Source organism: Equus quagga, chromosome 17 (assembly GCF_021613505.1).
Source record: "Equus quagga isolate Etosha38 chromosome 17, UCLA_HA_Equagga_1.0, whole genome shotgun sequence".
NCBI classification, from domain to species: Eukaryota; Metazoa; Chordata; class Mammalia; order Perissodactyla; family Equidae; genus Equus; species Equus quagga.
The window spans coordinates 31,142,841-31,214,929 of NC_060283.1; the positions used below are offsets into that span (position 1 = coordinate 31,142,841).

A 72,089-nucleotide genomic window follows, 5' to 3' on the forward strand; every position below is an offset into this window, starting at 1 on the left:
AAATCAGAAGGACTTGCTGTGATTAAAGTGTGTCTGCTTAAAACAGCTAACAAGTGTATTTCCTATGATGGCTTCTTTACAGAGCTCTTTCACATGCGTTATCTTATACGCATCCTATTAGCTGTTCCCTGCTTGAAGCTCTCTTGGATTCTGAGACATCATTCTCTTCTGGTTTTGCTTCCAGTTCCTTGACCTTTCAGTCTTGAGCTTCTTTTCCACTTCGTTGTTAGTGCCATCCAGGTGATTCTGACTCCTAGCGACCCTATGTACAGCAGAGCAGAACCCTGCCTGGTCTTTTTACACCATCTTCTCATCTTTTCCCCTAACCACTCATAATCTGGTGTTGCAGGGTTGGACGGAGAACCACGGCTATGTGTGCTCCCCGGGTGACTGTGGCACATCCACTTTACCTTGGGGATATATATGTTTGCAGATGACTTGCCAATCTTTATTCTCCAGTCCTGACCACTCCCTCGATCTTCATATTCATACCCAACTGATTGCCGGACATCTCCACCTAAATGTCCTACAGACATCTTGAACTCAAAATGTGTCCAAATCTGAATTCATCTCCATTGTTCAAAGGTGTTTCCTGCAGTTATTTTTTCATAAGTGAACCCAGAAACCAAGGAATCAACTTGGATTTCTTCCACTCCCTCACATCTAGTCACCATCTCCTGCCTACTTTATCATTTAGCTCAACTTCATCCCCTCTTCACTCTACTCCTACTACTGCTGCCCTCATTCAGGCCTGTAGCATGTCTTCCTTGGGCTGTTACAACTCCTTCACACCAGGCTAATTCCTGCCTGCCTTGCCCCTTCTCTGCCCATCCTCCACACAACTGCTGGAAACCTGGCTAGTTTACCTCTCCAGCCTTATGTTTGACTTTCTATTTAATTTTTTCCTTTTCTCAACATCCTTCCCAGAATACAATATGACTGCAGCTGCCATCTTGCAACCATGAGGTGACCTTTAAGGTTAAAGTCTCGTGCTAAGGATGACAGAACAGGAAGATGGAAGGAGTCTGAGATGTTGACACTATTGGGCCACCATATCAGCCCTGAACTAGTTACCTCTGACTTTTCATGAGAGAAAAATAACCCCTAAGCTATTTAAGCCATTGTTTATTTAGGTACCTGTCTCATCCTGGACAAATGAGTAAAAGATAAATGGTGTTTTCAAGGGACCTCAGAGCCAGAAATGGCCTTCACTCCACCAAAAGCAGAGTCTGACCATCTGTTAGATCCCTTTTGTGTGTGCATACACATTCTTGCCAATGAAATAAAACATCACTAATCAATCACACCCTGGTCTGAAATAGAGGTTATTCATTCACTATTCTAAGAGAATGTGGATTTTGATGAGAGGATAAGCCAGCCTGAAGCATCCTGAGGAGGAAGGACTGGATGGAGCTGCAGGGAGATGTGAGGCAGCATCGGTACTCTGGGACCTGAGAGAGAGAAGAGGACCTCCAGAAAAGAGAAAGATACCAAAAATGGCAAGAATTCCTGGGCCCAGCTTTAACTTCCAACATTAACTAGTTTTAAATTGTTTTATTAGGAAAGTTTGTTTTTCAAAAAATCAGTGGGTTGATTTAAAAAAAAGAGAGAGACAGGCATAATAGAAGGATTTGGTACCCTGATAACACTCTATTAAAAAAGATAAGCAGGAAAATCTCTCAGTCCATTTCAGAACATTTTGACATGTGCCAGCTTGAAAGGGTGAGTTTGCCTTCGCGGTCCCTGACGGCAGCTGACTAACCCTGTTTGCACCTCCCTCTTCCTACAGTTTCCCTACAAAAGAACTGTTCCTGGGGAAAACAGAAGGTGGAACACAGGACAGGGTATCGTCAAAGCCAGGAAATGACTAAACAGGCAACAGGCCAACGAGTTTCAATCTCATCTTCAGTCTTAAGAGCAAAGGCTTCTTCATATGAGTTTACGGAAAATAGGCAATTACACACAATACAGCATCGGAACCAAAGTTTGTTTTTAAAATGTGAGTTTTTGACATTGGGAAGATTTCATTCCAAACTCTCAATTAATTACAAAAAAATCCATGTTTCAGGAAGACATACTTAACATAAAATTCACATCACTTATCACAAAGTTAGACAGTCAAATGTATAAAGGAGAAACAAAACAGAAGCAGTATTTACAAATTTAGACTACATGAGACATTGTGAAGAAGCTTTTGTTAATAAACAAGGCCATACATACTTTTACACACTACATTTCAAAAATGATGCATCTGTGAACAACAATATGATAAAGGTCATAGTGCTGAAGACTTTAAATTAAAGGTTGGGAGAATTAAAGACTAAATGTGAGGTCCAGGTCGTAATGATAAAGACTTCAAATTCAAGGACAAATTGTCTAAGAAAGGACAAACAACTAGCATTCAAGCTATTTAATCAATTAGTTCCCTGCAAGTACAAAATATATAGGAATCACTAAATGGACTGACCTAATTACCAATTCTGTTCATTTCTAAATAACTCACAACTGCAAGAGGTCTTTTCACAGAATCAGTCAGAGTTTCTCTCTATCCTCGTGTAGGTATTTCTGCTACATTTTAAATCCTTATTCCAAACAATTCCCTCCCATTTCCATATTTTTATAAGTATAAAATATTTTAAAACAAAGAAATATCTGATCCATAGCTAGAGAACTACTCCCCCATGACTTCTAGAAGAGAAAAAAAAGTTTCCCATTTATTTCCTCCTCTACCTCAAAAACACAGCAAATCAAAACCATCCAGTTCCTAATGTAGTGTCACATAGAACCCAGGGCCCCGAACAACGTTTCATGCTAACTTTCCTGCTATATGCTGAGAACAAGTTAGTTATTTACATTATTGAGAAATCTATTTAACAAACTGGATTCATCCCTGTGCTTCCGTCAGCAGAGGCTTGCTAAAAAAGGCGAGAGCAACGGCGTCTGCGAATGGGAACATCAAAGACTCTCCTCCGTCTCTCTTCCTCATCATCTTCATCGGATTCATCCATATCTGCCGAATCATCATCATTGTCTTCTTCCTCCTCCTCTTCTTCTTCCTCTTCCATCTCTTCATATTCATCAGGACCCATTTCCTTGAAAGAGAAAACAATCTTTTGATAAGAACTTCATCAGTTTTTTATACTTAATGCAAATTCTCATTTATCTAAACAACTGGACATGCCAAATATGAATTTTTATAGATCTGAACAGTGCATTTTCATAATGCACATGCTAATGCAAGATTCTAGACAGTATATTCTATCACATGTTTAAAAATGCTCAATGTGGGGCTGGTCCCGTGGCCAAGTGGTTAAGTTCACATGTTCTGCTTCAGCAGCCCAGGGTTCGCCAGTTTGGATCCTGGGCACAGACCTACATACTGCTCATCGAGCCATGCTGTGGTGTCGTCCGACAAGAAGAACCAGAATGACTTAGAACTAGGATATACAACTCTGCACTGGGCTTTAGGGAGGAAAAAAGATAAAAAGGAAGATTGGCAACAGATGTTAGCTCAGATGTTAGGCCAATCTTCCTCACCAAAAAAAGCATAAAAAATGGTCAATGTAGTCTTAATGGTAAATATATTTCATTAATACAGTATTTATTTTTTACATGGTAGTTGATAATTCATACAAGGGAGCAAACAGATCATTCCTAACAACCCAATACATAATTTTACTGAATTTATCATTAGTGTGTTAAGTAACAATTATCTATTAATCTATATGCTTACAGAAAAGAGGATGTGAAAGAGTAATAAGGTATGACCTCTACTGGTAACTTTTATGTACTGTCAACAAGAGGGCTAATAGATTTCCATTGAGCTCCTACTATAAAGACACATCATTTCAATTCAACCGCCATTGGTAGCCTCTACTGTGAAATTGACTTGTTGAAGGCTCTCAAGGCAGTAGTGATGCTGAACCTCTTGTGGAAACTTTAATTCTGCTTAAACAGTGTCTGATCAAGTCTTGACTCACTCTGCTGTCAATGTTCTCTTTCATACATTTGAAGACTCAGTGGGAGGAGTTGCTGCATTGAACAGAGTTCTGAACAGCAAGGAGGACCTAGCTGGTAACATGGAAAGTTTTGGGAAACTTGGGATGTGATGTCAGCAAAAGTCCTTCCACAAGGTTTTTATGGGATTACACGTCCATTAACCCCTGACCCCTCTGATCTCATCTCTAACCACTCTCCCCTGGTCATGGTACTCAGCTACACTGGCCTCCTTGCAGCTCTTCAAACAGACCAAGCACATTCGTGCTTCAGAGCCTCTGTACCTGCTATTCTTTTGCCTGGAACAGCCTTCTCCCACATATCCACCTGGCTTCTTCTACTTCTTTCAAGTCTCAATTGTGGTGTCATTGAGGCCTTCCCTGAAACATCTTTATATCAGAACAACCCAATAGGATACTTCTTATTCCCTTTACTCTGATTTTTCTCCAGAGCACTTCTTACTACTTGACATAAATACAGTGTTTATTTGCTACACTTTGTCTCTTCCAACTAGAATGTAAATTCCAAGGCAGAGATTTTGTTTTATCTCAACTTTCTTCTTTTTTTTTATTGAAGTGTAACTGGCATATGGCATGATATTAGTTTCAGGTGTATAACATAATGATTTGATATTTGTATCTATTACAAAATGACCACCACACTAAGTCTAGTTAATATCCATCACCACACAGTTACAGAATTCTTTTCTTCTGATGAAAACTTAGAAGCTTTAATCTCTTAGCAACTTTCAAATGTGCAATACAGTGTTGTTAACTGTAGTTGTCATGCTGCAGGCTATTCCTGAAAGCAAAGGGAGATTTTGATGGTATTGTTTGTGCATTTTCCCCACCACCTGGTAAGTACTCAGTAAATATGTGTTGAGCAAGCAGATTAATTAATGTGAGAAAAGAACTGTCGTTTAGGATTTGTCAAAGGAAGTGTCACTTAGGATTTATTATAACAATAACAACAGAGAAAATATACATAAATATGACATAAGATATTCCATTATTTTTATCTTTTGATTTTTTTTTTTAATCTGAGGAATGAAGACTATAATTCAGTAGAAGGTCCAAACAGAGGAGATGGGTAAGGCTTAGGAAATTCTAAAATATTAAACCAGGTTGTATGATTATCAATTATCTTAATGAAGAAGAAAAACTGTGAAAGAAATCAGTGTGGCTAAAGAGGGAGCCTGCCAGTGCCCTTGGACAGAAGTGTCCACACCCAACCAGAGATGGAGGGAGGCGCACAGAGAAGCATGGGAAAGCAGCAGCAGCAGGAGCCTCTCAGTGCCCCAAAGCAAACAGCAAACCACCTAGGCTGAGACACGGCTTCAGACCAACCTACAGTGTATTTAATAGTGGCATTCAAAGTATAAAACAAAAGGAAGCATTAGGTACAATGATTATCACATGGTTAGAGGCCAAAAAAGAACAATTCAGCTTCCTTACCAAGAAAGCAAATATTTAAACAGGAGAGGTACAATACAGATACAGCACAATACAAACACAACGCCCATTGCCTCTTCATGTTGATTAGAAAAAATTCCAGAATTCTCATTTCTTTTTATTGAGTGCTCATCCCTGAGAGAGAAAACATTTTATACAAGGCAGGTCAAGATTTTATATGCTTATTTGTGGTTAGGAGGAAACTAAAACTCTCAATAAGTAAGAACATAAGTAAGAGAGGGTTGAACATGTAATGAGTTTATTATTGTAATTTAAAATTATAAATTTTAAAACTTTAAAAAAGGAATAAGTAAATGTTATAAAATGTCTCAGTTTTAATTTCTAACATGATAAATATCGATACAACCCACATAAGCAAGAGTTCTTTGGATTCCTCAATAACTTTTAAGAGCTTCAGGGTGTCATGAGACCAAAAAGTTTGAGAACTACTCCTTAAGTAATAACTACTTTATACCCATCCTAACAAACAATAAAAACAGGCCTCAACAGTATCACGCTGATCCAACAGTACCTTAACGGTCTGTCTAAACAAACTTCAACATTCTTTATACTTTAGGTCAGGAACATTAGCAACTTTAGGACAAGGAATATTATCAGAGATAGAGATTTCATGACAATAAAAGAAGCACTTCATTAAAAAGACATAACAATCCTAAGTATATTTGCATATAATTACAGAGCTTCAAATACATGTAGGAAATCGGACAGAATTAAAAAGAGAAATCGACAAAACTGTAATTACAGTTGGAGATTTCAACAATCATCTTTCTGAGAACAAAGACAAAAAAAAAAGTCAGTAAATTTATAGAAGACTTGAAAAACAGTCAACCAATTTGACCTGTCATTTATAGAATAATCCCCCAAATACAGAATACACATTCTTTTCAAATGTACAAGGATTATTTACCAAGACAGACCATGATACTGGTCCATAAAACGTTTAAAAGGATTGAAATTAGACTGAGTTCTCTAACCCTAAGAAAATTAGAAATCACTAACCAAAAGTTAACTGGAAAATCTCATGTTTGGAAATTAACACATTTCTAGAAAAGTCATAGGTCAAAATTAAATTACAAGGGAAATCTGAGACTATTTTGAACTAAATGTTAATGAAAACACAACACATCAAAATTTGTACAATGCAGCTAAAACAGTGCTTAGAGAGAAGAAAGGTTTCAACTTCTACCTTAAGAAGCTAGGAAAAAAGCAAATGACACCCCAAGTAACTAGGAAGAGAGAAATAAAGATGACCGCAGAAATCAATGAAATAGGAAATGAGAAAACAGAGAAAAATCAGTGAAACCAGAAGTTGTTCCTTTAAATGAAACCCCCCAGCTCAACAAAAGGGAAGATATAAATTACCAAAACGAAGAACAAAAGAGGACAATATGACTATAGTTCTTGTAGGCATTAAAAGGATAAAGGGAACACTGTGAAGGAATTCATGCCAATAAATTCAACATTTTCCTTGAAAGATACAAATTAACAAAAGTGAAACAAGAAGAAAATATGAATATTAAAGAAATTAAATTCATATTTCAAAACTTTCCCACAAAGAGAACTCCAGCCCCAGAAGGGTTCCCTGATAATTGCATCACACATCTAAGGGTAAGATGATACCGATCTCCTACAGAAACTTGGTTAGTGAAAAATGGAAGACTGTTACAGGAAGTAGCAGATTCCTAGTACCGGAAATATGCAGTAGAAAGCATTCCTCCACTGGAAGGGAAGCTTAACTTCACTTCCAAACCTGGACTGTAGATCCTTTTCACCAGACACACCACAAACACAATGGCCTCAAGTCTTTCTAAACTGGAGCTGGGAATGTGTCAACTCTAGGTCAGATTAAGATCAGTCCATCTTCCCAGACTTATTTTAGACCCACCCATCAGGGTCATCCCAGGAGTCAGAGGACACTTTCTGAACATTTGGTGCCTAGGATTCAATTACATTCTGGGTACCAAATTCATATTTTATTCCTATTATATAACTGGAGTTTCATAGTTCTCTTTAGTCATTTTATAGTCATTTTTCCGTCATTTTATAGCCTCTAAGATTGGGGTACTGCTACATTTGTCATAAGGTAACCCTAAGAGCAAGATTTTAAAAATATACCTACTTGACTTAGGAAATGATCTCAAAGAGAGACTACTAAAGTACAGGTCTACCCATTAAATCCTCTTTGTAACGAACTCTATAGGGTATTTGTATTATTTTACAAAATTGGGAGTTTCAGCAAAAAGACTGTAAGAGATTGTTTTCCCAGCCTTAATGAAATAAAATAAAGCCTATTCTTACTGGTCAACTGTGATGTTTCTCATTAGGCCACAGAACTGTTTTTGGAAACTATGGAAAAGAGGCTGAACCTTTAAAACCAGTAACTACTCTCTATGATACTATAATGGTGGATACATGTCATCATACCTTTGTCCAAACCCACAAAATGTACAACACCAAGAGTCAACCTAATGTAAACTATAGACTTTGGATGATTATGATGAGTCAATGTAGATTCATCACTTGTAAGAAAGGTATCACTTTGGTGGGAGATACTGATAACGGGGGAGTCTATGCATGCATGGGGACAGGAAGTATTTGGGAAATCTCTGTACCTTCTGCTCAATTTTCTGTGAATCTAAAACTGCTCAAAAAAATGACAACTATTAAAAAGAAACAGAAAACAGATAATAGCAGAGTTACTCTGACTGAAGTGTGTGGGGTCTAGCTTACTTATTGTCCATCTCCCCCAACATATTCACATGGCTCCCCATGATACTTCCTCAGAAACTTGGGGTCTCTGGAACCATTTATAAACCATTTGTCTAGCTAATTAATAATGTCCCTCCGTGGAGTAGATTCAACAAAATCGTGTAAATCAGCCCTAGAGGAAAATTTAACTCACCAATCGGGCTATAGACACCCTGAATGTCGGACATGCCATATGGAATCGGGGAATGGCGACATTAAAGATCTTGTCTTTAAAGTAAAGAAAATGGAAGGTATAATATCCTTCCATATATCCTGACGTTGTAGAAAATGTGGTACAACTTGTATATTCATACACCCGACCTGGGCTGATGATTGGAAATTCACCTGTGGAGAAAACAGTAACAACAAACCAAAGTATAAAATTTAGTTCTTCACTATAGCAAATAAGACAGGTCCTCTATGGTATTATGCAAACTATGCCCAATCAGAAAAAAAATCTAAAAGGAAATATAACAAAATGTTAAGAGTGATAGTATTATAAGTGAGTATTTTATTCCTCTTGACTTTTGTTTTTTTATAATAATTTTTTTTTTTTTTTTAAGATTTTATTTTTTCCTTTTTCTCCCCAAAGCCCCCCGGTACACAGCTGTGCATTCTTCGTTGTGGGTTCCTCCAGCTGTGGCATGTGGGACACTGCCCCAGCGTGGTCCGATGAGCAGTGCCATGTCCGCGCCCAGGATTCGAACCGACGAAACACTGGGCCGCCTGCAGCGGAGCGCGCGAACCCAACCACTCGGCCACGGGGCCAGCCCCTTGACTTTTTTTTTTTAATATTCTCCTAATTTTGTACAGTATGTGTGTAGGGGAGAGAATATCTACTAAAACAAAACAAAACAGGAATATTTTCTTTTTCAAAATACTTTGAGGCATGGAAGACACCATCCTTAAGACATGAATAATAAAAAGTGTCACAGTTGGAGGCTGGCCCTGTGGCCAAGGGTTAAGTTCATGCACTCTGCTTTGGCGGCCCAGGGTTTTGCCGGTTTGGATCCCGGGTACGGACGCAGTACCGCTCATCAGGCCACGCTGAGGCGGCATCCCACACAGCACAATCAGAGGCACTCACAACTAGAATATATAACTATGTACTGAGGGGGCTTTGGGGAGAAGAAGAAGAAAAGAAAAAAGAAGACTGGCAACAGATGTTAGCTCAGGTGCCAATCTTTTAAAAAAAAAAGTGTCACAGTTGGACACCAGTCCAGAGATAAGGGCACTCTAAATGTTGAAAAGCAGCAGGAGACTAAAACATAAAACTCTGACGATGCATCCTCAGCATTTAGCCCAGACAAGATGGCAGTCACAGGGGAGAGGTCTTACACCAAGGGACGAAAGAGAAACAGAATTACAGCTTTCATAAAACTGCTCAGCATTAGATCCTCAAATATATCCAGGAAAAATTCCTTAAATAAACACATAGAACATAAGTCTATTCGTGGCAATGAATTAGAACAACTTTAAACCGAATTCTGATATGCTTAGGACTGACAACAGACGTACATAGCTTAAATAATATATTTTCCTGAAGCATACATACAAAAACTGAAGAATCTGAGGGTTCAGAAACTTAAGATAATCATAATTTTTAAAAAAGCTGAATGTCAATGGTAATCAGAGCTAAAGATGACTGAAATCCAGGAATAAAAATCTGGGCTATTAACAATTCCCCCCAAATTTCAAAAAGATGACTAATATGAAATTTATTTTCTCTTTCTGCCCTATGCCTTGTAACCCTACAGAATATGTTAAGGAAAATTATCCAACTAAAAAAAATAAAGAACTTAAGAAAGAAAAGCAAGGAACCCAGGTGATCCACAGGGTGGTAAATCAATCCCTGAATAATTAAGATTGCTGTCATTTTAGAAAAGTTCATGTTTAAGGTACTAAACTAACGGAGTAATGACTTTTACACATTACATTTAAGAAGCAAAGTATTATAGTTAGAAGCCCAGAATCTATGATATCTTTCACATGGTAAACACAGCTATTGAAAGGTACAGTCTTATCCACTAAGACTGCACCATGCATCATGCATTTTCCAAGCTGTGTATCACATAAACGATCTCCAAAATGTCTTAGAGGCAAGTGATATATAAAACCAAATCTTGGATCACATACCGACTACTCCAGGTCCTTGGACTTCTTCCACGTCCCCTTTAGCATTTGTTATTCTCCAATAGCGACTGTCCAACTGACAGGCCTTCTCTGGAAGTGCATCCTTTGACATCTCAATCCTGGGGAAGGGAAGGGACCGGGAGAGACACAAATCTGTTTCTTTTGCTTAAGAGCTATAGTATCTGGGCTAAGACTATGAAAGGAATTTCCAAAGGCAATTAAGAAGTCCAACCCAAAGTCTGTGTTAATCATCTATTTTCTGTAAGTTCTCAAAGATATTGGCTTGATTAGCTTGACTCCCCAACAGAAATGCTTTCACTCAATTTACACACTTGACTTTCAGTGAGAATCAACAATGGAAAGGGCAATATAAAAATTCACAAACACAATGGTGACAACAGTCTTTTGCTGTTCAAGTGAAAATGAGTGTGGGAAACGCTTTCTAGAATATAGTGCTGTGAAAAACTTCTGTTCTAAAACACTCATGGTCTTTTTTCACTACAAGGCTATGCAACTCATTTCCCTTTTTTCCATTAACTTCTAGAAAGTACAAAGCAAAATGCCACTAGTCAGTTACTGACTACCTTGACTCTATTTCCCAATACTATTATGTCCTCCCTTTCTTTAAGAATCTTGCTGTCTCCTATTTTCATTTTGAGTACCCTATAAGCACATGAAGGTGTTCTTATTTTAAGCATGTCTTAATCCTAGGCAGAATCTGAATTAAACAATTAAAACAACAAATATTTGTACATGTGTAATTGGACATATCAGAGACTGCTTATAATAATAAAATCCTAGGATGCTTCCTGGTAAGTATACATTACCAAAATACTTCCAATATGGATATATATTTAAAAAATATGTATAACATATAAAATATATAAAAATATATCTAAAAACAAAGTATCCTGAATCCCTTAAGGCAATGAGTTATCACAGAGGACTTCTAATTAAAGTGAATTTAAAATTTGTTTTTTATTTAACTAAATCCAATGCTTAACACAATGTCTGATATAGAGGCAGTACTCAATAAATATGTATTAGACTTTTAATTGAATATAGACAGGCCAGATGAAACTTGGAATGCATGGTTTTATCTTGGGCAATCTGATAGCTTCTAAGACTGCATTACAACTCTAACATAGAGCTTTCATGATGATTACAACTTAGTGGCCCACCTTGTAAAGTACCTGGCACAATACTTTAAACACAGTATGTTTGCAGGAAATAACTGAGATAACTTAGAGGTTAATATAAACTCAAGGTATTTTACAAACACTATATTACTGAGAACTTTTTGTTATCCACCTTCCTCCACACTTTAGTAAGAAGCTGCCTTTCCAAATGTGTTTTATATGTCACATCTGATGGGGCAATAACAACACATCCACAGGCTACATCCCACTGTTACTGAAGGGTGACCCCATTTACAATTCTCACCTGATTCGGTATGTGAAGAAATAGTGGGGTGGATGGACAGAGCTAAGTTCTGGCAGAAACGATGTGGAAACTGAAACTGTAATATCCCCAGTTGTTGCTACACACTCTGGATCATGAATATATCTAGGTAATTTAAAACGTTAAACATGTTTTAATTAACTAACTTCAATTTTGTAAGATAAAAGATTTACAGGTACAATGCAAAATAGCTTATACTTTATGATCAAAAATTTAAATTTAAATAATTGATTTAAAAATTTAAATCATAATATAAAGGTATAGTCCTATTAAGCTTAGAAGAAAACTAGAAATTACAAACTAGAAAACCTTGAAGACTCTGGATCAGTAATGATAGCAGTCAAAGTTCAATAATCAGTGGTTCAGATAACGATTCAGTAATTAACTTGGAAACTAAAAAGAACTTATCTCAGTCTTCAGAGCTAAGGAAACTTTTGGGACATCTGAACACCCAGCAATATCCTATCAATAAAATGCGTTAGTATGTTATTCTAGAGGCCTCTAATGTATAACTGATCTATCATTTCTGCGAACCAGGCTACTGTGAGCCAAAATATTACCTCTAATACTATCTATAATACCTGCATGTTTGACTTAGAGATAGTAAGTTATATTAGCCAGGAGTTAACAGTTACTGACTTGCTATTCATAATAAATCTATTAACTGGCAAACAGCTTTTTTTCCCCCTCAAAAAGAAACTATATATAAAAAGAAACTATACTATAAAGCCATAACTTCTAAGTCAAAATCAGTTTTTTCTCTCTCAATTCTTCAAGATAAGAAAAATACCAGCTGTTCAAGTGTTTGGATGCAGTTTTAAAGTGAGAATAAAATAGTGAGATTTAATTAAGATAATGAAAGATTCTATTATTAACCTTCTTGGAAACTTGACCTCTATAATCTGTAACTGATGGTTTTTTCTGATTTATAATCATTTAAATCCAAAAAGTCCCAAGTGAAATACCTGAAAATTTGGTCTCTGATGATAGGGAAGCCACCTGATACAACATTGTTGACATAAGAAGTAAACCAGTCAGTAAAAGTAGCACCTATAAACCAGGAAGAGGGGAAAAAAGAAAAAGAAAAGGACAAATAGTTTTTGTACACTCTATACAGGAAACAAGGAAACAATGATAATTTATGCTTAAGATGTGAGACCAAAACTAGAAACATTTATGGATATAATTCTACTAATCCTTTATCAGGTTAATTTCTATTCTCAATTCTACTAATCCCTTATCAGGTTAATTCTTATACTCAATTCTATCCATCTATTTCCAGCTACCTTGCTAGGTAATCCTCCAACTACCTTCAAACTACTTTTTACACTTATAATTAAATAATAGATTTTTAAACTTTATTTTGTTCTAGTACAAGAATGAAAAGCCTTCTTCCTATAATTTCTAGAATATATTGAACAAAAGAGATACACTTATGTCTAGGAAGAAACTACAGGAAAAATATCAGTGCCTATCCTCAGATAATCAGGATACCTCCTGGTCCAGGTATACCCTGACTCATACACAGAATCCTGGCAGAAGCCAGGCTCAGTGTGGACATCTAACAGCGGTATGGCACTGTAGAGTGCTGGGCATCAGGCCAATCCCCAAGTAGTCTAGCTGCACCACTGCAAATTCAAATGCAGAGTGGTTCCATATTCTCGGTGACCGCTCCAAGACCAGTCCAAACCATACATCCATCGACTGGATCAATAATAAGCATTTACACGAATTATGCTTGCCCCTTCTAGGTAGTACAAACCAATTTTCTCAGACCCCCTTTAGCTATTGTTAATAGATCTTGGTGCCTATACATATAATCAAAGTTATTCAACGAATTTCTTTGTAATCTTGTTTCTATTAACCCAGTTTCTGCACTCTGCTACACTGAATGTGAGATGCTAATTTATAGTATTTGCTTATTATTCTATTTAGGGAATGATAGTAGATACAATTTGAGTTTGGATCTGAGGGCATACAGCTTTAAAATTTTAAAGGCATCCTGAGAGAAGGTAAACTACAGCAATTGGTTCTTTTCTCAACGTCTATTAATGGCTCATTCTGACCCTTTATTTATTAAATGCTGTTGTATTCAAATGATCACTAATCATCTATCCACATTGAGCAAGATAGTAAGGAGCCACGTGAATAATGTCATTAAAATTCATAGACAGTCCAATTTTATGTTTTTAGAATTAGTTAATTTCCCTGTAGAGTTTTAAAAAATCATTTTGTATATTTCATGGAATAAATGTTACACAAGAAGAGATAAATTTCTTATGGTTTACTTAATAAAAAATTGGCATGGTGTATTTTAATGTACCTTACTTTATTACAATACATACCAAAGTGTGTTCTTTAAAATGAGGACAAAATTTTTTATGCAGCCTTTACTATTAAACTTACCTGAACAAAGATTCCGGTTTTCTTAAATATCTATTAATAATCCACTGAACACTAGGAGATTCCATCCTGTGTTTTACCAAAAATCCAAGAAAGTCAAACTTAGCTGAATCAAGATGTAACTTACACGTTCTAAGGAAGTTTACCTTTTAAAGTAAGCCCATATCTTGGAGTTTCTCGATAGCATTGGGGTTTTATTAAGGTAGCTTAAAGGAAGCTGCTTTCCCATCTTTCCTCCCAGCGCTAACCTCCCACCTCATCTCTTCTCAGTGCATCTCAAATCTTTTGCTTTGTTCTTTCATTCTAGGAGAAATCCCAGCTACTAGAATAGTATTGTTAGGTCTTAGCACTCTGCTGTAGTGGTGGGGTCTTCCACATCACATCAGACCAGCACCAAACTAAGAAAAGAAACTTATAGAGCCTAGCGGGCCCCTACCATAGAGCTCAGGCAGCCTTCAGTGTATGAATTAGTAGCACCACTGGACGAGAGCCATGACAATCCTCTCTGAAAGTGTGTGCCACACAAAGGTGCCAAAGAGCAGGGCATCACCCCCAGTGGATGCTCAACTTAGAAACCAAAGACCACATGGATCAGGGTGAGCTGAAAGGTAGGGACTAGGTTTAAAAATTTCTTACAACTTACTACACAGGCGCAAGAGCTTCTTAATATTGTAAAGTATACCACAACCCTGGAACGTACCACAGCATGGAACAAATGGAGGCTTATACTCTGCTCAAAGTTGCACTCAGGAGATATAATAAAATGCAAGGTCCCTTCACTGTTTATTAATAGGTTTACAGGGATCTTTAATATGGGCCAGAAATGCCTTTAAAAAGCAGAATGGAGAGTCAGGAAGCTTCTCTAAAGTGAGCAAAACCTAAGCAAAACAAGACTGGATGAATAGCAGAAGGGTGAGCTGCACTTACACGCAAACTGAATTCTTCTCAAAATCCTGAGAAATACCCTTTTAAGGCCAAGAAAAACAAGCTGTGCCAAGAGTTGATGAAGCCCAGTTTACACTGGTCTCTGAAGACTGCTGCTTAAGGCCTCTAGTGTGACTTATCAGTATTTTACTATAGCATTGGCACCGAGAGAAAAAGCTTGAAGTTGTTTCATCTATCTATATTGCTAATTATATATTAATATGATTGATGGAAAATGCATGTGTGTGTAAGGGAACGATATACAACCTCAGAGAAATTCTATACATTTCACAATTCTACAGCAGAGTCCTAAGAGCACAAGATTGTACAGGGCATGGCTTTTCCCAAATACAAACTGAATTCACACAAAGCACAGGGCTATTCTAATGGGAGCCTAGATGCATACTTTATAAACCAGCAAGCCTTAAGAAATACAAGTATAAAACTGCCAACTGATCAAGTAACTGAAAAGTTTTTACCAACTTAACTTTTTTGACCAGGAAGAAGACAACTTTTTCTCCTACCTATAATAAACATGTCAATAGCAGCTGGGTTCCGAGCCATTTGGTCCTAGGTGAAAAAAAGAATATTGTAATTAAAAAAAATACATTTTACTTAATTTCTCATTCTTCATGGTCTGTATCCCTGCCTGGAACAAAGCAAAAGAGGTACAACTAACTTCAGTGCTCTAACCAATACCTGGACATTCCTCACACTTTTCAGTTCCTGTTCTTAGGCTTTCTATATTTAGGGTCTTTCTGTAAAGTCCTTAAAGAATGCCAGGCACTTCTCAGCGACAGTTAAAACTTACATAATGCTATTACTTTTATAATAAACTAAAAAATTATCCTTCAAGAGAACAATTAGGAAGTTAAGGTAAAAAGATATATGTCCTATTATCCTAGAAGAAAGGGCTTTGGATTCACAGTCAAGAGACCTGAACAGTTCTAGGGTAGCGACTTCTCTTGGTAAATGGAGAGACTAAGCCACCATCCATCCTCTTACAGAGGTATCAAGTCAAAAATCAGATAAAAGAAGTGAAAATGCTTAGAAAAACATTAAAAGCTATGAAAGCTCTTTAAATATTTTAAATGTCATATGGAGTCTTATGTCTCAGGTAACTATAAAAGGTATTTCCTATTTTAAATTCCTCTTTTAAGTTAAAAGTTCACACCCAGGCAAATAGGAGAGCAGAAGTTCTGCCACTGAGGGATTACTGAGAATGAAGAAACAACTATGAAACCAAATACCACAGTTTGTGTGATTACATTAAAATCATAACAAAAACCTCCTAAAAAGGATCTACGTTTTTGGCTAACTCAAATACCTAGTGAAGAAAGAGTTTAAAAAGTTACTACTGCACTCAGAACTTGAATCAAATGTTTACAAGCTAAATGTTTTAAGTTAGAAATATATCTTACAATTAATTACTTCAACAAAAGCTCATTAGTTTTCCTTATATTTAAAATGCCTTAACACAAACCACAGCTTTCCCTCTGTAGGTATAATAGTTTGCACTGCTTGTCCCCTGGTAAAATTGTCTTTGGGCGTTCCATGCCATTATGTCCGAGTATCAGCCCTCTAGTTAGATGGGTCTATCATTAAACTGCATAATGTTCTATACCTATTCTACAACCCTGAAAATTCCTAATGCACACATTTATACACTCATCAAACCACATCTTAAGGCCACACAAAACACACTTCCTACTTACTGGACATTGGTAGAAAACTTCATTTTTGTTTCGGCCCTCTGCGGCTTCTACTGCTATGTACTGACTCAAACCAGTATGTATACAGAAAGTCAAAGGGAGGCAGTACTTCAGTCCCTGTCTCTGCTGGAAGCCTCCAGCAGCCGTATCGACGTCTAACAAATCCTCAGAACGATAGTGATTAGACAGCGCCATGCTTCCCAACAACCTGAGGAGAACACAGACTCAAAAATTTTATCAATTGCAGCACCAAACAGCTGTGCTTCATCTTTTTGATGAATAATAATTTCACACTGACTTTATAAAGACTGATTAACATGTCAATTCTAAACCAAGAGTACCAAAGAGACTACAATTTCTTTGTATTAACTTCAAGTTCTTGAGTGGAAAGATTCTGATTTAAATTAAAAGCCTAACTGCCTAAAATGTCTAAATGTGAGCCTTTTTAAAAGAAAAACTTTTATTGCTTTCAAGAATCTATCTTGCCATGATTTACTGATTTGCCAGTGTTTTGCTACATATATGTGTATGACTAATTTGATGTCTAAAGGGGTAGATTCCGATAGCTTTACTTTGATACAACCTTCAGCTTACCCCATCCTACCAGACAATATAAATGTACATCAGCCTAAACCTTGTCCAAATTCTCATAAACGTGGGATGTGAGGGTCTAAATTCATCTCACTGTACACACACGGGAGCAATACAGGGGCCAGTCATTGATGAGATTCTGACCTTAAACCTCACTGTTTGGGCTGTGGATAGAAAAAAATCCCTGGGGTGAAATTCATGACCTATTTGTCATATCACTTCTGAGCAACTCTTTTTAATAAAGTTCTCTTCTGTTTGCTCTTGAAATATGAAAGTTTTTCAATTTTGTCAAGTTTCAGTACGACAGAAAACAGACTAGAAAAAAGCAGCCAATAATTTAGGTTTATCTAATCCTAACTGCCCAACATTTGATTCTGAATACTACACCTTGTAATCTCAGCATGATTACCTCTGAGCCTTGCTGTGCTTGCTCAGCCCTGATCTAAAATGATAACAGAGCCTCATATGTTTCTCCGCAAAGGGACACCAGGTTCCAATAAGAACAACGCAAAATTCTTCCTAAATTCTTATTTCACCAGTGCAATGTCTCTGAAATAGCTTAATTTCATAAAAGTACAAAAGGAGTAGATCCATTCAAAGTGTACAGCTTTTAAATCTGTGAGTGAATTTTGCAGTTACTGCATGGTCTGCTTTTACCAAAATGTTCCACAATGAATACTTCATCTTTTAAAAGATTAAGTTTAAAATAGGCCATTCAATTATAAGCTGAGCTTGAAAAGGACAAAACTATATTTTCTTTAGTGTATGCAGCGCTGAACAAATTATTACTTTTTACATGTAAGGTAACAGAATTTGCATCAAGCTCTTCAAAACAATTTACCTGGCCTGGAATACGAGAAATATTTCAAGGGTTATGAACAATTTTAATTAAAATATACTCACACACAACTAACCTATGTCCTGTAGCCCCACCACAACAAGACTTCATTTTAACTACAAGGATGTGTTGGTGGAAATATTTTTACAAGACATTTATTTTAGTAAAATCAAATTCAAGCTATAGATTTTTGTCTTACAGATTGCTACAAGGAGGAAGAAGGAATTCCTATACTCTAATCAGTTAAGAGTACCTACAAATACAATTTGTTTATTTTCATTCTAGAAAATAACTTGTATCATTAAAAATAACCAAAACAGTGATCATCTTACCCGGGAACCACTAACTTCTGCCCATTGTGGATACGATATGAACATCGATAGTCATCAGGAAGCTTGCAACCAATCTGAGCTTCCACAGCATCTAAGTCTTCCTCTCGAGCACCCTCTGCAAATGCACAAGGAAAGCAAATCATAAAGAAACAATAAGCCTTAAATCTAAGAAGAACTACAATCTATCTGCTAAGGAATGAAACAATCAGAGCAAGTGAATTCTGTCCAAAATGTATGGCTGGAATATAGGGAAATGAACTGAAAATTCAGAGAAACATCACATCACTGTAGATTGGCCCTGACATTTGAAGCAGTGAGCAAGCAAATTCTTCAGTTTCCTCTCAACAGGGAAAAAACGCTGGCAGTAAGTAAAATATGGAAAGGTAGGCACCTATGAGATCCACAATAATTTTTCACATTACAATGCAAACTTTAGGGTATATCTTATTTTTCTTAATCTAATATACTCACACGTCTTTATTTAAAAAAACTCCCCAGAAGTTCTCAAAACTGATCCTGTTCAAGAGTCTTACTGTAGTCTCCTAATGGGAAATACAGGACATACGTGTAGGCTCATGTTGTGAGAAAGCCATTAACTTGAATTCCATTTTGCATATCTGTACGCTTGCTATATATTCTAGCTTTAAAAAGCAGGAAGTAACTCCAAATACCAAGAGAAGAAATCCATTTCCAGCAATGGCCCACCAGGTTGTTGGACCAAACTCTCACTGAGAACAACTAGAAAAACTGAACAACAGAAAAATGGTTTCAAGGCTTTTGAACCTCAAAGACAGAGAACTGGAGGTGTCCAGAAGAACAGGGAAGCTGAGAGATGAGCCAGGCCTTTGGAGCCACCTTGTCTTTGAGGCAATTGCCAATTCTGAAAGCAAAGATTAGGCTGAGAGGCCAAGAAACTGAGCAAAGTTTTTAGCAGTACTACAAGGCTAAGAGAATTTTCCAAAATTGATGAAAACATCAAACCACAGATTCAAGAAACACTGTAGACCCCATAGAGAATAATTACAAAGAAAATCATATTTAGACATATCATTAGAAAATTGCTGAAAATCAAAGACAAAGAGAAATCTTAAAAGCAGCCAGAGACGCGGAGAGGTTACTTAATCACCTTGAAAGGAACGAGAACATTGACAGCTAAATTCTCAACAGAAACAACAGACGCCAGAAGAATGGTATCTTCAAAGTGCTGAATAACTTCTGACTAGGATTCTATATCCTGTGAATATATACTTTGAAAGTGAAGAGGAAATAAATATATTTCTAGAAAAAAAAATTCAGCCATAGTAGCCCCTCATTAAAAAAAGTACTAAAAGGAATTCTTAAGGCAGAAGAAAAATGATCACAGATGGAAGCATAAAGACACAGCAAGAAATGAAGAGGAGCCAGAAAAGATAAATCTAAGATAAAGTTGAATATATAAAATAATAATATTTCCAGGGGACATAAACTGTGTTGGAAATTGATCACAACACCATAATAAAATTAATCACAAAAACTATAATAAAAAAGGCAGGAGGCAGGTGATTAAGGTATTCTAAGTTTCTTTCATTGTCCAAGAAGCGGTAAAAATACTAATTTACAAAAGACTTTAATTAAGTCAAAGATGTCTATTTTAATCTCTAGGGTAATCACTAAAAGAGGGGTATGGAATAAAAGGTAATTAAGAAGAATGCAAAAGAGGAACACCTGCTCAGGAGCGACAAATAAAATATGAATAGAAACATGATGATATTTATATACCATACATTTATGGTATCTATATATAATATCATCTAATACCAAATACATTTTATATAATACCAAACAAATATGCCTTATTTATGGGTGGTATATTTAAACTCAAATACATAATTACATTACATATAAATAAGCTAAATTTAATTAAAACACAGGCTGACTGACCAGATAAAAAACAGAACACTGTCACATATAAGAAACATATCTAAAGATGAAGATTCAGAAAACAAAGCTAGGACAGCTCTACTAAAATCACACAAAACAGACTTTAAGGCAAACAGCATTATTAGAGGTAATGGATAACTTTTAATATGGCAAAAAGGTTAAATTCACTACACAGATATTATAATTCTAATTTTGTGCACTTAGTAACAGCTTCAAAATATATTTTTTTAAATGACAGAACCAAAATGGAAAAAAGATGTATCTACAGTCATAGGAGTGTATTATTACTTTTTTTTTTTTAAACTTATTGTCAATCTTCCTTTTTTTGTTTTCTTCTCCCCAAAGCCCCTGAGTACATAGTTGTGTATTCTAGTTGGAGTGCCTCTGACTGTGCTATGTGGGACGCCGCCTCAACATGGCCTGAGGAGTGGTGCTATGTCTGCGCCCAGGATCTGAACCAGCGAAACCCTGGGCCACCGAAGTGGAGTGCATGAACTTAACCACTTGGCCACGAGATGTATTAGGTTTTGATTCCTGAAATATTAGCAGTTTAAAACAATATTCATTTATTATTTCACAGTTTCTGTAGGTCAGAAGTCTGGACATGACTGAATTGGATCCTCTGCTCAGGGCTCACAAGGCTGAAATCATGATGTCAAGTGGAGCTGCTATGTCATCTTATGCTTCAGGTCCTCTTCCAAGATCAATGGTTGTTGGCAGAATTCAGTTCCTTGCAGTAACAGAACTGAGGCCCTCAGCTCGTAGAAAGCACCTGCTATTCTCTATCCTTGGTCCTCTCCACAACATGCCAGCTTGCTTATTCAAGGCCAACAGGAGAGACACTCATGTTTAGAATCTCTCTAACTTACCCTATCCTACCACACAGTATAAATGTACATATACTGCCTATATTTTCTTCCAGCAGTTTTATGGTTCCAGGTCTTACTTTCAAGTCTTTGGTCCATTTTGAGTCTGTTTTTGTGTATGGAGAAAGATAATGGTCTACTTTCATTCTTATGCATGTGGCTGTCCAGTTTTCCCAGCACCATTTATTGAAGAGACTCTCCTTTCTCCATTGTATGTTCTCGGCTCCTTTGTTGAAGATTAGCTGTCTGTAGATGTACGGTCTTATTTCTGGGCTTTCAATTCCGTTCCATGGATCTGTGTGTGTGTTTTTGTACCAGTACCATGCTATTTTGATTACTATGGCTTTGTGTATATTTTGAAGTCAGGGACTTTCATGCCTCCAGCTTTGTTCTTTTTTCTCAGGATTGCTTTGGCTATTCCGGTCTTTTGTTGCCCCACATGAATTTTAGGATTCTTTGTTCTATTTCCATGAAGAATGTCATTGGGATTCTGATTGGGATTGCAGTGAATCTGTACATTGCTTTAGGTAGTATGGACATTTTAACTATGTTTATTCTTCTAATCCATGTGCATGGAATATCTTTCCATTTCTTTATGTTGTCATCAATTTCTTTCAGCAATGTCTTACAGCTTTCATTGTATAGGTCCTTCACCTCCTTGGTTAAATTTATTCCTAGGTATTTTACTCTTTTTGTTGCAACTGTAAATGGGATTGTATTCTTGACTTCTCTTTCTGTTAGTTCATTATTATAGAAATGCAACTGATTTTTGTAAGTTGATTTTGTACCCTGCAACTTTGCTGTAGTTGTTGATTATTTCTAACAGTTTTCCGATGGATTCTTTAGGGTTTTCTTTTTATAAAATCATGTTGTCTGCAAGAGTTTCACTTCTTTCTTGCCTGTTTGATTCCTTTTATTCCTTTCTCTTGGGGAGGCTATTATTATACCATGGATGTACAGTGAGGGTGGGAATTTTCTGAGCTATCTCAGAATTCTGTCTACCACAGTGAGAAATTTTAACATACCTCTCTCAGTAACTAACAGAACAAGCAGACAAAAAAAATCAGTAAGAGTGCCGAAGATTTGAAGAAGATGAACAATTTTTGCCTAATTATATATATAGTACTGAATCCAATAATGGCAGAATACACATTCTTTTAAGTGTACATGAACCATTTACCAAGATAGATTATATGCTGGACCACAGGACAAATCACAACAAATTTTAAATGACTGAACTATGTATTTTCTGATGACAGCAGAATTAAAATACAGGCAGACCTCGTTGTATTATGCTTTGCTTTATTGTACATTATACAAATTAAAGATTTGTGGCAACCTGTGTCAAGCAAGTCTATTTGCACCATTTTTCCAGCAGCATTTGCTCACTTCATGCCATTTTTAAGCAATAAAGTATTTTAAAATTAAGATATGTACATTTTTTTTAGACATAATGCTATTACACACTTAACAGACTACAGTATAGTATAAATGTAACTTTTACATGCACTGGGAAACCAAAAAATTTGTGTGACTTGCTTTATTGCAATATGTGCTTTATTGCAGTGGTCTGGAACTGAACCACAATATCTCCGAGGTATGCCTACATAAATTATGTGAAAAAGACTATAAAAAAGCCCCAAAGCAATACATTTCCATATAACCCAAGGGTCAAAGAAGACATCAAAAGAAGTCAAAAAATATTTTGAACTGCATGTTAACAAAAATACATGGGATAAAGCTAAAGCTATTTTTAGAGGGAAATTTAGAGCCCTAAATGCATTCGAAGAAAACAAGACAGGCTGAAAATTTATGATCTAAGTAATTATCTCAAGCCAGGAAAAAAGCCATAGTAAGTAAATTCAAAGAGAAGAAATCAGAGAAATTAATGAAATAAGAAATAAGAAACAAATATAGAGAAGATTGACAAAGGCAGAAGTCAATTCTTTGAAGAAACTAATAAAATTGATTAGCCTCCACCCAGCAAGAATGATCAAGAATAAGAGAGAAACCACAAATATCAGAAATGGAAAGGTGAAATCACTACATATACAACAAGCTTTACAAAGATAAGAGGCTATTATGAAAAACTTTGTCACAATAAATTGGAAAATGCAGATGAAGTGAATATTTCCCAGAAAAACACAACTTGTAAAAATTGACATGAGTAGAAAATCTGAATAGTCTTATATTTAATAAAGAAATTGAAACCTTAATTTAAAACCTTCCCACAATGAAAACTCCAGGATTAAAAGGCTTCACTGGTGCATTCCACTAATCAGTTATGCAAGAAATAAGACCAAGCTTACATAAATCTTCCAGGGAACAGAAAAAGAGGCAACACTTCCCAACTTGTTTTACAAGGCCAGCATCATCTTGATACCAAAACCTGACAAGAACATTGCAAGAAAGGAGAATTACAGGCCAAACCCTCTCATGAACACAGATGTAAAAAGCCCAATCAAATACCAGCAAATCAAATCCAACAATATATAAAGCGGATAATATATTACAAGCAAATTAAGTTTATTCCAGGAATGCAAAGTTGTTTAACATTCAGAAAATCAATCAATGTAATTCAGCGCATTAACAGAATGAAGTAGAAACATCACATGATAATCAGAAGGCTGGAAAGTCATTTGAGAAAAATTCAACTACCCATTTAAAACACAAAAAAATCCTCTTCCCAAACTAGGATCAGAAGTGACTTTCTTCAATTTGATAAAGAGTATCCACAAAAAACCCACAGCAAACATCATCTTTAAAGGAGAAATGTTGAAAGCTTTCTCTCTGTGCTCAGAAAGACAAGGATGTTTACTATCATTTCTATCCAACATTATACTGAAGGCCCTAGCCAATGCAATAAAGCAAGAAAAAGAAATAGATGACATATAAGGATTGGAAAGCTAGAAATAAAACTGTCATTGTTCTATATCCTCAGGGAAATACAAAACAAAACCACTACTACGCACTCACTAGAAAGGCTGAAATAAAAAGAATGACAACATTAAAGTGCTGGTAGGAATAGAAAGCACTTGAATGACTTTGGAAAATTAATAGTATCTTTTGAAATTTAATATAAGCATACTCTACAAACCAGCAAACTAAATGCTGGATATTTACCCAATAGAAATTGATGTACTCATATGTACACCAAAAACGATTTACAGGATTATTTGTAATAACCAAAAACTATAAATAACCCAAATATCCATCAACAGTAGAATGAATCTATAAAATGTGGTCTATTCATTTAATGGAGTACTATACTGCAACAAAAATGAACCAACTACTGTTACACAATACAGCTGAATCTCACAAACAAAATAGAAATAATCACACAAAATACATACTTAACCATGCAATTTAAAGTTCAAAAAGAGAGAAAACTCAGTGGCATTAGCAATCAGGATAGTGGTTACCTCTGAGAAAGAGGGAGGGCTCTAGGTACAGATAACTATTCTACTTCTTGACCTGGAGGGTGTTATAATGGACGTGTTCATGTTGTGATAATTCACCGAGTTGTACACTTAGGATCTACACACATTTCTGTACATCAGTTAACATCACTAGTGACAGCACGTGGATATCACATACCCCCAGATATGATGTCATGAGAGGGGCACTTTATCTCTGTGGTAATCATTCTAAAAACCCATTACTCCAGTCTAATCATTAGTACTTCAAAGTCAGTTTGAGGCACATTCTACAAAATACTTCACCAGTATTCCCTCAACTGTCAAGGTCATGAAAAATAAGGAAAGACTGAGAAACTGCCACAGACCAGAGGACAGTAAGGAGAGACAACAACTGAATGCAATGTGGTATTCTGGATTGGATACAGGAATTGAAAAAGGACATTAATTGGAAAATCTGGTGAATTCTAAATAAAGTCGGGAGTTTAGTTAATAGTAACGTGCCAATGGAGACTTCAATTTTGACAAATGTCCCCCAGGGAAATACATTAGGGGACAGTGGTATCAGGTGAGGGGGTACAGGAACTCTCTCTACTATCTGTGCAACTTTCCTATAATCTAAAATTACTCAAAACAACAAGCTTATTATTAAAGTTTAGTACAAAAGAAAACAAGCTGAATACCTGCCTAAACCAGAAGTTGGATAAGGAGGGAAACTAACATCTGTATAGTTAGTGATACATGTTAGACATTTAATATAGGACATTAAGAAACCAAGAATTTCTTGGAGATAGCTAGAACAAAAAAAAGATAAAACAACAACAAACAAACCTGGCAAAAGAGAAATACAAGGAAATAATATGTGTACAATACAGGAAAATCAAGGTGTAGCAAGGTATCCTACTGTAACAGAATTTGGGAGCCAAACAGACTGGATGCAAACTCAGTTCCACCACTTACTGGCTGTGTGATCTCTGGCACGTTATTTCACCTCTTTAATCCTGTGTCCTCATTTGCGAAATGGAGGCTAATACCACCTACCTGAATTACAGTGAGGATTACATAAGCTTCATGTGCTTAAGGAAGTTATTTACTGGCACTCAAGAAATGTTCATTTATTTTCTGTGCCCTCTGGCCTGCTTATCTCAGGAAGCAGTGAAAACATTACTGTGAGCTAAGAAACCTAGCTTATAGCTCCATCTCTGTCACTTACTAGTTATGGAATCTTACATAAGTCACCTAAACTCTCGGAGCCTGCTGTTTCACTTGTAAAATGAGAGGGCAAGTATAAATCAGGGGTCAGCAAACTAAAGCCCAGAGGTCCAATCTTGGCCTGCCACCTGTTTCTGTAAATCAGGTTTTCTTGGAACACTGACACACCCATTTGTTTATGCATTATCTATAGCTGCTTTCCCACAACAACAGCAGAGTTGAATAGTTGTGACAAAGAGCATTTGTCCCTCAAAGACCAAAATATTTCCTATCTGCTCATTTAAAAAAAAGTTTGCCAACTAAATAATCTCTCAGCTCCCTTTCAACTCTAAAATTCTAAGCCAACACATCAAGTAAATATGAAATTTGAAGATACAATGATATATGCCATTAGATAGTTTGGTAGAAGATATATTAATGTGCTATAATTTTAATGTACTTTGTAAAAATTTCCCCAAGCCCAATGCCTATTTGCTTTCTGAATTTCCTTTCTATCTGCAATCTCTATAACCTTGAAATTGAGTCAGGGACTGTGGCCCATAGCTGAGTAGCTAGGTTCCTGACTCAGTCCTAAAACTCATAGGCCTAGTGTTCCTAGAATCCCCAGCATTCTAAACGTCAAAGAGCCTTTACCCTATTCCAACTCATGGCAAAGCCCCCAGTGAACTGATACCTGGGACTAAAAGAGGGACTATCAAGGAATACTCTGACGACCTCACCTCCAACCACTAGGTAAAGAACGGTGAGTAAGGAGCCTGGGAATACCAAATGGAGTGCAAAAAAAAAGAGAAAAGAAAAAGAATGGAAGAAGCTGCTACATATCCTTAGTTTCTTCCTTTCTTAGTAGCTCTGTGCCTAAAAGGAGAACCACATCTACATTCTCATATTCCAGATGTCCTAATATTGGACTAACTCTGAGAGTCCTCAGACATTCTAAACAAAGTAAGATAGGTCTTCTCTCCTTGCAACTGCTGGTAAGACCATAGCTCTGGTGTCAGCCCTCTATTCACAAAAGGCTTTGCCTTCTGCATTGCGATGGCAAACAACTTACTTAGCTTTTCATGCCTTAGGTAGCACCCCTATAAAATGAGAAAAGTAATTACCCACCTAATAGGATTTTGGCAAATTAAACGGAATAATACAAAATGCTTAGCTTAGTGCCTAGCTTTGTGTTTAATAAATTATAGCTATTGTAAACCCTTACCTATTTTACTTATCACCACCAAATACTTATTTTCAGAATTATTTTCCTCTTGAAATTACTGAACCACACATACCAAGTGGGTAATATTATTCTTTTCTTACAAGAAAAAAAGCTATCAAAAATACTAATCAAGGGTACTTCCCCCCAAAGCTCTACTCTATCTACCATTCTTTCTTCTACTTCCTAGCAATTCAGTTTTAAGCACCTGGTCATGCAATCGTGATTTGTGTGAAATTCCTATTTGCATGGGAAGTCACAGTGCAAATACAAAATTTAAAAAGAATGCTGTTTCAAAAGAGACCTTAGTTCAAAAGGAATACATTTGAGAAGAAATGATCCCAATTTCAGCTTAGCAAAACCAAATGTGTAAAATTCCTTTTAGTGGAGAAATTTGAAAAAATTTAGAAGCTAAAGCAGATAAGTAGCAATATATTTACAATCTATTTATGTACTTTCTTGGGCATAAATGAACAAATCAACTTGATGGGAAATAGCTTGTTAATATTTCTTCTCCAAATTGGACAACAATAGTGTAGTAGAAAGAGCGGATTCCGGGGTCAAATAGACCTCAGTTCAAATCTTAGTTTTCACTATTCTGTAAACGTGAAAAGAGGGCTGAAAGTTCCCCTTACTCTATTTTGCTGCTGTTACACTCTTAAAGACCTGGGTCTTTAATATCTGGTCTCTCCAAATATTAGACCATCAAACAAACATTTACATGTACCGAAAATAGGAAAGAGGGGTGATAGAACAGGCAGATTTTCAATTAAAAAAAAAAATTCTTTTAAAAGAAATCACAGGAGTCATCCTCAAGCAATCTTAGCATTACTAATTTCTTTATATAAAACAAATATAAGGATAGAAAGATTTCTGCTTTCCCTTCTAATAAGTAATCATGTAGGTCCTGAGGTAGACAAAACGAGGGCAAGCACCAGAGCAAGGGTGCTTTTAGCAATACAGGCTTTCTACTTCCTGATTCACACCATTCAAATGTGAATGGTGACTTACGGATAATGTTGGATTAGTACAGACTAGCATAGATGATAGAGACCCAAAGTTATTTAACCTATTTATACTATAGTAACTAAAATGGGGAAGCGAGACCCTGCTTTCCCAGTACCTTTCAGAGATAAAACCATCCGAGGACATCTGGGTTCCAAATATTTCTTGAGATCATCCCAGGCCTTTTTAATAGCAGCAAAGTGGTCAATGTATCTTCCTACATCAGAGTAAGTATCAATGAAGAGAGATTTCCAACACTGATTCTTCTGTGTTTTCTCTTCCCTAAATAGATTAAAACATTGAGATTAAAAATGTTTTGAAATGAATATACCGTATATTTTTATAAAATACATTAGCATATATTTTAGACACTTACCAACATACTTTATTGGGAATTTGTTGTTACTTTTGCCTTCCTTTTCATTTATTTTAGCCACAAATGAAGACTAGATAGCAAAAAGTAATACATCGAAAAATTTAACAAGAGTTATTGCTGGCATAGTGGGACTATGAGTCACTTATTTTCTTACTTTCTACTTATTTTCTTTCTAAGTTTTCTAATCCTTAATAAAATATAATATGAATAGTATATGGGGAATGAATTTCAACTTACTCCTAAAAACACACCAATCATAAAATTTTAAAACATGTATGTAGTTGTTCTATTTTAGAGAATATATAGAATCTAATAATATAATAATATTAATCTTATTTATCTACATTGGATTAGCCAGAGAATTCTATAGGATCAAAGTAATCACACGATTCAACATTTCTATTTGGTACAATTCCACATTTACTGAGTGTTTACTTAGCTACTAAGGACATTAAAAATAAGGCACATTTTTTGCCTTCAAAAAATGTATAGTCAAACCAGGGAGAAACAATGAAGTGTACATTTAAGAGTCAGAAGTGACACAGGATAAGGCAGCTACAAAGGGCCTTACGGGAACATACTAAGGAGTTGGACCTTATCCTGTAGGGAATTGAGAGCCACTGAAGGGTTTTAACAGGGGAGTGGAAAGAGCAGAACTGTGGTTGTCGTTTGGGAGGGGTGTAAACCAGAGGCATAGAGATGAGTTAGGAACATTCTGCAGTCGTCTTGGTAGGAGATGATGAACTGAACTAATGTGGTAGCTAGATGAAATGAGCAGGAAGATTCATGAAATAAACAGAGGCTAAAATCAGAAAGGCTTGGTAATTGAATGAATGGAGGGAGAGAAAGCGAGAGATCCAGGATGATTTCCGTTTCTGGCTTGGATGCCTGGTGGATGGGACTGCCATGAAAACTAGGAATGCAAGAGGATCATGTTTAGGCATGGGGAAAAGAACAATTCAGGGTAGTTTTTTTGTGGGGTGGTGGTGGTGGAAGGGAAGTATCTTTTTACTAATCTAAATAATATATATACATATTATCAAAACCAAAAAATACCAAAGATTTTATGATGAAAAACTAGTCTCCAATTCTAAGCCCAACCCCTCAAAGGAAACTTTAGTTACTTCTGAAAGTTATCTCTATAATTCCAAATGTTTATGCCTCTAGTTCTTGATTTATCAATTTTACTTCTATCCACTGATACCCCAAAGCAAAAGATCAGGATATAGGAATACTTAGAATTCCCTCTTCCCTATTCTTCCTTCTTCCAATGTTTGATAGCTCTGTTACTAATTTTTACTTCTACTGAGTAGCTTGCACTTTAGATAATATACTTAAACCTCTGCTTCTTACTGTACTAACTTCAGTCACTATCTGACTCCTCTCAATCTAAGAAAAAGATCTTAGCAATCCTACCCTTATCTTTCACCTTTCCCAACTCCCACCTTCTGTCATCTACACTTTTATTTTGTCAAATTTATTAAGATTTACTGAATTCAGTGAACGCTTGTGGGTCATCCAATGGAAAGGTCCAGCAGACAGCTGTGCAAACACATCTAGAGCTCAGTGGGGATGCCAGGGATGGACATTCAGGTTTGGGAGTTAGGAGCATACAAGTAGTCACTATAAACCGCAACAGTGCATGCAGAATTCACAGAGGGAGAAGAGCAATGGGCAAAGGACAGAAGCTTGGAGACACCACCGTTTACTGGCAGGCACAAGAAGAGCCATCAGAGGAGATAAAGAGACAAGGGTTAGAGAGGAAAATCAGGACAGACTAGTGTTATGGAAGAAAGCCAAGGGCTGAATTTCAAGAATACATAGTTCCCAAATACTCACTCAGATATCAGCCAGTATTTTTTGCAATGTCTTCTCCATAGTGGATCATGGCTTGATAGCTGGCTAAGTCTTCGACTGACATAGCAACAACTGGCAATAACCAGAGTCATAATTAATATAAAAGAAAACACGAAACCAATTTAAAAATAAAGGTGAAAATAGTTCCGTTTTATTCCTTTTGCTTTTCTTATTTTCCACTTTCTACCCTGATAACTGTAAAACACTATTTTCTAAAACCTGTTTAATATGTTAGCTAGTATAAGTACCTTGTTGAGTAGTAAAATCTTAACTGAGTTCACAAATAAACCCCAAACCTCTAAAATTGCAATTTTCATATGAAAGTCTATAAAATATATAAACCACTGGAGTGAATTTCAAATCAAAGACCTTTCCTACATTTACTACTGGGACAGTAATCATTTCTACTTACAAGAAGAAATTCTATTCAGGTATAAACAAACTGGTTTTTCTTTTGTTTTTTAAGATCTGTGAGACATCTGATATTAAATACACAGGGCTTTTTTTGGGTTTTGCTCTAATTTTTTCTTAAAGAAAAGAAATATTGCAGCCCAAAACACTTTTTATCTATAGCAACTACTGGAGAGCCCACCTATATAAGGTATCAGATCCATAACAGTTCTGATTCAATATCCATGGTATTCAAGTTAGCATCAACTGCTCAAAAACATGGAATTTTAGAAACACTCTCCTGATTATACAGAGATATCTAATACAATAGTGCTCCGATGCTGTAAATCCTACCCTACATAATTCAGTTTCAAAAAGAACAAACATAAGATTAGGAAAATGGATTTCTCTCCTTTCAGAAGAGGACTCACAAGTTACAGAAAGCAGTTATTCAGAGCTCTCACTTGGGCAATAGTTAATCAATTGAGGGAATCTTAAACACATGGGCTTTGTCAAGGCCATGAGTGGGGCATGTTAAAAATCAACTGATGGTGAACAAAATAGTGTTTGATTTTTAGATTTTACACAGAAACATCATCCTCATCGTTTTCTGCCAAACCAGGAGATGCCCAAACTAACATCTGCAAACACAGGAATCTCACCAGTTTTGTGAATTCAGAGTCCATTCTCTCTTTCCTTGATCCCTCTCTCTCCACTGTCCCAAGAGTTAAACAACATAAAAGAATCTCTGGAATAAGCACCCATGGGTGATTCTGATGCACATCTAGGATGAGAACTACTGTTTTAGAGACCGACTCACTGGGCTTGGGGTAAGATCTATACCAAAGGCAAGTGGATGTTTAAAAAGGGCCACATGTAATTCTGATACACAGTGAGGGTGAGGCATGAACGGAACACAGGAAATCACTGAGGAGTGGAGGAGATTCAAACTATGCAGATGGTATCGCACAATGACCCCAACAGATGAATCCAATCCAATCCAAGCCAGTTGGGCAAATATGTACCCAAAACGTCAGAGCTCAGCAACGGGCAGGACACTTGGCAACACTGGGCTGTATAGCATAGGAAAGAAGTTGCAGTACCCTGGCAACTCTTTTGTGGATAAAATTTGACAGTATTTGTGATGGTTAATTTTATATGTCAAGTTGCCTGGGCCTCAGATGCCCAGAAAGTTGGTTAAACATTATTTCTGGGTGTGTCCGTGAGTATGTTTTTGGAAAAGATTAGCATCTGAATTGGCGGACTAAGTAAGTCAGATGACCTTCCCCAACGTGGGTGGGTATCATCCAATCCACTGAGGGCCTAAATAGAACAAAAAGGCAGAGGAAAAGTTGAATTTGCTCTCTGCCTAACTACCTGCTGAGACGTTGATCTTCTCCTGCCCTTGGTGTTCCTGGTTCTCAGGCCTTCAGAGCTAGACTGGCATCTACACCAGTGGCTCTCAGCTCTCAGCCCTTCAGACTGTACCAGCAGCATCTTGTGTCTCCAGCTTGCAGACGGCAGATTGGAGGACTTCTCAACCTCCATGGTTCATGAGCCAATACCTTACACTAAGTCATACTCATACACATGCCCCCATTGCTTCCGCTTCTCTCAAGAACCCTAACACAGTATTCAACTCAGTTCACTTCCACAAACATTTATGGAGGAATCATGCCACTTCTGTTTAAAACTTTGATTACAACCTAAAGCATTTAAAATAAAACCTGGTCTCTTCACTTTGGCTTGGCTTGCAAAGTCCTGCCTGATCTCACGAGTCTCTTCTCAGGCCACTACGCCTGTGAGTCACTCCCTACCTCCTGCAACACCAGTCTTCCAGCTCTTCATGGCCTCCTATAGCAGGCCATGTTACTGTCTAATCAGCTTCTGAGCACACTGTTCCCTCTGCCAGAACTGCTCCATGCCATCCTTCGTATATGGCACCTCCTTCCAAGGTGAATTAACTGTCCCTCCCTCTCATTCCTTAACAGAGTAGTTGGTCCACTTCCTTCATAGCACACAGCATCTCTTGTAACCATGCACTTGTCTGTTTTCCATCTTGCCTACTAAGACTGTAAGCTCCACAAGACAGGCCTTATCTGTCTTATTCACCTTGTATCCCCAACATTTCACAGACTGGTAAAAAAAAGTTGCTCAACAAAACAAAATCTGTTGAATAAATAATGAATACAAAGATAAACAAGATAGGCTTTACATTTAAAAAGTGAACAATCAATCTGGCATGGTAAATACACTCTGCAAAGGAAGGAAGAAGGGAGAGGAATCAGGGGAGGGGGTCCTAAAGGAATTCCATCTTGTCAGGTTGAGAAGAGGGGGGAAAGGCACTCCAGGGAGGTCAAGAGCTTAAGCCACAGAACAAAAAACCACAAGTGTGTGGTCTGCTGGCAGAGGTCTGACTTGGCTAGAGTGGGCTGTGCCAAGTGATAAGGGCCTTCTATGTTCCCAGGAGTTCAGGGTATAGTCTGTAAACAAGGGGCATTCTAAGTTTTTAAGGAGAATGACAGACAGATCTGTCGGAGAAAGATCATTCTGTAGCAACGTAGCCCACAGATCAAAAGGATGTGTGTGTGTGTGTGTGTGTGTTAGATTTCTAAGAGGCTACAGCAACAGAATATTTCAGATGAAAACATTCTGCAGCTGGAATAGACTTTTCCAAAGGAAAAATAAACTTTATTCTTCTGCTTTAGTACAAGCCTGAGTAGAGAAAAATTTACTTTCTGGAAAAATAAGTGTTACAAGTACTAACATAGATAGCAGCCGGAAACTAGAGTTATCCCTCTATCACCACTTAGCTAGGCCGACCACCAGCTACCAGGAATTCCAAAAAGACTATTTCTAAAAGGATCCCTGATAACCCAGGGCACAATCAGTAAACGGCTAGAACCCAACAGTTAATCCAAAAATACAGAACGAAACCATGTGGCCTGCCCATCCTGAAGAGGCTCCTTCGCCTCCTCTGCAATGATACGTGGTGGCACAGGAAAGACAGAGCCAGGCCACTGGCTGTCAAGGGTGTAAACAGCGCCATTTCTTCCCCCAGCCCGGACAGTCCCAGGCGCTGAAGGAACGCGGCACATAACCACCCTGACCAGCAACCGCTGTCTATTTTTGGAACAGACGCCGGCATCGCGGGAGCCCGACGCGGACAGGAGAGAAGACAGTCCCCCGGCCCGCACCACCGGAAGTCAGGACCGAACTGCGAACGCGACACGCCGCCGTGCGGACCAGCGCGAGCCGAGCCGAGCCGAGCCGAGCCGAGCCGCCCCGCCTGGGGTCGGCGCCGCGGAGGGCGCGCCGGGGCTCGAGGGGCGCTGGCTCCTTTTCTCGGGCGCCCGACTCCGCAGCCCGGGCCCGGCAGGGAGAAGCCTCGGCCCGCACAGCGGCTCCCCCGGGGCGGCGGCCGCCGGAGCTCCCCGCTGGCAACCCGGTCTTGCCGAGGCCTGGAGCGCGCCTCGGCGCCCCGTAGGCCCGGGCCCTGGACGGGGCGACCTCCAGGCGGGCCCTCCGCGCGTCTCGCCCCGGCGCGGGCGGCCCGGCTGAGGCGGCCTGGCGGCACCTTCGGGCTGAGGCGAGCGCGGGTCCTGTCGGCGAGCCGGGCCTCCGTCCCTCTGCCTCCCCGCCCGGTGACCCCGCCCCTGCCCTCGCGGCGTGCCATTACTTGATTAGGTCCCGGTAGTCCAGGAAGGACAGGATGAGGAGCAGGGGGTCGGTGGGCAGCGACTCTAGGGTCAGCGGCGCCGACTCGGCCTCCACGGCCGCCATTTTGCCTGGCCGGGACCAGGCCTTGCCTCGCCCCGCCCCCGCGGCCCCGCCCCCGACACTCCGCCCACAGGGCGGCTCCGGAGGCCCCGCCCCCCGTCCCGGCCCCGCCCCCCGACACTCCGCCCACAGGGTGGCTCCGGAGGCCTCGCCCACCGTCCCGGCCTCGCCCGGCCCGCCCCGCCGCCGCCGCCGGAGCCGCTCGCGCAGGTTTGCTCTGTAACCGCCGGGGAGCCCCGCCCACAGGGCGGGCCGAGGGGTGGGGCACGGCTCCGGAGGCCCCGCTCGCTCCCCGAGCCAGCGCCGGCGCGGTCGGAGTCCTCCGTGTCTGATCCGGGCTCGCCGCACCGCGCTCGGTCCCCCTCGGGTGTCTCGAGCTTCTTCCTCTTTTTGCGGCCGCTAAACCTCTCCAGCTCAGACCCCTTCCAGTCTTTGTTCCCAGATCTTCTGCCTGGGCCTTCCAGCCCCTCATGCAAAATATTACACCCGATGTCCTCGAAGCCTGGCCCCAAATCTCACACTGAGTGCTTTCCGCCCTTGGCCCTCAAATCCACCGCTTCTCTTTGATTTCCGATTAGCAACCCCACATTTCCCAGCTTCAGGCTCCCTTGCCTCGCGTGTCCCTTGCACGTAGCAGGGCGGCTCCGAGCCTTGTGCACTCTGTAGGCGCCCAGATGGGAATGGGCCAGAGGAAGGCTCTTCTAAACTGGGGAAATGATGGTAGAGGGCGCAATTTTGACCCCCTCCCCAAGTAAAAAGTGCACAGGGACTGGATCTAAGGGTCAGCCGCTCTCACTTAGTTTAGTCATCAGGTTGTTTTCCAGCTCAGTAAAGCAATACAAAGAGAATAGTAAATAGATTTTTTTTACCCCCAAAGTTTAATCTAGGAGGATTGACAAATAGAAATGGCAAGCGATAGGATATATTGGAGTAAATGAGGAAGACATTTGGTGTAAACGTAATTTGGCGTGACTTTGTTTTTCCAAAAGGGCCTGACGTGGCCATTGAGCATGCATTGTATATCTGCTTTAAACATTTGCTATGTCTCAAAGACAAGAACAAATGGCCTTAAGATAAAGGTACAACTTCCCCCAGGTTGGCATTTCCTTAAGGATAAGCATCTTTCTCTAGGCTAGGAAGTGGTTGCTGTGCTCACCTTTGACTACCCAGCTCAAGAGGACAGACTTGCCACCCTGCTGTATCCACCAAGACAACAAAGCTACTACCTGCTGTGTCCATCAATCACTGTGCCAACAGAGCAGTCTTGTGACTGTTGTAAAAGGGAATTTCAATCATATGTGAAACATCCTCTTTGAGGGTATATAACCACTCTGTACACCCCGCTTCTTTGGTGCCCTTTCTTCCTTGGGGAATGAAGGCCCTGGGCCATGATCCTCACATTTTTGCTCAGAGTAAAGTCACCCAAATTTTCATTTATAGATTGATTATGGATTATTTTCATTGACATTTCTTGGTGTAGTCACAGCAGGATTTCAGAGAAATCTACTGGAGAACACCTGGAATCTACACTGAACCAGCATTCGGTACCAACAGGGGCCCACTGAGCTCCCCGGATCACTGCATTCTTCAGGTGACCCTGGTGAGTTCTCCTGAAACCTGCAGCTCCTTATTTTAAGTTGATGGTCCAAGAGTTTATATGAGCTGGTTAAGGTCTTAAGACTAGGTGTCTTAAGGGGTACCAGTACATACCCTAGGTAAGAGGAACCAAGGAGGAATTCCTAGGCCAGAGGAGCCTAGAAGAACTTGGGAGTGAATGGGCAGGCTGACCTTTAAATTTGGCTTTAAATTGGAAAGAATTGTGTTTATAAAGTCTGAACAAATTGCTTGATAGGGAAATGAGAGACTGAATGTATTCAGCTCTGAAGAAAAGGGACACCAGCTCCTCCCGGCCTTTTCTGCCCAAAAGGCATCCTTAGGTGACTGAAGACCTCAGCGGGAGTGTCAGAGGATCAATCCCCATGATGTGCAGTGGTCCCATAGGGAACGCCACTCTCGTTCACAGTAATTAATTACAGGCTCATCCAGGGAAGCACAATGGGCTGGTCACCCATGCTCTGGGCCCCCATGGCAGTTTTAGACTGCCAGAGGGAGAAACCAAGGCAGGTAAGAGAGCATTTACGACCTTTCTGTAGGGAGTAACACACAAGCAGCACATTTTCTGACCCGTTACACTGTACTTAGAAGTTGTTCGGACTTTGTAGCAAAACAGTTAAAATAGAAGTGGGAAACTGAGCATCTAAAACACCCAATCAGTTCCTGAATGGGCAGCCTCTCTTCCGAACTCTGGTTGGTTTCGTGCTGTGACTGCAATTGCTTAACAAAAGGGGATATTCCCAAGCCAGACTGCTAAGGCCAAAAGAAAGAACGAAAGAGGAAAAAACTGGGAAAACAAGTTTTCTGCTGTGGTCTGCCATGAGAACACCTAACTCAGAAATTTAAGGAAAAGCTTTGTTGTATCTGTCTGTGTACGTGTGTCTATATGTATGTTACAAATGTGTGGTATTTAACCTCCGGATGGTACAATTTCTAAAGAGCTCTATTCCATTGACTTAAAAGTAAGCACTTACAAAAGGTTTTTCTACATAGAACTAATCCAAATGTTTTTCAAGTTAATGTGAGATGAAGTCATTTTTGGTAAATAAAAGCTTGTTTAAGTTTGTTGGTTTTATTAAAACAGGCATGTGCACAAAGCTATCAGCATTGGGTGTCATACAGACATGCAGCTTTATTCTATGTTTATTGGTCAGATAAGCTGGTGTTACCTCTTACAAAACTGGTTAACAAAAATAATAAGTTAAAATGATGGCTAATTTTGTCTAATGTCTCATGAAGCCTTATAGGCAATCTAAATGATTATTGGGAACAAGTAACTGAATAGATGTGAAAAAGATGAATGGTGGGTGAACTTTTAACAATAATTATGTGTCATGGTGTATGTACTTAAAATAGCTTCCAAAATCTCTTTGGTAACTTGAAACTTTGAAGTTTTGCTAGGTTAATTTAAATGATAAAGATTCATTAAGTATTTAGATCATCTCTAACTAAGATAGAGTATGGGACATGAATTACTAAATGTAAGTTTATCTACTTTTGGCTTTTTATTACCAGAAAAACTAAAAGGTGTTTAGGTCTATTGGTAAACATGTCTTGTGTTATGAAGTAACATGTTTCTAGAAACTATAAAAGGTATTTATAAATTTGCCAAGCCACAAAATGCTAAAGAAAGTTTATAATTACTTCTTAATTTTCACTAAAAATTAAAGTTTCTAAAGGTTAAAGAATTCTAATATATGTAATTAAAGCTACTAGAAGTTAATAAGGAAACATATTTCTATTCAAGAAAAGTAAGATGTAAGTTTTCAGTAAAGAAGTTATAAAGAATGAAAATATTTTGTTTGGTTGGTTAAGAAAGATAAATTTGTCCTAAAGTACTAGGAAGGAAAAAGAAAGACATTGGACAAATTCTGAATGTAAAAGAAAGTTACAGAAAGTTGGTGGAAGTAAAACCCTGAGGAATTTTATACATGGTTAAGCTGGCTAAGATTTAAATGAATCTAATTAAGTAAATGAGTTTTAATATGAAAAAGTAAACTTACAAAAATTAGAATTTGGCTTTCTCTCTTAAAAGGATAATTTTCTTAAACTCTTAGTCTGCTCTTGATAAAGAGGTTATAAAAGGTTTTTCCTTCTGAGTAAGTTTACCTAAAGGACAGAAGATTGATGTGTTGTTAAGATAATTTGCTATGTGCAAAAAGACAGAGGTCTCTCTATTAACGTTTTTTTTTTTGCTGTTTCTGTTGTCACTTTGATTAAATGTTATTATGAAGCATTGTTTCAGTGACCCTTATTTCAAGATGACAAGATCAGCAAACTCTTGATCTTGTTTAAATAAGTGTTTTAAAATCTTTTGATATTTTTGACAAGCTCCCAATAATTCATATCCTAAATGAAGTCTTTATTTGACATTCTTTGAGAACTTTCAGAGGGCCCGTGGGACTTCTCAAAGACATTTGTTCTCTCTTCCTATAAAGGATACTAATTAGGCTTGCTTGGTATGCTAAATTGCATAGGAAGCATTGTCAAGTAAATGATGATAAATTTTCTTAGGTTATATTATATTGTGTAGGTAAATATTATTCACTATTTTAACCCTGCTACCTTGCTTCCAACATCACAAGGGGAGAAGACCATGACTGCATTCTATTACTTAATTTGGTTTACAAATGGGTCTTACTTAAATGATGAGCAAGGATGTTATCAAGCTGGATATGCTGTCCAGTCTCAAGAATGCCTTTCTATTAACTCTGCTAACCCAGTAAAAGATTTCCTTTCACAGGCTCAAGAAATCACCACAGAAGAAAAATATATAGAGAGAGAGAGGTTGCAACCAAAGGGAAAAACAATACTGTTGGAAACTTTCTCCCACAGTGGTTCCTATAGCCTGTACTTGTGGTATATACCCAAAGTATAATCCAGAGAAGCTACTTCATGAGTCACGAGGCCACTTTCCCCTTCCTAAGGGACCCTTTGAGGTATGGCAATTGGATTTCGTCCAAATGCCACCATCCAAAGGATAAATATATCTTGTAATGATCTGTATGTTCTCACATTATGTTGAGCCTTTTCCTTGCAGAAGAGTGATGGCTTTAGGGAGATTATTATTGAAAAGGATAATTCCTGTTGGAGGAATTCCTACCAAGTTACACAGTGACTGGGGAACTCGTTAAATCTATTTGTAATATTTGGCCAATAATGCAACATTTCCACTGCACTTGTCATCCTCAATCCTCACGATTGGTGGAAAGAACTAATGGCACAACCAAAACTTAACTGACAAGCTCTAAGAAGCATTTACTCTCTCACGGCCAGAAGCTCTTATGCTAGTTCTCCTTAATCTTAGATCTATACTTTTTGTAAACATCGGCTGTCTCCTTTTGAAATAATAATAAAACAGCCTATGAAATTAGATGAAGAAATACATGAACCAGCTTTGCTTAAGGGAGATATTACATTGTTGTCATGGTCTCATTGAGGTGCTTAAAAGATATAAAATATTGGTAGCTGATTCTTTCACAGGGAACTCCTAGAACTTAAGGATCATGGACTATAACCTGGAGAATTTATTTATTGAAAGAGACATCAAATAAAAGACTCTTTGCAGGCCTGTTGAAAAGGACCAACCCCGGAGGAGAAGATGGCATCTGTTATAGACAGCTGTCCCAAGACTCCGGACCAGGCCTGTATTCCCAACCATATCTCTCATCGTTTAAAACTTTGTTAGGCTTAAACTGTATACCTATTTTATAATTTGTTTGGAATACTATCATACTTAAAGTGATTAATTTGGAACAGACTGGCCTTGAAGGCCAGGCATTTATTGAGTGACTCCTGATAGAACTCAGTGGTTATGTGGAACAAATCTTTGGCCTTGGCTACCGCCTTGATGGCTAAAACACTGCACCCTGAGTTTCCTTTAAAAGCAGGGAAGGAGTCAGGCTGAGTTAAAACCTGTTGCCAACCTCCCTCTCTTTAAGGCCAGATGGGCTGGTTCAGTGTTCCAATGGCATGGCCACCAAGTGGCTATATGTGCTCCTTCTTTAGGGCTAAAAGATGTCATTACCACATATGGAAGCCCTGAGTAAATTTACTCAACAAGCCCTTAAGGATAGTCAGGCAGGAATAGCCTTATTAAATACTGAAATGTCTTTAATGAGAAAGGCTGTCCTTCAAAACAGAAGGGCTTACTGCATCCCAAGGTGGTGCATATACAATCATTCAGACTGAATGCTGTGCTTTTATACATGATGAATCTTCCAATGTGTCATCTCTGTTAAAGCACATGAAAGAACAGGTGGATGCCTTATTCGATCCTACACCCAGTTTGATTTGTTTGGTTGGCTCCCTTCCGTTATTGGTTCCCTTTTTCAATCTGGATTGCAATTCCTATTTCTATTACTTCTTGGAGTTCTTGTACTAGTCATAATATTCAAACTCCTTGTTTTCTTTACTCAGTGTTGTAAGACTGGCATACAAACTAGAGTAATGGTTGCTTGGTGACTCCAGATGGTTGGTCTATCTTATAACCCTGGGCAAATTCCTTTTTCTGATAGGAACTATGCCTAAAAAATCATTTTAAGCCAATGTTTTCAAATATGTTGAATTATTATCATTGTTACTGTACTTGTTCTATGATCATATGCAATGTAGATGTGAAGTGTCATAGAAAAGCACATATACAATGTTTGTGCAACAACCTAAATTAATTGAAAATTATATAACATATGAAATTCTTCCTCTGTTAGTATATATACCTCTCTGCTTGTCCACAGTTTCCCCCCAACGTGGACAACTGGGCAAATAAATGAGATAAAAGCCTAGCACCGAGGGACATGATGGACCCAGGGCAGGCAGCAACCACCCTGGCACCAAGGGACAATATTTGATCACCAATGCTTTCTATCAAAAGATTATAGATCAAAAGGGGAAAATGACAAATAGAAGTGACAAGCAATAGCATGTATTGGAATACATGAGGAAGCCATTTGGTGTAAACCTAATTTGGCCTGACGTTGTTTTTCCAAAAGGGCCTGACGTGGCCATCGAGCATGCATTGTATATCTGCTTTAAACATTTGCTATGTCCCAAAGATAAGAACAAAGGCCCTTAAGATAAAGGTACAACTTCCCCCCATATTGGCATTTCCTTAAGGATAAGCATCTTTCCCTAGGCTAGGAACTGATTGCTGTGCTCACCTTTGACCACCCTGCTCAAGACAACAGACCTGCCACCCTGCTGTGCTGTGTCCACTGAGACAGCAGACCTACTACCTGCTGTGTCCATCAGTCACTGTGCTGACAGAGCAGTCACGTGACTATTGTAAAAGGGGCATTTCAATCACATGTGAAACATCCTCTTGGGAGGTATATAACTACTCTGTACATCCCACTTCTTTGGTGCCCTTTCTTCCTTGGGGAAGGAAGGCCTTGAGCCATGGTCCTCACATTTTAGCTCAGAATAAACTCACCCAAATTTTCACTTATAGATTGGTTATGGATTATTTTTGTCAACAGGATTAAGTACTCCTGGTGTGAAAGGATGAGCTGAGAGCCCCAGTGGACGTCACTGAGGCACAATGCTGGCTGCTCTTTAGTTTTGTCAAGGTGGGATTAAAGTGGGGATGGGAGAAGCGTCATGGACTGTGAGCTAGGGAATGCATCACTTACCTGATTTCTTCTTTTCTGTTGCTTTTCCAGAGGCAGTATGGTTTAAGGGGCATTGGGGAGTCCAGTCAATCTGAACTTCACACATCTATCATTGACTTGCCTAGAAGTGAGAGGGTAGATTAGTGAACTGTGCCTAAAATCTGTGAGCCTGTTTACTCATCTCTAAAAACCATCCCTCCCCTAAGGTGGTTTATGGATGGTAATGAAGCTTTATTAAAGTGTCTAGCTATTCAATAAATGTTAATTTCCCAAACCCATACGTACACCCATCACTGTTTTCCAAACTTTTCCACACCCTGGAGAAAGTTTCCTCCCAACCATTTGGAAAAGCGGAAATGATACCCCTCCGCAACACCCCCAAAACACCACTGTTTCCTCACTTCACAATACCATTAATGCCTTAAATTAGTGGTTTTGTCTAAGATTTATAATTCCTCCCCCACTGTATTAATCATGTATTTTATTTTCTGTGTCTTATGATGTTTTGACATCCTGAAAATCTTGCTGGCAGGGGAAAGACTGCCCTCTGAGCTAGTGATGGGGTTCAGGGCAGGCTGCCCCAAGATGAGCCACTGTGGTATGGGGATTATTTCGAGCTGAAGATAATAAAGGCTCAGACTAAGCAAGAACATTTGACGTTTCCCCCCAACTGCCTAAAAGAAATTTAAAATAAAGGTCTGTCCCCAGGACAGGTCATCACCATAGATGACTCTGGGTTCCGGTAGACTGGAAGGATTCCTGCTAAGCCCACTCTTATCAAAGTTCTCTTTACCAAACATTTGCTTTTCCATTTCCATGTGGGTTGCCTTCCTCCCCTTTGAAGCCCCAAACCACTACCCCAAACGTCCCCCTTGACTGTAGCTGAAGATACTTAAACAGGGAGCCTCGGCCAGTTGCCGAGTTGCTCAGTTTTCCTGAGCCTCTCCCATGTATACATGTTATCAAGCTTTGTTTAATTTTCTCCTGTTATTGTGTCTCATGTGAATTTAATTCATTGTCCACTTAGAAGGGCCCAGAGTGGGCAGAGGAAATGTCTTCTTCCCTACACTAGCTAATTCCTGAAGAAAGCAAACACCTTCCTTGGGAGCGCCCTCTCTTATGCAAGGCAACCGCCCCCTTTATCTAACTCTCACACACCAACCTCCTAGTTCCTCTGCCCTAAATCATCCCAGGGCCAGTTAACGAGGCCACAGAAAACACCCCAATAACCCAAAGCCCACCACGTGTTGTTTAAACTAGACAATCCTAAGCTGTTTGCCCTGCCTTCCCGGTAGAAACCCCAATAAAGGCTCAGGCCTAAACTTGCCTCTTGTTCCTGCTCCTGCCTCCTGGCCAAACCCTAATGGAGTAGTCTTCTGCCCAGCCGAGGTGCACCTCTCAGTGGGACAATGAAAGCTAAGAGCTGGGATGGGGTCAGAGATGGGGAGAGAGGCTTATGTGCCCGCTTCTCCTTCTCTGCCTGTAGCCCCCTCAACACTTTGTATTTATGCTGCCTGGCATTGGTGCTGTGTGTCCTGGGCCCTTGAGGCGTAGCTGCATGACACTCACACTCGACTTAGTCTCATGCTAAGTGTTTTTGGACATGGCCTTGTCCAATTGGGCCTCCCAGAGGTGGGAAACATTCTCAGCAGATTCTCAAGGGGTCAGCTCTCCTAGTTGTGGTGAGACAGCCTGGGCATCTGGGAGCCCAGGAGATGAGGGGGTGGGAGGACCAGGGTAGAACTGCCAGACACCAATTCCCCCAGGCAATTGCCTGTCACCCAAAGAAAAACCCGGGGCTTAAAGGCCACTGGTGATTGGTCAACAGGAGGCCTGCATCAGCAAAGCCCAGGAAAGTTCAGAAGAAAGCAGGGAGAAAGATACAATCAGAGGGATGTGTGGAGATTAGGGGCTGCCAGGCAGCTCAGAAAGGCAGCCAGCCTGATGGGTTGATGCAAAAATCTGGACTGGATTTGGCTGCTCCCACGGAGCAAAAACACAGACGAACCAGTGGCTGATGAAAAACTTGGGATCGATGTAAGACAGGGAAAGACACAGTTCCAGCAGTCATACAAACTAGGTTCTGGGACTCGGGTCCCTGCTCTGCCCTTAGGCGAGACTTTAAATATTCCTGAATTTGCTAAACAAATGTTTGTTTATCTGTTGTTTTCTTTTGTCTGGAACATGCTTCTTGTTTTCCTGCAGCCTGTATAATTGATATGAACCTTCTGGGTGCATGGTGAGTGGACCTGCCCATTGTGTACATTGAAAGTGTCCTCTGTTGGTTGTTTCTAAAGTGGCAAATACTGAGGGTGTGGGCAAGAATGGCTTGTAATCCCAAAGCTTGCCAATATTGCATCCTTGAAGCAATAACTCCTACCAGGGGCAGAGAAAATGCAGTATTTTCATACAAGGTGTAAAAGAGGCCAGGAGGTACCAAATAACACCATCCACCGATTCAATGGCCTGTGGGTGGGGGAAGCATTGGAGTTTGGAGTCTTGCTGTGTCCTTTTGAGGCTTAAAGAGGTCAGTTTGTCCACCATTGTTCCTGTGCATGACAGACATCACAGGAGTGGCTCAACCAGTGACACTTGGAATACAGGCTTGGTTGGGCTAATGCTTTTTTTCTTTCTGGGGCGGGGTGGGGGTTACTCTCCAGGAAGAAGGGAAAAATCAGCCTCTGACCTGTGCTCTGCTCTGTGCCCGGGGAGGCTGATCTTATGAACTCCTTCTCCTGGGATCCCTTGTCATCTGGCTTCTGGCTGGGTTCAGCCAATGAGAAGCACTAGCAGGAGACTGGGAAGGGGGGAGAAAAGAGAAATTAGGGCACTTATCGCCACCAGCTGGGGTTTTGATCATGCTGTGTTTCTCTGTGGAGACCGCTTCTTTTGGTGCCTTCTTTCATATCTTTGGCTCCTCCAGGTACATGTAACACTCTTCCCTTCCATTGCTCTTTCAAGGTTGTAAACAGCTCCCCTCTGTTACTAATTCCTGGGCACCTCACCATCCCTTATTGGGTCCCTCATCCTGCTCATACCTCTGTAAGTAATCTCCTCACTGAATTCTGTCCAGTTGTGTCCCTTTGAAAGTTTTGTCTGTTTCATTAGAGGACCCAGACTGATGCTGATAAATAATTGGCAAGCAATAGGATATATTGGAGTACATGAGGAAGCCATTTGGTGTAAACCTAATTTGGCCTGACGTTGTTTTCCCAAAAGGTCCTGACATGGCCATCGAGCATGCATTGTATATCTGCTTTAAACATTTCCTTTGGCAAGAACAAAGGCCCTTAAGATAAAGATGCAACTTCCCCCTACACTGGCATTTCCTTAAGGATAAGCATCTTTCCTTAGGCTAGGAACTGATTGCTGTGCTCACCTTTGACCACCCAGCTGGAGACAACAGACCTACTACCTGCTGTGTCCATCAATCGCTGTGCCGACAGAGCAGTCTTGTGACTATTATAGAAGGGACATTTCAATCATATGTGAAACATTCTCTTTGAGGGTATATAACCACTCTGTACACCCTACTTCTTTGGTGCCCTTTCTTCCTTGGGGAAGGAAGGCCCTGGGCCATGGTCCTCACATTTTGGCTCAGAATAAAGTCACCCAAATTTTCACTTATAGATTGGTCATGGATTATTTTCATGGACAACATCTCTCCCTAGGCTAGGGATTGATTGTTGCACCAAATCTGTGACCACCCAGCTCAAGACAGCAGACCTGCTATCTGCTGTGTGAATCACTGTGCTGGCTAGGCAATCTCATGACCATTGTAAAAGGGACATGCCAATCATATGTGATACATGCTATTTGACAGTATATAACTACTCTGTACATCCCACTACTTTGGTGCCCTTCCTTCCTTGGGGAAGGAAGGACCTGGGCTAGTCCTCAGATCTGGCTCATAATAAACTCACCCCAAATTTGGTTTATAGATTGGTTATGGATTATTTGCATTGACAGTATCATTTGCCTTCACCTAACCAAGAAAGCAGTACTGTTATACACTCCCCAGTGGTACATTGTTAGTGAGTTGAACTAATGCTAAAATAGTGAGAACTGCTACTTTGGGCCAAACCTTCATTATATTGGTGATACAAGGACTGAGTGTATTGCATGCATTCCATTGCACCCCCTCTTGGAAAAGTTGACCATAATAGATTGGCTTGGAAACTTTTGGAGGTGATGGATATGTTTACTATTTTGAGTGTGGTGATGGTATCATGGGAGTATGTATATGTCCAAACTCATCAAAATGTATACATTAAATATGTGCAATTTTTTTTGTATATCAATTATACCTCAATAAAGCTATGAAAGAGAAAAAAAGAAGAAGAAATGATTCTGCCACTCATGTGACCTTCTTGGGAGCTTCCTGTGTGGCTAGCAGATAGTGATAGGAATGGAGGCCCAACTTTTGATTAGCCTATTTTGGAACCAACACTATTCATACCTAGTAATTTTACTACAGACTTTATATACCAGATAATCAACCACATTTGAGGAGGGCATGCCTGTGGCAAGGAGCTTTGAAAGCAAACCTTGTCCTAGAGCCTCCTCTCTCCTCAGATCTGGGGAATTACAAATCTCAGTGTTCAATCTCACGGTGGATTGGAGACTTTGGAAATGAGACTCCACTTTCTTGTCAGCCAGGCCTACATGGACTTCTTTCTGTTGCCAATCCTGAAATAACCCATTTTGGAAGAAGAGAATGTTACTGAAAGGAAAATAACTCTGCCACCTGACATTCTCAACTTACCTTGGGTCCTGAACTGTCTGAACTGAAATACCCAGAGAGTTCTGTAGCTGTATGGAAATAGTACCTCCAACCAAGGCCCACGCCTAGTTCCTGATACCTTAGTTAACATTAGACATTAGACACAGAGAGACCCGCCTACTGTTAAACCTACGCTGTTAGCTCACTGAGGGCCTCTTTGACAAGACTTACATGTGACTAAAAAGCATGGTTCACTGATGAAACAGCTTGCTTCTGAGGTGGGTAAATCCCATGGAGTGCCACAGCCGTAAATTGCTGAGGCCTACAGCACTAGACGTGCTAAACAGGTGGCCGTACTTCTTTGGCTGTAGGATACACTGCTCCAAGACTGATGGAAACCAACCTTAAAACAGTGTGTCAGTTAAGATCCTCCAAGAACAAATCTCAAGATAGGATTAGATTCATGAGAAATGTACCAGGCTGGGAGGTGGGGCCTGTGAGGATAAAAGGGAAGGAGTAAGAGTAGGTGAAGAGAGTTCAGACCATGATGCAGGTCTGACGGTTGGGAAGAGAAAAGGTGAAGGAAGGAAGATTGGGCAGGAAGAATCTCAGACTAGATTGCAGCTCTGAGACTGTCTCAGCCAGGCTGATGGAGAATCCTTGAGCCAAAGCTCCCCATTAGAGTAGTCCAGAGAACCACAGCATTGGCCTGCACTAATACTCCATAATGGTCAGTCACAGGCTGGAAGTGTCCCAGAGGAAGTGTGACTGATGTAGAAGAGTGGTGGTCAGCAAACTGGCATTGTCAGTCAATTGTGCTACCTGTAGCAGGAGATCTGAGCAGGTAATCTGAGATATTTCTATGGCTGACACACACACAGAAACATCACTAGTGACCTAGCAATTTGGTCAGGCCATTGCGTCCCTAAAGACTGAATTAATAAAGGTACACCAATATGGGGCACCCCCTGTGGAAATAGTTATGAAGTGACAAAATCTAGAGGAAAACAGCTGACTAATATGGCCTTCATGTCTATCTGTGACAGCCCACTTAATCTATACCTGAACCCAACACACAAAAGGACAGAATGCCCAGCTGGAAAGTATTTCCACACATATAGCAGCCACTGTTGCTGAAAAAGCTCATGCTCTTGGCCTACTCTCCCATTCTGTCCAATGATGACCTGATGGCCTCTATAAGCCTGGTTGGTTCAGCTGCCTTCAACTCTTTATGAGTTGCATGCTGCCATATTACCCTCTGCCTTGGCTGAGCAACTAGGCGCCCAGAAGTCCAGGAGCAGTCACAGAGGAAAATGTAAGCAGGAAGAGGACACCCTTTTGTTGGAATAACACATGGTTGAGCAATGTATTGGAGTACTTTGGGCAAACAGAAACCATACTACATATTTCAAAAGAGGAGATTTAATAAAGAAATTGTTAGACATATGTGGGAAGGCTGAAAGAGCAAAGAAAGAATACTGAGGTAATCTAGAAATGAGGACTGCCAGAAGCAGCTACCACCCTAGGGCTCTGGAAACAAAGTGGAAAAAGAAGTTTACAGAACAGAGGAGCTGGAAAGAGGGGCTACCACTGGCTGGTGCTCTGATGGCCCCCTGTGGGTCACATGCTCAGATGTCTAAGGTCAAGACCTTTGAGAGGGGACGCCTCACAGCTGGTGCTCAGATCTCGGAAAAGGTAACTCACAGCAGATGCTCAGAGCCTTGAAGGCAGTGTTTTTAGATGTAGCACACATACACACATAGCACCACCACTACCGCTATCACCACCACCACCACCACCATCATCACTACCATCAGCAACAAAAAACAAACAAGCAAAAAAAAAAAAAAAAAAAGGGCTAACAAACAGGAAATCCAGTTAAATTGGAATGATCTCTAATTGCTTATGTATACATACGTTGAAATAAAAATATCACATGGGACACATTTATACTAAAAAATTATTCATTCTTTATGTGAAATAAATGATAACTATGTAAATTCCCTACATCTTTCTTTAATTATACTTCCCTGTGACAATGTCCTCAGTGTCAGTATGGGACACAGGACACAATCATTAAATACAGGACTCCTGGCAACCCTGCTTGAAGGGATGCCTCTTGGTTGGCATTGGACCTTAGACAAGGGGCAACCTCACAGCTAATGCTTTGGATCCTGACAGGGCACCCTGGGGCTGGGGCCTAAAGACCTCTGGAGGGAGGCCCGCAGAGGCTGGAAAACAGCCCTCCTGCTTCCAGTCTCCCGCCAGTGCTCCCTGGTTGGTGGTGTCCCAGCCTGCACAAGCATCAGGGAGATGTTGTTTTCAGCCTCCCAGGTCCTGCATTACTGAGCAGAATGTATAAGGGCAGCCCCAAGCTAAGAGGCTAGAGATAAATACTTAACACAATTAAAAATTATTCAAGAAAAAGGAATAAAAGGCATCCAAATCAGAAAGGAAGAAGTAAAATTGTCTCTGTTTGCTGGTGACAGGGTATTATATACAAGAAACTCTAAAGACTCCACCAAAAAACTGTTAGAATGAATAAATGAATTCAGTAAAGTTTCAGGATATAAAATCAATATACAAAAATAGTTTGCATTTCTATACACTCACAACGAACTAGCAGAAAGAGAAATTAAGAAAACAGTCCCATTTACAATAGCATCAAGAAGGATGCGATACTTAGGAACAAATTTAACCAAGGAGGTGAAAATCTATACACTGAAAGATACAAATCACTAATGAAAGAAATGGAAGAAGACACAAATAAATGGAAAGATATTCCGTGTTCATGCATTGAAAGAATTAATATTGTTAAAACATCCATACTACCCAAAGTGATCTACAGATTCAATGCATTCCCCATCAAAATTCCAATAGCATTTTTCACAAAAATAGAAAAAAAATCCTAAAAGTTCTATGGAACCATAAAAGACCCCAAATAACCAAAGCAATCTTGAGAAAGAAGAAAAAACTGCAGTCTCTTCAGGAAGTGGTGTTGGGAAAATGACAACCTCAAGCAAAAGAATGAAACTGGACCCCTATCTTAAACCATACACAAAAATCAACGCAAAACAGATTAAAGACTTAAATGTAAGACCTGAAACCATAAAACTCCAAGAAGAAAACATAGGGGGTAAGCTCCTTGATATCTGTCTTGGCAATCCTTTTTTGGATTTGACATCAAATCAAAGGCAGCTAAAGCAAAAATAAACAAGTGGGACTACGTCAAGCTAAAAAGCTTCTGCACAGTAAAGGAAATCAACAAGAAAATGAAAAGGAAACCTAAGGAATGGGAGAAAATATTTGCAAACCATGTATCCCATAAGGGGTTAATATCCAAAATATACAAGTAACTCATACAACTCAGCAAAAAATCAAATAACCCAATTAAAAAATGGGCAAAGATCTCAATAGACATTTTTCCAAAGAAGACATACAAATGGCCAACAGGTACATGAAAAAGTGCTGAACATCACTAATCATCAAGGAAGTGCAAATCAAAACCACAGTGAGATATCACCTCACACCTGTTAGAATGGCTATTACCAAAAAGACAAGAGATACCAAATGCTGGCAAGGATGTGGAGGAAAGGGAACCCTTGTGCACCGTTGGTGGGAATGTTAACTGGTGCAGCCACTATGGAAAACAGTATGGAGGTTCCTCAAGAAATTAAAAATAGAACTATTGTATGATCCAGCAATCCCATTTTTCGGTACAAATCCAAAGGAAATGAAATCATGACCTCAAAGAGATATCCGTATTCAAATGTTCATTGCAGCATTATTCATAACAGCCAAGGTATGGAAACAACCTAAGTGTCTGTTGATAGATGAATGGATAAAAAAAAGTAGTATGTATATGCAATGGAATATTTATTCAGCCTTAAGGAAGGAAATCCTTCCATTTGTAACAACATAGGTCAACCTTGAGGCAATTATGCTAAGTGAAATAAACCAGAGGGAGAAAGACAACACTATGGAATCTTTAAAAAGAAATCAAATTCATAGAAACAGAGAGTAGAATGGCAGTAGCCAGGGGCTGAGGGGTGGGGAACTGGGGAGGGGTTGGTAAAAGTGTACAAAATTTTCACTATAAAATAAATAAGGTCTGAAGAGCTAAGGTGTAACATGACTATAGTTGATAACACTGTATTGTATAATTGAAATTTGCTAAGAAAGTAGAACTTGTGTTCTCACCAAAAAAAAAAAAAAATGTTAATACTTAAGGTGACAGATGTGTTAAATAACTCAATTGTGGGGATCCTTTCACAGTGTATATGTATATCAAATTACCATGTTGTACACTTTAAATATATTACAATTTTATTTGTCAGTTATACCTCAATAAAGCTGAAAAATTAAAAATAAAAAAACTAAAATGGGAGAGATAATAAATAATAAAGAAGCAAACAATAAAAAAGAAATGCATAAATATTTTTAAAGGATTATACTTAAATTGTTGTGTAACTTGTATTTTTTGAACAAATTGTGACTTTTCCCTCTTAGCAAATATTCATCTATATTATCTTCATTAATGACTACATGTATGTGCCTTAATATGAATGCATCATACTTTACTTAATCAGTTTCCTATTGTGAGATATTTAGAAGATTTCCAATTTTATTATAATAAAGAACATTGGGATAAATATCCTTGTAGACTCATTTTTGTGAATTGTTTCAGTTACATTCACACCTAAATTTTAGGTGTGGAATTGCTGGATCAAATTTTCCAACTTTTTAGTTTGTCACCTATTTCTAAATGGCTCTCAAAATAGATTACAGACAAAACATTGAATTCCAGATATAGAAGTAGTACAGCCCATGTTCTCTGACCCAAATATAGTAAAATCAGAAATGAGTAATAACTGCATAATCTCAAAAACCCCACCATTTCAACCTCAAAAAGCAAATAATTAAAAATATCCTCTTCTTTGACCTTTTTCCACAAAGAAGAAATTAAAGCTATTACAGAATTGTTTGACAGTAATGACAACTAAAATGACATATAATAAAATTTTTAAATTTTCTGTCAAAACTTTACTTAGAAGCAAATTTGAAACCTTAAATATTTTCTGTATTAAACAAGGAAGAAAAATAGATATACAAAGCATTCTACTGAAGTTATAAAAGAACAAATACATTTTGAGGAAGGCAGAAATATATAAATTAAGGGAAAAGCATAATGGAAGGAATTAAGATAGAAAATATTGGGATTGACAGATAAGTTCCATATCTTGCTCTACGTATGTGTAAGTGTTTGTGCATAGTTGTGTGTGTGTTTATTCACGTGTGCTCACAGGAGCAGGGACCACCATGGAACTTCCCCACATTTTGCTGACACTTCAAGGACAAAAGAAACTCAAACCCAACTGATAAAGTGGGATAGTGTCAGTATCAGTAGAGTGTCATGGAAGCACAATGTGGAAGTGACTAATTTAGTGGTGGGAGGGCTGGTGAAGGAAAGCATCCCACAGAATGTGACAGCTGAGTTCAGCATTGTGGATGGGTAGGATTTTGCCAAGTGAAATGCTTGTAGAGAGAGTGAAGTCTAGCTGTAGGGGATTGTTTTCAAGGTGTAAGATTTTTTTTCCCCATGCCTAATCAGTTTTAGACATCTATAGGACAATTAACTATACAGCCTTATCATTTTTAATTGTGTGCTTTCTTTTAGAGTTGGAATTCTTTCGATTCAGGTAATCTATTTTTAGATCCTGCTTCATATTGTTAGTAATTATGGCAAAAAATGAACTTCATGGAAATTAAATATGTTTTTAAATTTCTTATCTATAATTAGCTGATGATATTAGCATGCAAGAATAAAGCAAAAAGCCTGCTTTATCCTATGGAAAGGACATGGTGCATAGATCTAAGAATGGTGAAGGAATGGAGAGTCTGTAAAACCATCTGGAAATCTTTTCATTAATTTTAAGTTTTTAGGAATTTATCTGTTGGGTGTCCTGTAACTAAGTTATAGTATTTTATATACTAAGAATGTAATAGGAAAAATGAGGTATGTCAAAATTCTTTTTCTAGAAAGATATACTCTTTATCATCCCTGTTGTAATGAATGTTTTCATGATGCAAACTTCTAAATTCAGTATGATTCCTTTTTTGGGGAAAAGAAACAATGTTATCCTGTGTGTAAGTTTGTGTGTGTGTGTGTGTGTGTGTGTGTGAATGAAAGAGACACAGAGAGAGAAATGTGTGTTTGTAAACGCATAGAGAAAGTTGTGGAAAGATATTTTTTAAAAAGTGGCTTTTAGCACTGGTTACCTGGGGATGGAGAAGGGAATGTTGTGGAAAAGGTGAGTGAGGAAAATAAGAGGGAAGGAAGGAAGATGATTAGTTTGTTTCTTTTTATATATTTGTATTGCTTTGTTGTTACAATGATAACTGGTGTGATGGTTAATTTTATGTATCAACTTGTCTGGACCATAGAATGCCCAGACATTTGTTCAAACATTATTCTGGATGTGTCTGTAAGGGTGTTTCTGGATGAGATTAACATTCAAATCAGTAGACTGAGGCATCTATGAAAATTCCACAGCTGATGTCACACTTCACAATGGAACACGGAAAGCTTTCATCCCTAGGGTCAGGAACAAGACAAAGATGTCTACTCTCATCACTCCCACGCAATATTAGACTGGGGACTCTGGTCAGGGCAATTAAACAAGAAAAGGAATGAAAGGCATCTAGATTGGAAAAGAAGAAGTAAAACTATATTTACATAAGACATGATCTAGTATATAGAAAATCCTAACGAATCCACACACACAAAAATAGATATATATATATAGGTAATAAACAAGTCCAGTAAAGTGGCAGGATACAAGATCAACATATAAAAATCAATTATATTCTTACGCATTAACAATGGACAATCCAAAAATGAAAAATAAGAATTCCACTTAAAATAGCATCAAAAATAATAAAATACTGGCAGGAGGTGATGTCAGCATCATGACGGAGTGAGCTTGCCCAGGACTCTCTCCCCTCCAACATACAAAAAAGAACAACCATATTCCAACAAAATATTATCCTAATAGCACAGAAATCCTCAGAGAGTCACAGCAGCCAAATGATGGAGGGCAGAGAGGCTGGAGCCCCCCTCGGGGGAGCTGGAACGGGGTAAGAGAGATCTTTGCTCCCTCCCCTAGAGACTGGGATCACTGCCATGGGTGAGGGAAGGAGTGGGGGAGGGGCCGAGCCTCTGCAGGATCACCCAGGACTCCCAGGGCCATGCAGCCCAGATGGAAGCCCTCTAATGGGGTGAAAGCTTTCATGTGGGGTGACCTCAGCAAGCCAAGACCCCAGGAGAGCGGGTAGTGAGAGCTGGTCAGCAAACTGAGTCTGCACACAAGAGAAGATGCCCCTTGCTCCCCCAACCCGCACTGTGCCGGCCATCTCGGCTGAAGGCAGAGGGCTCAGCATACGCAGCTCTCGACCCCCAGCTAGTGGCAATGGGTTATAACTACAACCAAACAATATCACAATGGGGAAGAGCAGTCCATCTTCCAGCATCCGGGAATTCATAAAAGCTCCAGACCAGAGGGAAAACAAGCACCCAGAAGTATGCCCTGAGGACTCAGAAATTAGTAAACTAGACAAAAATGAATTCAGAATAGCTATAGTCAAAAAACTCAATGAGGTAAAGGAAAATATACAGAAACAAGTCAACGAGTTTTGGAGTTACTTCACAAAAGAGATTGAAACTATAAAGAAGAACCAATCAGAAATACTGGAGATGAAAAATACAATGGATCAGATAAAACAGAATACAGATTCCATGAATGCCTGTGTAGATGCCATAGAGGAGCAAAGCAGCATAATTGAAGATAGATAGGTTGAATGACTCCAGACAGAGGAAAAGAGAGAATTAAGAATAAAAAGGAATGAAGAAAATCTCTGAGAAAGACCCGACTCAATGAGGAAATGCAATATAAGAATAATTGGAATCCCTGAGGGCGACGAAAAGGAGAATGGAGCAGAAAGTTTGCTCAAAGGAATAATAGCAGAGAACTTCCAAAATCTAGAGAATGAGAGAGAAATATGTGTGGAGGAAGGTTTCAGGTCTCCTAGATATGTCAATGTAAAGAGACCTACTGCAAGGCACATAGTAGTAAAACTGGCAAAAGTGAGTGACAAAGAAAGAATACTCAGGGCAGCAAGGCAGAAGAAAATAACCTACAAAGGAACCCCTATTAGACTTTCCGCAGATTTCTCTGCAGAAACCTTACAAGCTAGGAGAGATCAGAATGACATATTCAAAACCTTAAAAGATAACAATCTTCAGCCAAGAATACTCTATCCAGCAAAAATATCCTTCAGATATGAGGGATAAATTAAATCTTTCCCAGACAAATAAAAGCTAAGGGACTTCGTAGCCACAAGACCCCCCCCCCCCCACAAGAAATCCTCAAGAAGGCCCTCATACCTGAAAAAAGAGAAAAAGGGATCACAAAACACAGAGTAAGGAGACAAATAGAATCAGAATAGGATAGCAAATATACAACTATAGCGTTAGGATAAAGGGAAGGAAAACACCAAAAACAAAGACAGTCTTATCACTTTAACCACAAACTCACAAGACAAGTTGGAATAAGAGATGACAATAATAACTTAGGAGGGAAAGAGGAAAGGGACTGAATCAGTTTAGGCTAAGGAAATAAAAGGCCACCAGAAAATGGACTATGTTATAGATGAGATTCTGAATACAAACTTCAGGGTAGGCACTAACCTTAAAAACAGAACAGAGACATAAAAAATAGGTAAGGAAATAAGAAACCGCAGATGTCAATGGGTAGGCCAAAACACAGAGGACAAGAAACAAAGGTAATGCAGGAAAACTGGAAAACAAGTGACAAAATGACAGCATTAAGCCCTCATGCATCAATAATAACCCTCAATGTAAACGGATTGAACTCACCAATAAAAAGGCACAGAGTGGCAAGATGGATTAAAGAACAAGATGCAACAATCTGTTGCCCCCAGGAAACACACCTCAGCTCCAATGACAAACACAGGCTCAGAGTGAAGGGGTGGAAGACAATACTCCAAGCTAATGGCAAACAAAAGAAAGCAGGTGTCACAATACTTCTATCAGACAAAGTGGATTTCAAGATAAGGCAGGTAAAGAGAGACATAGAGGGTCAGTATATAATGATCAAAGGGATACTACATCAAGAAGAAATAGCACTTATAAATATCTATGCACCCAACACAGGAGAACCAAAGTTCATAAAGCAACTATTAACAAACCCAAAAGAATATATTAAAAATAACACAATAATAGTAGGGGACCTCAACACCCCACTCACGTCATTGGACAGATCATCCAGACAGAAGATCATCAAGGAAACAGTGGAATTAAATGAAAAGCTAAAATAGTTGGACTTAATAGACATATATAGAACACTCCATCCAAAACCAGCAGAATACACGTTCTTCTCAAGTGCACATGGAACATTCTCAAGGAAAGACCATAAGTTGGGAAACAAGGCAAGCCTCTATAAATTTTAAAAAATTGAAATAATAACAAGCATCTTCTCTGATCATAATGCTATAAAGCTAGAAATTAATTACAAGAAAAAAGCTGAGAAAGGGACAAAGATGTGGAGACTAAACAATATGCTATTGAACAAGCAATGGATCATTGAAGAAACTGAAGAAGAAATCAAAAAATATGTGGAGGCAAATGAAAATGATAACATGCCATACCAACTCATATGGGATACAGCAAAAAGTGTATTAAGAGGGAAATTCATCACAATACAAGCACACCTTAACAAACAAGAAAAATCCCAAATAAGCAACCTCAAATTACACCTAACTGAATTAGAGAAAGAAGAACAAACAAAGCCGAAAGTCAGCAGAAGGAGAGAAATAATAAAAATTGGAGCAGAAATAAATGCTATTGAAACAAAAAAGGCAATAGAAAGGATCAGTGAAACAAAGAGCTTGTTCTTTGAGAAGATAAATAAAATTGACAAACCGCTAGTCAGTCTTACAAAGAAAAAAAGAGAGAAAGCTCAAATAAACAAAATCAGAAATGAAAGAGGAGAAATAACAACAGACACCACAGAAATACAACGGATTATAAGAGAATACTACGAAAAACTGTATGCCAACAAAATGGATAACCTAGAGGAAATGGATAAATTCTTAGACTTTCACAATCTCCCAAAGCTTAGTCAAGAAGAAGCAGGCAGTCTGAACAAAGCAATCACAAGGAAGGAGATTGAAGCAGCAATCAAAAGCATCCCAAAGAATAAAAACCCAGGACCTGATGGCTTTCCTGGGGAACTCTACCAAACTTTCAAAGAGGATTTACTACCCATCCTTTTCAAGCTATTCCAAAAAATTAAGGAGGATGGAACACTTCCTAACACATTATACGAGGCCAACATCAGGCTGATACCAAAGCCTGACAAGGACAGCAGGAAAAAGGAGAACTACAGGCCAATATCACTGATGAACATAGATGCAAAAATTCTCAACAAAATTTTGGCAACTCGAATTCAGCAATACATCAAAAAGATCGTACATCATGATCAAGTGGGATTCATACCAGGCACCCAGGGATGGTTCAACATCTGCAAATCAGCCAACATGATACACCACATCAACAAATTGAGGAATAAAACCCACATGATCATCTCAATAGATGCAGAGAAAGCATTTGACAAGATCCAACAGCCATTTATGATAAAAACTCTGAACAAAATGGGGATAGAAGGAAATTACCTCAACATAATAAAGGCCATATATGACAAACCCACAGCCAACATCATACTCAATGGGCAAAAACTGAGCACCATCCCCCTGAAAACAGGAATAAGACAAGGATGCCCTCTATAACCACTCTTATTCAACATAGTACTGGAGGTTTTGGCCAGAGCAATTAGGCAAGAGAAAGAAATAAAAGGAATCCAAATAGGGAGGGAAGAAGTGAAACTCTCACTGTTTGCAGACGACATGATCTTGTATATAGAAAACCCCAAAGAATCCATTGGAAAACTTTTAGAAATAATCAACAACTACAGCAAAGTTGCAGGATATAAAATCAACTTACATAAATCAGTAGCATTTCTATACTCTAATAACGAATTAACAGAAAAAGAACTCAAGAACAATACCATTCACAATTGCAACAAAAAGAATAAAGTACCTCAGGGTGAATTTAACTAAGGAAGTGAAGGACCTATACAACGAAAACTGCAAGGCTTTCCTGAAAGAAATGGATGAGGACATAAAGAGATGGAAAGACGTCCCATGTACATGGATTGGAAGAATAAACACAGCTAAAATGTCCATACTACCTAAAGCAATCTATGGATTCAATTCAATCCCAATCAGAATCCCAATGACATTCTTTACAGAAATAGAACAAAGAATCCTAAAATTCATATGGGGCAACAAAAGACCCTGAATTGCTAAAGCAATCCTGAGAAAAAAGAACACAGCTGGAGGCATCACAATCCCTGACTTCAAAACATACTACAAAGCTACAGTAATCACAACAACATGGTACTGGTATAAAAACAGGTGCACGGATCAATGGAACAGAATTGAAAGCCCAGAAATAAAACCACACATCTATGGACAGCTAATCTTCGACAAAGGAGCTGAGGGCATACAATGGAGAAAAGAAAGTCTTTTCAACAAATGGTGCTGGGAAAACTGGACAGCCACATGTAAAAGAATGAAAATCGACCATTCTGTTTCACCATTCACAAAAATAAACTCTAAATGGATCAAAGACCTAAAGGTAAGACCTGAAACCATAAGGCTTCTAGAGGAAAATGTAGGCAGTACGCTCTTTGACAGCAGTATTCAAAGGATCTTTTCAGACACCCTGCCTTCTCAGACAAGGGAAACAATAGAAAGAATAAACAAATTGGACCTCATCAAACTAAAGAGCTTTTTCAAGGCAAGGAAAAACAGGATTGAAACAAAAAAAAACAACTCACTAATTGGGAAAAAATATTTGCACATCATATATCTGACAAAGGGTTAATCTCCATAATATATAAAGAACTCACACAACTCAACAACAAAAAAATCAAACAACCCAATCAAAAAATGGGCAGAAGACATGAACAGGCATTTCTCCAAAGAAGATATATGGATGGCCAATAGGCACATGAAAAGATGTTCATCATCACTGATCATCAGGGAAATGCAAATCAAAACTACACTAAGATATCACCTTACACCCAATAGAATGGCAAAAATAACCAAAACAAAAAGTAACAGGTGTTGGAGAGGTTGTGGGGAAAAAGGATCCCTCAGACACTGCTGGTGGGAGTGCAAAGTAGTGCAGCCACTATGGAAAACAGTATGGAGATTTCTCAAAAAATTAAAAATAGAAATACCCTATGACCCAGCCATCCCACTGCTGGGTATCCATCCAAAGAGCTTGAAGTCAGCAATTCCAAAAGTCCCATGCACCCCAATGTTCATTGCAGCATTATTCACAATAGCCAAGATGTGGAAGCAACCTAAGTGCCCATCAACTGATGATTGGATAAAGAAGATATGGTATACATATACATACATACACACACACACACACACACACACACACACACACACAATGGAATATTACGCAGCCATAAAAAAGAATAAAATCATGCCATTCACAACAACATGGATGGACCTTGAGGGAATTATGTTAAGTGAAATAAGCCAGATGGAGAAGGACAATCTCTGTATGACTCCACTCATATGAGGAATTTAAACATGTAGACAAAGAGAACAGATTAGTGGTTACCAGGGGAAAGGGGGAGTTGAGGGTGGGAACAAAGGATGAAGGGGTGCACCTACAACACGACTGACAGACAATAATGTAAAACTGGAATTTCACAACATTGTAAACTGTCATAAACTCAAAAAAATTTTGCACAGGGAAAAAAATAATAAAATACTCAGGAATAAATTTAACAAAAGAAGTGTAAGACCTGTGCACTGAAAACTATAAAACATCATTGAGAGATATTAAAGAAGACCTTAGAAAGAATAATATTTTCAACAAATAGTACTGGGACAACTAGACAGTTACCTGCAAAAGAATGAAGTTGTATCCTTACTTCATACCACATACAAAAATTAATTCAAAATGGGTCAATCACCTAAATATTAGAGCTAAAACCATAAAACTCTTAGAAAAGAACATGCAGGTAAATCTTCATGACCTTGGCAATGGATTCTTAGATGTGACACCAAAACTATGAGCAACAAAAGAAAAAATAGATAAATTAAATTTTATCAAAATTAAAAACTTTTGTGTTTTAATGGACCCTATCAAGAAAGTGAAAAGACAACTCATATAATGGGAGAAAATATTTGCAAAATATATATCTGATAAGGGACTTGTATCTATATACACTATATATAACATATATTTTATATATAATTAACATTAATAAATAATAAAATACATAATTATGTATATAAATATAGAATTTATATAGAATATATAAGAACACAACACTCACAACTCAACAATAAAAAGACAACCCAATTGAAAACTGGGTCAAGTATTTGAACAGATGTTTCTCCAAAGAAGAAATATAAGTGGCTAATATGTGCATGAAAAGATGCTCAACATCATTAGTCATTAGGAAAATACAAATGAAAAACACAGTAAGATATCACTTCACGTCCATTAGGATGGCTATAATAAAAAAGATAATAACAAGTGTTGATGTGGATGTTGTGAATTGGAACCCTCATACACTCCTGGTGGGAATGTGAAATTGCTCACTCACCTTTTTTTTTGATATAAAAATTCTTCAATCAAACAAGTTTACATGTTGACATTTATGGCTTAACTATAACAAATCTGTCCATATTAAAATTGTATTAAGGACCAAACAGATAATGACTGGTTTATATAATGTAATGGCAAGAGTTCCCTCAAAACAGTGGATCCTTGTTCTATTGTAAGACTTCTCAAGCAGTTTGCAGTTCCTCAAAAAGTTAAGTACAGTGTAATTGTATGATTCACTGATCCAACTCCTAAGTATATTCCCAAAGAACTGAAAAATATATGTTCACACAAAAACTTATACATTAATACTCATAGCAGCATTATTCACAATAGCCAAAAAGTGCAAACAACCCAAATGTCCATCAACTGATGAATAGATAAATAAAAAGTGGTACATTCATACAATGGAATATTATTTGGCAAAAAAAACCCCTGAAAGAAGTGAATGAAGGACTATGCAACCACGTGGATAACCTTGAAAACGTTATTCTGAGTAAAAGGTGCCAATCACGAAAAGCCATGTAGTGTGTGTTTTCGTTCACATGAACGTCCAGGAGAGGCAAACCCATGGAGGCAGAGAGTAGATCAGTGGCTCCCGGAGGACGCGGGAGGAGCAACTGAGAGTGATTGCTAACAGGGATGGGATTTCTTTTAGGGTGATAATAATATTCTGACTTAGACAGTGGTTATGATTGTATCACTCTGTGATTATACTAAAAAACACTGAACTGTACACTTTAAAAACAAAATTTATCATTTTTTCGGATACTACATTTTCTCAGGAAAACAGCTGGATAATGCTTGAGAAATGAATATACTCAGTATAATGAAAACTGTCTGCCTCTATACAATTGCACCATATCTTCATCTATTTCACAGTCCACATTGACTGTTGAATGAATCCATCAGACGTCTCTCTCATTATATACGAGTCTCTGTGCTTGGTGCTGTCATGGCCCCATCAACCTAAGATCACCAGGGACAAAGCTGTGTTTTGACAAAGTCAGGTTCATGGACTCACTGCGATGAGAAAAACCACACAGCAGAGTTACTAAGGAGCTTCTCAACAAACAAAGGGAAAAACAGAGTTATTAAAGAATTTTGAGGACGGACGGAATCTGGGTGAAATTCAAACGAAGCAGTGTTTTAATGCACTTAAAGAAATGCAGGATGAGTGTAAAAGGCTCATCATCAGGTCTGGACTGCAAAATGGGCACAGGGTCACGTTTCCTCGGAAACCACTGAGTTAGGATAAGTTGTGTCCAGACATCTTTATCTGAACCTCTGCCACTGGGCTGTGAATGAAGGTTGCTTCTCTGTGTCAGTGTCTTGGCTCCTCCAGGCAAGGCTGGTATATTTCACTCTTACTGAAATAATTTAAACGGCAAATTTCTGGCAGTTTGATCTCAGAGGACAAATTTTCTCAGTGAGTAAGAAAGCAGGAGTCACTCTCAGAAGGGGGTCACCTGGCACTTTTCAGCTGCAACGTGTCCTTGGAGAAACGCTGTGTACTGTGAACGTCGCAGCTGCCTTTATCTTTGTCTGTTATCCCAGGCTGATGATGGCAGGGCTGGGTTTTACTCCCTCAGGATTGAGAGGGCTACAAAGATGAATGCAATGTTGTATGCGCACTTAAGACCCTAGAGGTGAGAAAGGCAATTCTTTGATTAAGGAGTGCCCAACGCAGTTTGCCTTGGAGGTCGCCTCCTCTGCCTTCTGGTGGTTTTCAAGGTACGGGTTCAGCAGGTCTGAGTTAGCTCAGAGGAAGGACTGGCTGGACTCCAGAGGTACCTCCTTTCCAACAAGGCCATTTCCTCAGTTCCGAAGCACTGTTATGGGGGCTCCTGCATATCCCCCATCCCCAGGCCCTCAGGGAGAGCACTGTCCTCCAGGCCCCGCGGCAGTGCCCAGGCCAGCTCTGCCCGCCTGGACACACCCTCCATGTCCCAAGCTGAGGGGTGGGAGCGGGTTCTGCCTCCCCTCTTTTCGATGTCCCCATGAACTCTATTTGCACTTGTGTGTGGCCCAAGTGGGCTGTGTCCTTGTCCTCTTGCATGAAGTTTCCAACCACAAAGGCACACATCCACTTAGTCTCTAATTTTTGCTCATTTTAAGCTGGGCCACTTTAGCAGTGGGAAACATTTCTTCTTAGGGGTTGTGTCAGGTCTCAGGAAGTGCTGGAGACTGGGTGACCAGGACCTCAGTCATTTGCAAGCCCAGGAGTGGGTGGAGTGGCCTCTGAGTTCAGGCATCTAGCTGCTTGGGGGTCTGCTCTGAGATCTAGGAGGGGAGTGGGGGGTAGCAGGGACTCTGCCAGCCCTGGAAGTCCAAAAGCGAGTGGGCTATTTGAAAAAGAGGTTCATTTGCTGCAGAAGGAAAAACCTGGTAGCGAGGCTGCTCCTCACCAGCAAAAGGGAGACGGGCGGCTGAAGCAAAGAGGAAAAGCAGTGGCCTTGGAGCAGAGTGGCTGTCCGACAAGCAGCTGGACTGATGGGCTGTAGGAAAACCTGGTGTGAATTTAGCTACTTCCTGAGGCAAAAACCCTGACAGGTTTATGGACCAATGGGAGAACCTGGAATGGCTCTAAGAAAATGACAGAGAGTGGATCAGGAGGGACCAGGACTCGACCTGCAATTTAGTCCCCAAACCCTCATTCTCTCACAAGAGGAAGCTCCAAATTTCCTGAATGTGCTGGAGACCAGAGCTTACATGGCTGTCACTGCAAATAATCTATAACCAGTCTATAAATCAAAATTGGGGTGAGGTTATTATGAACCATATATGAGGGCCATCTAGCCTGGGAGAGTCCTTCCACAAAGGAATGGAGCACTCCAAAGAAGTGGGGTGTACAGAGTGGTTATAGACCATCAAAGAGCAGGGATCACACATGATTGAAGTCTCCCTTTCACAATGGTCACAAGATTGCCTCACCAGCACAGACATTCACACAGCAATTGATGGACACAGCAGGTAGCAGGTCTGTGGTCTCCAGCTGGGTGTCACAGGTGAGCTGAGTGGTCACAGGTGAGCCCAGGGATCAGTTCCTAGTCTAGGGAGAGACGGTTATCTTTAAGGAAATGCTAATGTGGGAGAAGTTGCACCTTTATCTTAAGGCCACTTGTTCTTGCCATAGTAAATATTTAAAGCAGATATACAATGCATGCTCAATGGCCATGTCAGGACCTTTCGAAAAAAAAAAAACCCAGCTCAGTCCAAATCAGCTTTACACCAAATGGCCTCCTCACATACTCCAATATATCCTGTTGCTTGTCACCTTTATCATGGCTATCATCAACATCAGTAGTCTGTTCTTTGTCCATCGGTATAATTGTTATGCATGATGTTGGGTCCTTGAACATCCTGATTGGATACATCCTATTGGTGACTTCTATTGACAGTGGGCCATGGGCATGGCTAAAAATGAGCTGTACTCTTAAAACTTGACTAGATTGCATTATTAATTTTATTCCTCTTTCCAAGAAAAGGGGGGAAAAACATACTTTGATTTGTAGGAATCCTGCGTGAGGGAGGTTCTGCAGCTCCTGACAGCTTGGCCTTCTCTCAGTGGCGTTCTAATCCTCCTCCTTCCCCAGGGAGAGCTGGTCCCCTTCTCTGGTATCACACCTGTCCTCACCTCAGGACAGGATTTGGTCTGATCTTGTGGCAATCCATAGATTACCTTGCTTTCCTCTTTTCTCACAGGAGACTGAATGCCCACTCTTGTCTTATTTTCAAAAGTAGGGGCTAATCTTAGACAAGGTTTTCTGAAAATGGGGTTCAGAAAATCAAATCAGGTCCCATTACCACCTTCAAGGGTCAGCCACTAGTGTTTACTCAAAATGTAGTGTGTATGTGAATGTTTCTCTGAGGAGACAGTCGATAACTTTTGTAGATGACCCCAAAATGGGCAATAGGCTTTGACTCAGGAACTGAGGGATATCCCTCAGAAAAGGCTGGTTTTGCTGAGTTTTAGGTCTCTGCTGGAGTCAGGATTAGCTGGGCCTGCTTTGGTGTCCTACACTCAGATCTACTCATTCTCTCCCTCTAGCTCTGTCTCTTGCCCTTACTTGCAACATATGTGTTGGTTTGTTAGCATTGTGTTATTAGTAGTAATATTTATTAGTATTAGATATCATATGCTGTTGATTTTTTTTTTTTAACATTTTACATTCATCTTAGAAGAAAAACCTGAAAATCATTCTTGGTAATTTGACTAGACAGGAAGAGACTGAGCAGGTACTTTATAATCTAGATAAGAAGTTCAGATTAGATAAGAAGTTCTGTTGAAGTGCAGAAGTTCAGAAATGACTTCATTCCCACCTAGGGAGAAGCAGTTGATGTGGTAGATCCATGTGGATCCAGGGGAAATCATCAGAGATGGAGCAGGAGGCCCACTGGTGAGGTGGAGATACCGGCAGTGCTGATGATAAGAGCTAGCGTTCCTCTGGTGTCCACAGTGACAGTGATTTCTGTCTTGCTCCCTGTTACATATTCTTTCACTTCGGGTTCTAGCCGGTAGAGGGCTTCAACAATAAAAACAAGGCAACACTAAATCAGGAGATTTACGTGGCAGGAGTTTGTCCACGTCTCTTCCCTAGGAAAATCCTGAGCTATGATGGAAGACTGCCCTCTCCTGAAGACGCTGCTTTTGAAAGATGTTGATCAGGCAGCTTTAGCACAGATCCTTAGACAAAACTGCGATTCTTTTTTGTGTCTTCCAAATCATTTCTTCCTGTGTTCACATGTCCCTAGATTGTTCAATGCTAAAAAAGAGAAAATGGAACTGATAAGTGCCAACTCCTGAGGAATAGTGAAAAGCTAACCATGGACATACCCACGGACAGTGTCCCTTCACTGCTCGTCTGTAATCGTGACCAATTCTCTGGGCATTGCATCAGCTGGACATACCCATGGACAGTGTCCCTTCACTTCTTGTCTGTAATCGTGACCAATTCTCTGGGCATTGCATCAGCTGGACAAACCCAGGGATGAGCATTTATCCTCTGAAAAGGTATTCAGCGAAAAAAGACAATTGTTTATAAACTCCAGAGGGCCAAGGTTCAAGTTATGTCTAAGGTGAACCCTTCTTTCTGCAGGTTCCAAGAAAAACTCTCTACCCATTCCTACCACCCTTCTTTTCTTCTTTCCCAAGTGAGAGAAATGATGACCTCTATCTTTGCCTTACGCATTAACTGGATACAACTCTGATAATAACAATAATGGTAATGATAATAAAATAGTATAAAATGAAGGCAATAACATAAATATGCCCCATATACTGCCTAATTAATGGGAAGTCATTCAGCAAATATGTACTGAATTGTAAGCTATTGCAAGTCATTCAACAAATATTTATTGAGTGCTAGTAAATACATGATTTTATGCTATCTTGGATAAAGCAATAACCAGACACGGTCCCTGCCCAAGGGGTTTTTGTTTTCCCTTTTGTTGCTGTTCTTCTTCCGCAAGGAGAAGCATTATGTGTCTCATGCAGAGGGGTTTAGATGATAACACTCGATTCCAAATCAGAAGACCCAGATGCTAGTTTTTGCTTTCATAGGAACAAGAAGTGTGATCTCAGACAAGTCACTTAATGTCATAGTATCATATGAACAAATAAGATGGTTAAATTTGAGTTTTATATATATATACTTTTTGAGGAAGATTGGCCCTGAGCTAACATCTGCTGCCAACCCTCCTCTTTTTGCTGAGGAAGATTGGCCCTGAGCTCACATCTGTGCCCATCTTCCTCTATATGTGGGACGCCTGTCACAGCATGGCCTGATAAGTGGTGTGTAGGTCTGCACCTGGGATCCGAATTGGCGAACCCTGGGCCGCTGAAGCAGAGCATGCAAACTAAACCACTGTGCCGCCGGGCTGGCCCCAAGTTTAACATTTTTAAAAGCTCTGCCAACTGTAACCTTTCAGTATTTGTTTGGAGTTTGTAACATCCAGTGTTGGGAGGGCAGTGAGGTTGGCTGGATATGAAAGGGTAGCCTTTAGATTTTGCTTACACATCTGGATTTGATCTACAAAGTCTTTTTCATCTTCTTTAATAGTCAAGTCTTCAAAATCTGGCTTTTGATACCTAAACTCACCTGAAAATGATAATGATGAGAAACCCAATTTAGTTATTCACCTTTTTCCTATGAGAGGAAACCATCAACAACCACCATGAAAAATTCCCATGGTTTCTTGTTAGGAAGGAATCAGAGCTCCAAAAGTGGGGTGATTCCAGCTACCAGCTGTTTGGACAAGAGAAGCTCTTGTGAGCTGATTGCCCACCTAAGAGATGCTGCTTTTTCTCTTCACTAACCTACGTCTATAGAATCTGTTAGTGCTCACCTATCCTTACCCTTTATCGGGTTTTCCACAGCTTCATGTGAGGTATTAGTGAGAAAGGTCAAGGTTTAAGAGTATTTTTTTCTGTGAAAGTTAATTGTTCATTGAAAGTAATTGACTTTTCTAGGAATGAACCTCTGTCATGGCCACAGCTCAGTGATGCTGACCAACCACACACCCCTTTGCTGAACTGATGTAAACAGGAGGCAGATAAAGGCACGCAAGATTGGAGCATTCATCAGAGGAAAAAGGCCAATGCAAATTCTGTAAACACTATGTTTTTGTTAGTCATAATGACTTGGAAAATTATTGATAAACTTTTTGAGCCTTTTCAAATTCAGTTAAGATTTAATTTCATGAAGAGCTGTGGGAGAAAGGCTCTTCCAGACCCAGGTCAATGAGTACTCAATATTGCTCGCAGGACCCAGGAACTTTGAACAGCATGGTAATCCTGCGGGCTAGAAGAGCAGTTCTCGAACCTGTCTGTGCGTGTGCGCCAGCAGGGGAGCTTGCTCGAACGCACATGCTGACTGTGGTCAGCATTTCTAAGAAGCTCTGAGGTGATGCCAAGTTTGCAGGTCTTGGTGCCATATTTTGAGCAGCACCGTCCTGTCAGAGTTCACCCAGCCTGTGGAAGACAAATGAGCACAAGTCTTCTCTGTGAATTTTGACCGGGGTTGTCTATGGCCAGGCATAGAACTTCATGAAGCTAAACATTATCTTTGGCTGTATAGTGAGCACACTACAATTTGAGTGGTGGGGTGTGTGTGTATATTTTCTCCTAAAAACAAAGCTGAAAAGCCAATAAGCACATGGGCAGCAAGGAGAAGGATGTTAGACTAAAGATTTCTGGAAAAAGATGAAGCTCAATAATATGCTAGGGTATTAATTTTGTTGCTATTTCTAAGGTATGGATAATCTGTTCTCAGTTTAGCCTAAGAGGTCATTGACTTCTTTTTGGTATAAATAAAATGTAGCTATGCTGACCACATGGATAGAGTTACTTTTACTCAATGGTAACAAAATTTAAGATGACAAATCTGGCACAATGAGAAAAGACGTGTTTATCTCAGGATGGGATTCATTTGCTCAACAATGTGTTGCGCCCCTTATGATGGGCCAGGCACTGTGCTGGGTTCTTGCCGGCCCTCCACCAAAGTCTCACATTCATTTGGGGTATATTGACCCAAAACGATTCTTCTTAAAATGAATTTTAAAATTATGACCCCTCAAGGAGAGATGGAGCATGCTTTGAGAGCATTTAAACGGAACATTTGACTTGATCGGGGCGTGAAGCAAGGCTTCCCTAAAAAGGTGATCTTTGAGGTGAGATCTGAAGGATGTGTTTCGGTCAAATAGGGTTCTGGGGTTGATTCTGGAGGGCACCAGAGGTGGGAAGGAGCTTGGCCATGTGTAAGATCATCCAGGTGTCCAATATATGTCTCTCCTGATCTGGGCCTGACGTTGAACACCCCCGGGGCTTTTGTATCTGGACCCAGCCTGCTCTTGTCCACAGAAACACGGCCAACCCCTAGTGGTCCTGTGGGCCTCCAGGCATCGGGGGTCTGTTCAGCCCATCTCTTTCCTTCTACCCCCTGAGCTTATTAAGCTGTAGCCTTCAAGATGCACTGGCTTTTTAAATTTCTTTTGTTGTAAATAATATATTTTGTAGATTGCATTGTGATGATAAAATAATACTTAAAATTTTAAAAATTTTATGTTAAAAAAAACCGCCCCTATTTTTTCAGACTCACAACCAGGTTTGGGAAGCCCCAGCTCATATCAAATGGGTCTGGAGTTTGGACAGGCTGGAGTCCGTTAGAGTTCTGGGGCGTTGACAGAATACTTTGTCATTGGGGGTTCAGAATAATACTGTGAGGTGGGCAGTGATCACTGAGGCTCAGAGAAATGATCTTGCCCAAAGCTAAGTGACTGGGAAGTGGATGTCCCCAGGCTCTTTACATATATCATCTCATCATCTCAAGTCTCCAGCTTGGTTTTGCCATCTCAGGAGCTCCTCCGAACCTTTCCTCCTCTGAATTCCCCTTACACCCAGCCTGTGGACCTGGAGGGAGATTTGTCACGCATAAAGCAGATATGACTGCCCCAAGGACTCAGTCTCTGGGATACCTCATTTATTATAGGGGAAAGTGGGAAGGGAAATCCCTGGGAGTCTGTGCACCCTTGGTCATGGAGAAGCCAGGTCTTCTTCTCTTCTTTCCTCTTCCTCTTCTCAGTTTCATTTTTCCTGCCCCAGGTTGAAATACTTTTGAAACAGAAACCTGCCTGTAGTGAGCGATTTGACCACCAGGGGGTAGCACGAGACCATGGCTTTGTCTGTACATAAACAGGTCCTAATCAGCAGCTACTCTGCAAACACGTGGGTCCCGGGTTCCCAGTGCTGTCTGCACATTAGAACCATCTGACCAACTCTGATAAAATCGAGGGTGCCTGGGCTCCACTTCAAGCCACGCGCCTCTTATATGGCTGGGAACAGGGCACAGGTGTTGCGAGTCTTTAAGTTTCTCAGGTGATGCTGATATACGAAGGGAGTTAAGAACCACTAATGAGAACACTGAATCCTGAGAACTGGAAAGGCTTTTAGGAATCACCTAGTCCAGCCTGCCTGCTCCCATTTCACAGCTTCAGCAACTGAGGCCCGGAGACAGAAACAATAGGCTTAGGGATAATTGGAAGATTGAACCAGAACCCAGGTTCTTGTTCCTCCACAGCACGTGCTCTTCCATGTTTAAGCTGGGCCTTGGCACCAGAAGACACCCAGGAACGATTCTTCCTCTCCCTTCTGATCTCAAGGCTGTGATCTCTGTGGTCCCTGGCTCAAGGAGCTCTTCCTCGGTGGAAGAATTCAGGACTGACCTGCAGAAATCAAGTGGAGAGTGTCAACGAAAAATAATCCATAACCAATCTATAAACGAAAATCTGGGTGAGTTTATTCTGAGCTGAAATCTGAGGACCATGGCCTGGGGCCTTTCTTCCCAAAGGAAGAAAGGGCACCAAAGAAGTGGGGTGGACAGAGTGGTTATATACCCCCAAACAGGATGTTTCACATATGATTGAAATGGCCCTTTCACAATAGTCGCGAGACTGCTCTGTCGGCACAGCAATTGATGGACACAGCAGGTAGGTCTGCAGTCTCAGTGAACACAGCAGGGTGGCAGGTCTGCTGTCTAGCAGGGTGGTCACAGGTGAGCACAGCAATCAGTTCCTAGCCTGAGGAAAGATGCTTATCCCTAAGGAAATGCTAATATGGGGGGAAGTTGCACCTTTATCTTAAGGCCATTTGTTCTTGCCATAGTAAATGTTTTAAAGCAGATATACAATGTGTGCTCGATAGCCATGTCAGGCCCTTTTGGAAAAACAAAGTCAGGCCGAATTAGGTTTACATCAAATGGCTTCCTCATATACTCCAATATATCCTATTACTTGCCATTTTTATTTGTCAAGAGCAATTCCAACCATGTGTGTGCTGAGGTTAGGCCTCTTGTGCTCTAGGAAACCAGAGGAGTGAGAAGGAGGTAGGGCAGCTACAGTCAAGGGTGGGCTTTCTGGAGATGAGGCTGGAGTGGAGGATTGGTTGGACTTCAATGGCCCATGGGGGGTTTGGTCATAACTCTCAGTTGGCGAAGGACCCCTTGGGTTCCATTTCTCTTGCAGCAGCTAACAGTCCACTTTTCTCTTCCTCTTATCTCTGTAGGTAGGGGCTGATCTTAGTCAAGGATTTATTAAATTGGGGTCCATGGAATCAAATAAGGTACACATATGGCCTCCAAGGGGGGTCAACCCACTGAAATTTATACAAAATTTTATGCATATATGCATGGTTTCTAGGAGGGAAAATGTTTAAGAACTTTTGGCTGAGACTTAGCAGCTGCCGAATAATCCTCAGAAAGTGTTGGCTTACCTCCTTAGTAATGGAAACTAAGGTGGAAACAGGTGAAGGTGGAAACTGGTTTCTTGGGTTTGTTTAACACAGTGCTGGAGGTCTCAGCTGGTGCAAAAGGCACACGGATTGGAAAGGAAGGACCAAAACTTTATTTGCAGTTGATATGATTGTGTAAATAGAAATTTCTAAGGAAGCTCAAAAAAAAAATATACTAGACTATGAAGTGAATTTAGCTAAGTCACAAAATACAGTGTCAACATACAAAAATCAACTGTACTTCTGTCGACGAAAATATCCATAAGCAATCTATAAATGAAAATCTGGGTGAGTTTATTCTGAGCTGAAATCTGAGGATTATAACCCGGGGCCTTTCTTCCCGAAGGAAGAAAGGGCACCAAAGAAGTGGGGTGCACAGACTGGTTATATACCCCCAGAGAGGATGTTTCACATAGGATTGAAATGTCCCTTTTACAATAGTCGAGAGACTGCTCTGTCGGCACAGCGATTGATGGAAACAGCAGGTAGGTCTTCTGTCTCAGTGAACACAGCAGGGTGGCAGTCTGTTGTCTCCAGCTGGGTGGTCACAGGTGAGCTGGGTGGTGAGTGCAGCAATCAGTTCCTAGCCTAAGGAAAAATGCTAATGTGGGGGGAAGTTGCACCTTTATCTCAAGGGCCTTTGTTCTGGCCATAGGAAATGTCTAAGCAGATATGCAATGCATGCTCAATAGCCACAGTCAGGCCCTTTTGGAAAAAACAAAGTCAGGCCGAATTAGGTTTATACCAAATGGCTTCCTCATATACTCCAATACATCCTATTGCTTACCATTTTTATTTGACACTTCTACATACTAGCAATGAACCATTGGAAAATAAAATTCTAAAATACCATCTATAATAGCATCTAAAAATAAGATATATACTTAGGTAACTTTGAATGAAATATGTGAAAAACATGTACACTGAAAACTATAAAACAATGCTGGGAGAAAACAAATGGAGAGATATACCAGGTTTATGGATTAGAAGATGCAATATTGTTAGATGGCATTTTTCTCCAAATTGAGTTACACATTCGATACAATCCCAGTTTTTCTTGTAAATTGACAAGCTGATGCTAAAATTTATATAGAAATTCAAAGGCCATAGAATAGCCAAAAAAATTTTGGAAAAGAACAAAGCTGAAGGATGTAATCTGTGTAATTTTAAGACAATATAAATATATAGTAATCAAGTAGATTACTGCATATTTAAATATAGAAATAAAAATGAATGTAATAATAGTCTACAAATAGACCCATATGTGTATGATCATCGGTTTTCAATTAAAGTGCCAAGGTAATTCAACAGGGTGTAATGTTGTGTTCGACAGATAGTGCTGGTAAAATGGTATTTCCATTTGGAAGAAAAAGTGAATCTTAAGTTATCTCACATCATGCACAAAGGTTGACTTAAAATGAGTCACAGAACTAAACCTAAGAGTTAAA

At 39.5% G+C, this 72,089-nt stretch overlaps 1 protein-coding gene across 1 annotated transcript; it reads right to left on the reverse strand.

Moving 5' to 3' along the window:
• Window positions 1-1,968: 1,968 nt before the first annotated feature.
• On the reverse strand, window positions 1,969-34,688 carry FBXO3 (F-box protein 3). The gene is made up of 11 exons (XM_046643707.1): window positions 34,533-34,688; window positions 30,446-30,535; window positions 28,349-28,512; window positions 18,611-18,725; window positions 16,853-17,057; window positions 15,662-15,707; window positions 12,776-12,860; window positions 11,793-11,915; window positions 10,353-10,468; window positions 8,371-8,561; window positions 1,969-3,092 (listed from the first exon to the last, which is right to left on the reverse strand). The coding sequence occupies exons 1-11, from the start codon at window positions 34,634-34,636 to the stop codon at window positions 2,916-2,918; spliced, it is 1,416 nt and encodes a 471-aa protein (XP_046499663.1). The 5' UTR covers window positions 34,637-34,688; the 3' UTR covers window positions 1,969-2,915.
• Window positions 34,689-72,089: the final 37,401 nt, after the last annotated feature.

Coding starts and splice junctions, on each gene's coding strand:
- FBXO3 (XM_046643707.1), bottom strand. CDS start 34,636: ATGGCGGCCGTGGAGGCCGAGTCGGCGCCGCTGACCCTAGAGTCGCTG. Junction 11,916..12,775: donor ATCAGAGACCAAATTTTCAG/GTATTTCACTTG, acceptor TAAATTACCTAG/ATATATTCATGATCCAGAGT. Junction 3,093..8,370: donor GGGTGTCTATAGCCCGATTG/GTGAGTTAAATT, acceptor TTCTCTTTCAAG/GAAATGGGTCCTGATGAATA.